Source organism: Talpa occidentalis, unplaced genomic scaffold (genome assembly GCF_014898055.3).
Source record: "Talpa occidentalis isolate TD23 unplaced genomic scaffold, MPIMG_talOcc4v2.1 talOcc4.7, whole genome shotgun sequence".
Lineage (NCBI taxonomy): Eukaryota > Metazoa > Chordata > Mammalia > Eulipotyphla > Talpidae > Talpa > Talpa occidentalis.
In genome coordinates, this window is record NW_023605083.1 from 105834264 (window position 1) to 105890434 (window position 56171).

General features: G+C 41.2%; 1 protein-coding gene and 1 long non-coding RNA gene across 5 annotated transcripts; both read left to right on the top strand.

Moving 5' to 3' along the window:
* Positions 1–241: 241 nt before the first annotated feature.
* Positions 242–29546, top strand: HEATR6 (HEAT repeat containing 6). Of its 4 annotated transcripts, none has more exons than XM_054688824.1 (21): positions 242–413; positions 904–1018; positions 3707–3814; positions 5596–5736; positions 6189–6304; positions 7074–7188; positions 8464–8565; positions 9778–9915; positions 11296–11597; positions 12363–12540; positions 16998–17204; positions 17603–17702; positions 19004–19359; positions 20156–20278; positions 20616–20702; positions 22676–22810; positions 23126–23248; positions 23934–24058; positions 25077–25173; positions 26691–26895; positions 28581–29546. In XM_054688824.1, exons 1-21 carry the CDS (start codon positions 367–369, stop codon positions 29150–29152), a joined length of 3492 nt encoding a protein of 1163 aa, XP_054544799.1. In that variant the 5' UTR covers positions 242–366; the 3' UTR covers positions 29153–29546. The 4 variants fall into 4 exon arrangements, with proteins under 4 accessions (XP_054544799.1, XP_054544801.1, XP_054544800.1 ...); XM_054688825.1 differs by having other exon boundaries at positions 302–344; XM_054688826.1 differs by lacking the exon at positions 904–1018 and having other exon boundaries at positions 285–344.
* A 2866-nt stretch (positions 29547–32412) lies between these two features.
* Positions 32413–38319, top strand: LOC119232448 (uncharacterized). Its single transcript, XR_005122090.2, has 4 exons — positions 32413–32699; positions 32934–33011; positions 34598–35158; positions 38220–38319. It is a non-coding gene; the product is annotated as an uncharacterized LOC119232448 (long non-coding RNA).
* The last annotated feature ends 17852 nt before the right edge of the window (positions 38320–56171 follow it).

Below are 56171 nucleotides of genomic sequence, written 5' to 3' on the forward strand. Positions count from 1 at the left end.
TTATGCCTGGAAAATAAAAAAAATAAAAACCAGGGGCGCTAAGACAATGGACAAAGGGTAAAAACGATGCCTCAGACCTAGCCGTTTCTGCGCGCCCATCCACAGAGACCCTTCTCCAACCCCAGCCCCAATCCGAACCTCCGCCATAGGAGGCCCACTGCGGGAGTGGGGCGGGGGCGGGGCCAACTCCAGGTACCAGGTGCTAGACCCCACCCCCTGAGTGAGGGGTGATGGGAAGTGGGCGGGGCCTGCCACTTAGCCGTTAAACCGCCGTTGAGGATGGGTGTGTGAGGAGCCACGGCTTCGGCTTGCAGTTGGTCTCTGCTCAGTGGCCACTGTCTGGGGTAGGCTAGATGGCACCTGGCCATGCGCCAGCCGATTAACTCCCAGTGCTCCCTTTCTTCACTCCCTGTGTAAGAGAATTCCCGTTACTGTTGTTTCTCTTGGTGGCTCTCCCCGGGGTCGTGTCCTCAGGGGTTCAGAGGAGGCCCCTACCAACTGGGTCTCCCCCTTTTCCCTCAGGTTTGCCCTCAGGGTTCGCTGGTATTAAGAGCACTTGGCAGCCTTGCCCAGCAAATTTTCTGGGGGCGGGGTAAACCCCACTTTTCAGTAAGGGCCTGAGAATAAGCAGTAAAAAAAGTGTCCAAGCTGACACGTATTTTCGGGCAACCAGTCTGACGTGGGGACCCTAGCGCCGGCTGGTCGGGTCACCGGTTGCTATTTCCGGAACTGGACCCGCGCGGGGGGCGGGCGGGGAGTGCCCCGGAAGTACTGCCCTGTTGCCCTCGTAGAAAAGATGGCGGCGGTGCAAGTCGCCGGCTTCCTTCCAGGCGGGCCACAGCGGGCGGCGCCGCAGGAGGCACCAACCAAACCCGGCAATGGGTTTCGCTGCTTGTCCGCCAGGCTTTGCGCCCTGCGCCCCGATGACAGCAGCTCCGCCCGCACGGAGATCCACCTGCTTTTCGACCAGCTTATCTCAGAGAACTACAACGAGGGCGGCGGCGGCGTGGCCCCGGAGGTAGGCGGCGGGGCCCGTGGGGAGGACCCGGGCCCTGCCTCCAGCCGCGGCCCTGCCCTCTGGGGTCCTAGCTGGTAGCTCCCGCTCGCCGCTCCGGGCTTTACCCACCCCCGCCCCGCTCTGCTTAGTTCCACGCTCCTTTGTTCCCTCCCACCATCTCACGTTCTCTGTCCCCCTCCTGGAAAGCCCTGCAGTTTGGGCGAACTCGCACCTTTCAAGATGCAGCGTGATTACTTCTGCGCGGATAACACTGCTGGTGTCATCTCTGGTGTCACCGTCTACTCGCTCTACGCATCCAGAACGCTCTCTATCGTGAAAAAAATTCACTACCATTTATTGAGCTTACGATACACAGATCACATACTGTACTTTATCATGCACTGTCCGGTGGATCTTAGAAGGGATATTATTATTAAGTCTGTTTTACTAATGAAAGTATTGCTGTTCATCAGGGCCCAGTGTCATCATATTGCTGATAAAGGGCAGAGCTAGAATTGAAGCGAAGTCTGTCACAAAATTCCTGCATTTTCCGTTCCTCCATGCTAGGTAGCATGGCCCTCTCTGCATCCTCTTCAGAAGTTCTTTAACTTTTACAGTAATTTTTCACACACACGCACACATCAGGCCTTGGATACCTTTACTGAATCCCCTGAACTTTTGACCCTGTCATAACACTGCCTTCTAAGTACTCACAGACTCCTCAAACTTGACAGTTCCTAGAATCATTTTCACACACATTCCTATCCCCAGCCCATCCCACCCTCCAACACACACATACATGCCCAGTCCGCCAAGTCACACAGGTACAAATTTATTCTTCCCCTTTCCTCACTCCTAGATCCTATTCAATCCAAATTCTTTGGAGTCTGTCTCAAACATTTCTCAGTTCATCTCTTTTATTTCCATTGCTAATGCCTTAAGCCTTCAGGCAAAATGATCCCTTCCTGGACAGTCCGATAGAGCCATGTATTGTTTAACCACAGGAATATGTTCTGGGAATGTGGTTGTGCAAATATGTCCTTACACAAACTGATGCACACCAGGGCTGTCGCCTGTTGCTCCTAGGCTACAAACCTGCAGAGTGTGTTAGTATACCGAATAGTGCAGGCGATTACAATGCACTGGCATTTTGTCTGTATAAACATGTAGAGATAGGAAAGTGCAGTAAATAGGAGTTTGGGGACCACCTCATCTATTTACTCTATCCTTGACCTAAAGGTGGTTGTGTGGCTCATGACTGTGTTCCCCTTGTCTCTGATCTGCATCCGGTCTAACCGTTCTCCAAACCGTTCCTTACTCTGCTCCCACAGAGATTTTTTTTTAGTGGGGAAAAAATCTGATTAGAAAAGTAAGACTTTGGTTTTGAAAGATCTTTAGTATATGGTCTAAATGGTCAAAACAACTGACAGGACAATTACAGTATGAGCCTAATGTGACTGGGGTGTTCATATATATATATATATATAAAACAGTTGTAAAGAATTCTCAACAATATGGAAGAATTCACAACAAAACAATAGTGTGTGTCACTAGGGAGCAGAGTAGAATTAAATAATCATACACGTCTTGCTTTATTTGTGTACTTTGATTATTTTGCACCAGAAATACGGCTCTTCTAGTCTTGTCCTCTCACTTTTTTGTGCCCGGTGTCATTTAAAACTTACTGTTCCTCAAGCATCCAGGGGTGTTTCATACTTGCTGCTGTTTCAAGTCTTTGCATCCTCCATTCTCTTTGCTTGCAGCATCTTTCAATGCCTTGTATACCTAGCAGACTTTTTACATCCCTCAAACCACTCCAGATTCTGCTTAAAAATCACCTCCACAAGGCCTTATTGCCATTTCCCCATAGTTTGACCTTAATTCTCTCAGCACTTTATTCAGTTTATTTTGTGAGTATTCCTGTCTTCCTTACTGGGTTGTAAGCTCTTTGAGGCTCAGGACTATGTTCACCTTCATAGCCCAAGGACCTCGCACACTACCTGGTATTTAGTAGTGTCTTGGGCCTTTCAATTCAGTAAACATCAATGGATGAATGAATAGTGTCATTTGCAAATAGGTTTCTCTTTTTTATATATATATATGTACATATATATAATTTTCTAGTCTTACATTAAGTTCATATAACATTTTTTTCTCCAATTGAAAACATGGCTCACTTACTTTTTTTAAAAAAAAATTTTATTTTATATAATTCTTACATCATTTTTCATCTTTGTACAATGTATGCATTTTCATTTTGGTTGTATTCCCCATACAATTGCACCCCCCCTCATATTGACTCTAGTTCTTCCTCTCCCTGCCCCTCCCTAACACCACCCTCCCCCACCCCGCTCCCATAGTGTGTTTGTGGTTTATAGTTGCTTGTTGATTTTGATTATTACTTTGCATTGATTAGTCTTTTTCCTGGTCTCTTAATTTTAGTATGTGCTATTTATATTCTGGAAGGCTCTTTTTGGTTATTTATACTATCTCTTCATATGTAGAGACTTTGTACAAAGCCATATGAATTCTTTTTCCTTTTTTAACTTCCTATTTTAGTGCTGTCATTTCATTTTTTTTCATACTTTGTGCTTCAAATTTCATCTTTCTCCATTTTGAGTGTAAACTTTCACTTTTATTTAGGGGGATTGTCACTTGACTAACAGGTATATCAACTTTTCACTATTTATGTTTTTATTATTTTGATAGGACGTCAGCACTCTTCTTGTCCAAGCTTGCCGACTGGTACCTCTTAATCAGAATCATCTTGTCAGCAAAGTGTCTCAGCTTATCCACCACTTACTTAACAGATTACAGGTAATCACATAGTAACTTTGGCATTCAGAGCATGAACTGAGGATAAGTAAATACCTTTGAAATTCTACACCTGTGGTAGGCCAGACTTTTGGGAAGTTATAGAAAAAGCAAATTCCTTACTAAGGATCATATTAAATATAACTGACCAAAAAAATATTCTGTACAACTGTAGAAGTTTATGCATTAGAGGTATTCCTTTCTGTTTGGGTCAAGAAACTAGTATCATTCAGGCTCTGAAATCCTCTTAGAATTTTTCATGGAAGATGTATTTGACCTATATATATAAAGATAAATTGAAATAATCCCCTACCCCTTTCCTACCAATATTTTTTCCCTTTTCCCAACGCTACCATTCCTGTGGTCTACTGTTGGTCTGCATAAAACATAGGTAGTAACTTGGAGAAGAGGAAACATTAGATAAATAGACCCCTTTTATTCATATCAAGGTCTGTGCAGTCACCCCCCCCCCCTTCTCCAGAACCTTTCCCAACTGGCTAAATGAATCTAATACTTTTTAAGGAACACTTCAAAAAGTAAGCTATTTGTTACATGATACCAGTGAGTATATGAATGTTGTTAAGAACACAAAATATATCATTTAGCATTATGTGAACTAGGATTCTTCTGGCTGCAAGAAACAGAAAAGCCAACCCAGAGTAATTGAACAATCAAAAAATTATCTCAAGTCACAAGCCTCATAGGAGACAGCACCTAACAAGAGTTTTATAGGCATCTGTCCATTCCGCTATCCTCAGTGTGTAGGTTATCCTCATCAGGTGGCTGCCTCATCTAGGCATCCCAGTGTACAACCAAACCCCAGCATGAGGGTCTCTTAACCTCAGCACTATTGCTATTTTGATCAGATAATTCTTTGTTGTGGTCTTGTACTGTGAAATATAGTATGTTTACCAATATCCTTGGCCTCTGCACTGGACATCAAAAATGTCTGTAGACATTATCAAATGTTTCCTGAGGGGCAAGATTGAACCTGGTAGAGAACCACTGTCTTAAACTAATTAGGATCAAGTCTTATGTGGAAAAGGTGAGCACCCAAATAAAATTAGTAGTCTGCCAGCTGGGAAAGTGAAGATGAATGCTGGTAGGTAACCAGTAGAGTTTGCTACATAGACTTCCTAAATGAAATGTCTTTTCCAGGTAGGATTTTTCACACTGATGTGGTATCCTCTGTGGTACCATCACTGGCAATTGGAGAAGTTCCTGATCACCTACAGCACCTATCACCCTTCACCAACCTTATATCAGTTGATTGACAGTTTGTCTCAATTGTGATGAATTGATGTTTGGATTAACCATTTTTATCCCAACAAGATTACAAACTCCTTGAGGACAGGGATGTACCAGCTCTCCTTGTTGTGCTGACCACGTCATGGTAGAGACATAATAGCTATTTAGTAGACCTTTTCGCACAATGTATTTGTTGAGCATTTGCTTTGTATAAGGCAATTTAGTTGATTTAAGACATTTCAACCTTACAGTATCTGTGTGTTCACAGCTGTCTGTTTGGCTAGTTTAAGGAAAAGTTACAAGGCCTTTGCCAGGTTTACATTGAGTGGAGGAACTAAAGGCCCTGGGACAAGAAGGCCCTGATCAAACTGATCAGGTCTTTTGATCAAAGTTTCAAGGCCTTTAGAGCTGATCTTTTAGACACAAGAAAGATGGAGACACATTTTTAAACGACTTTATTCAAGTGAGTGGGTATGCCTGAAAAGGATAAAAATACATTTTAGAAATTAAATCATATTTTTTCCCTGTTTTGGTAGGTGATTGTTGATGAACAGAATCTGGATTTCCTGTTGGAATATACTATCTCAGCTATTCAACAGTGTAGTTCCTGGACACACATGAAAATTCTTCAAGCCCTGGCAGCTCTGGTTTATTGCAATGGCTCAAAATGTCAAAAGGTAGTTTAACTGTATTCTTCTTTCCTTTGAAAGATTAGGACCTTAGGTTTCTGTCCTGCCACTAATTAGATGTGTAACCTTGAACAATTCTTACTCATCTACTCTGAACTTATTTCCTCATTTTTAGAATAGTTCCCCTGAGAATGAAATCAGATAGTGCTTATAAAGTGCTTGACATTCAATAAATATTAACTATTCTTATTATCACTACCCTTCAGTCGTGCAGCCAGTCCTCAAGAGCTTCTGAAACTACCTAGACTAGCAGTGATGATCTTTACTGATACTTTTTGGCATATCTTTGCCCTCCACCTGAAAGTTTTACCTAGCAGCTAGTCTTTTGATATATAACTGCCCTTTGGTTTGAAAAATGAAATTTTTCTAAAGAGTAGTATTTTCCTAGAAACTTTTTTTTTTTTTTTTTGACTAAAATGGTGGCTGTTATTTTATTTCAGTACCTCCCAGACTTGCTCGGCAAGACTGGACTCTTAATGAAATTGAGTGACTTGACTCAGTCTGACCCAGAAGTCAGGAGAGCTGCAGTACATTGTATGGCGAACTTATGTCTCAGGTATGTGCATCCAGCCAGGTCTCCCAGCAGTAACTAGAGGGGACCTCTTGTAAGCCCTTTTTTGTAGGTGGTTTAGTCTGGCTGAAGTGAGAGCCATCTTGGGAAAATAACCTCCTTTGCATCTCCCATAGTCTTTTTTATTGTATTACTTATTTTTAACTTTAACGTTTCTTATAAAGAAAACTTATAAATGAAGGAAAACATAGACTGGTCCTTATCCTTAAAATATGGTAAAGGTGATATATGTGTAATATGTCAAGTTTTTGTTTCCTACCATTATTGTTTCTAACCATATTACGTTTTTAGAAGGATGTATTCATTTGAATTTAAGCTTTGGTGATATTTATCTGTCAAGGCTAGTTTCTTCTAAGAAAATAGAATCAACCAGTTGCCCAATTTTATCAATAGATTCATACAATAGAAAATAAGCAGCACAAACTTGAATGGATGTGTGATCTCTTGTCTCTGCATGGCAGTGTTGTCCATTGGCTAAAAAAAAGATTTCTCTTTCTCCATACTTCTTTCTCTATAAGCTTCCATTACTTTTTCTTATGGAAACCATCCTTCCTTCTTCCTTTTCATACCAGCCTGTCCTATATCAGTAATTACTTAACCAAAGATGCACTAATCTGCCATTGTATCATTGCATTCAAGGGTATATTCCAACTTTGTATTTTGTAGTAGTTTATATGACTTCTCTTTTTAAGTTCTTTTGCAAGCCTCATTTCAAAGGAAAGTGAATTTGAGTTGTTCTCTCTGTGTGTTTTAGTGTGCCAGGACAGCCATACTTGGAAGAATCCTACCAAAATGTCTGCTTCCAAGTTTTCTTGACTACCTTACAGTCTCCAAAATCATCTGATATGGATGATATCACATTTTGTATGGTAGGTGGAACTATTACTAACCTTGTGGTGTAACAGATATGTCTAGAATCAGCAGCAGAATAGAAGCTATTAATTTGGTGTATATTTTGTCTACAGATGGGGACATCAGTGGAATACATATAAACTAAAATGACTGAAATCTTATTTTTGCAGTTTAAATTACAGTAAGCTGTTGTAGTTTGTTTTGTTTTACAATTCTAGGTTTTCAAAGAAAGCTCTTTTTTCCTGTGACTATAAAAGCTATACTATTTCAGACTAGTGACTGCTTTTAGATAGAAGGGAAAGGAATAGATTTCAAAAAAATCTTCTGTATTTTATTCCTTTTTAAAAAAATATGCAGACATGACAGTTTGTTAACGTGTTTTAAATTCAGAGTGACACATTTCAAAAATTGCAAATCTAAGATTGTGAAAGTTCCTTTTAATTCCCTGTTCAGATATAGTCACTGGGAATAATTTGTTCTACATGCCCCTGTATTATTTTTTGACATATAAATAGACATATGTATAAGTTTTAAATAAGCTATAGTAAATATACTGTTTTGCAACTTCCTTTTATAAACTTACTAGCTTTTGGGCATCTTTTCATTGCCTATTGATGTACCTCATGCTTTCTTACTGCTGTAACTGGGAAATCTGGGCAAGTGACTTGACTTCTTGAGCCTCCATGTTCCTCATCTCTGAAACAGGACAAATGATACAACTACTATTGTAGGAGTCTCATGAGGAATATATGAAATAAAGCATTTAAATTGCTTAGCAAAGTGCTTGCTGTTGTTGTTGAGTTTCAGGTGTAGCAAGAGGCTTAACTTATATAATTGTTTTCATAAATGATGGAAATTAAAGTTTTTCAACGTTTTCACTATTTCAAACAAGGCTACCATTCACGTCTTTCCCATGTGGATGTTTTTCTTAAGGACATACTTTGCATTCTCCAGTCTGATCACTGCAGTCACTTTTTTACCCTTATCACATTTTTCCCAATAGACATGACTTTTTTTTTCTTGCTCACCATTTGTACATGCTGCTTTATAACCATGTATAGTAAAACCACTCTTAATAAAACCTCTCTGTTCCTCTAAAAAAATAATGAGTAGTAAGTCATCAGCTCTCTTCTCTGAATCTTCATCTCTGCTTGCTGCTTCTCCCTCCCATAAAAAGGTTTTTTCCATTACCTAAAGACCTGCTTTCTCCTCTTTCTTAATCAGTGCTAGAGAATTGATCCTTGGACAACCAGATTTCATCTACCTTCTAACTTGATCTCTTTTTCTCCTAGCTGTTACAAAATGCATTAAAAGGTATACAGTCACTTCTAAATGTTGGGAAGATGAAACTGACACAGACTGATCAACTTGGAGCTCTTCTAGCTGTGCTAAAGGTAAGACATTGCCCATTTAAATCTAGAAGTCTCATTTTGGCTAAGAATGGTTTTCCTATTTAAACCCCAGACATAGGACCACTTTATGTCGTCATTTCAAGGCTATCTTTAAGGTATTGATATTACATTTAAAAATGAGAGAAGACTAAAATATTTGTAGTCAGGCATACTTAAAATTAAGAACTGAAAACAATAAGCCTTGATTTAATAATATATCAAAATTCTGTTGAATCTCTTAGGAAGGGAATAGATTATGGCATGATCTGTAGATGATTTAACTTTGATTATCTTGAACTTTTTTGTATTTAAAAGAAGAACTAGGGCTTCTCCTAGTCTCTCTGGGCCAATTAAGATATATATCAGTAGGTTGCTATCCTTTGACTTTTAAGTCTTCCAGGCAGTGGGGAATTAGATAACCCTCTCTTCTTCAGTTCATCCAGGAGATAGTAAGAACTTTTGTGCTGGACTTAGCTAAAAAGCCATTAATAACTTAGTTTTATCATAACTAAAATTTTTCATTGTTTCCCTGTGTCATTGCTCCTCCTCAGTAGATAGACAGCTAGATACAGACATAAACTAAACAAAAATGATCGATTGATTTTTTTTTTTTAAAGTGAGTTTTTGTGTTTTTAAGATTTATTTATTTATACAAGCACTGGGGCACAGGCCAGAGGCTCGGGAGGGTGAGAGAATTCACCAGAGACAGAGCAAGGAGCAGAACAGGCAGACAGACTGAAAGCACTGCTGAGGGAGCCTCAGGTGCGGGCGTGACAGAAGAGGTCTGCTGCGCCATGTGGGAGTCTCCCTGGCTGGCTGGGAATCGAACCTGTGCTACAGAGGCTGTGGACAGCTTCACAGCGCTGCACTCAACCCGCTGCGCCACGAGGGAAGGCCGAAAAATGATAGATTGATTTAACACAATTAGATTAAATAATTAGATAAAATTTTAAAATTAATAAATAAAAATAATAAGTGAACAGATAAACAAAAATCAAATGTATCCTAATCTGGCCAAACCAAATCTAGCTGGAACCTGAATGAAATTAAGCTCCTGTTTAAGCCCTAGACTGTCAACCTATCAATTTTCTGTCCCATTTTCATTTTCTTAATAAGCTTTTAAATATTAACCTTTTTGTGTGATCCAGAACATGATGAATAATTCTGGTTTTTTTGATTCATATTTTTATGTGTGTATTTTCTTATCATCATTAGAAATCCATGTTTCATGGACTCCCTGGACTGAACATAGAGATGCCCACGGTGTTGTACCCCACTCCACTTCCTCAGTATGATGGGCGACCACCCGTCAAACCAAAGCAGTTAGAACCCAGTGCTTCTCGACCAACTGCGGTACATTTTTGTCTGGATTTAAGTTTTGGATTGCTTTTCATTGCTTGATATCTGTGTTTTCTATAACTTGCATCAATACCTATGAAAGGCTTACCTTGAATTTGATTTATCTTAGGGAACCTTTTCGTTAACTGGTAGGGCTAGAGTGTCAGGAGTGCAGAGAAAAAGAGTGAGGCATGCAGTGGAGGTCAGATCACAGTGCCGGAGTTTAGGATTTTATATAGAGGGTGGAGATTTATTGAAGAATCCTTTTTTTTAAGATTCTTTAGAATAATTTATCCAATCATTTATAAAATATGAATTCTCTGCAAATGCTGCCCCCACTCCCACCGTAAGTCAAAGCTGAGCTTATCGAATAATTCCTGATTGCAGTGTTGAGATAGTACAAATTCAAAATGCTTGATTTTATTGCACAGTTTTTTTTAACAAAGCACTAATACTCAAATGTTTGTGGGCATTTATGATATATCTTCAAGAATTGATTCATTTCTAAGTAATTTAAAACTCTGGATGAATGGGCTTTCTTTATGATATAATGAGTTCAGAGGTAGATGCTCCAGAGCAGGCTAATTCATTGACTTCATGATGCTCTAGATTTTTCTTCTCTGCTCTGTCATTAAAGAATCATATAAAGAATCTGTGATCAGATTTGCATTTTAGAAAAGTCGTTGTGATAGCATATAAAAGGATATGAGTCTAATTAATCTAAGGTAGAAGTGAGGAGGACCTTCCTTCCTTAAAAGGGAATGCAGAGGAGAGCCCAGATTCCAAAGATACCTGCATGTCAGAAAGAAGGAAGTAGAAGAAATTGACTCTTATTTAACATCAGTATCTACAAAAGCCCAAGTACCCTAAATATGCATTTGTGTAATGAATTTATACCTCTCCTACATATTTAGAGTGGTACTAGCTGTGCATCTTACTTGAGGAAATTTAATTCCTAAGTCATTTTCTGTAGACCTTAATTATCTTGCAGCACCCCATTTGAGAAGACTGAATGCTTTTACAACTGTGAAAAATAGATGGTATTAGCCTCATACCTAATAGATGAGGAAGGTGAAGCTCAGAGAAGCCAAATGATTTTTTCCATTTGAAAAATGGAAAGATGTAGCATTTAAGCCCAGGTCACAGGTCTTGCTCTGTCCCATGTATTTCATACCTTGCTTCTTATAGTCCCTTAGGGTTTGTGTAAGTACGTAGCATAGTGCCTGATGCATAGGGTATTTATTACGTGCCACTTTTTTCTTTTCTCCTCTTCTCTCTTCAGACTACATGTTGGGGACATATTTAGTAATTATCAAATGAGAAAATATCAATAATTCAATTAAAAGCTATTTTGAAATAGCTATCATATATGTTTTCATTTGCTCTTAACATCAGAATAAAAAGAAAAAATTAAAAGTAAAACCAAAGAAAAGCCAGCAAGGAGAGGAGGAGGAGGAGGAAGAATCCAGTGGTGAAAGAGAAGCAGCCACAGTCACTGGCTCGAGCAGAGTGAACCTGCATGAAGGGAACACTCGGTGTTCCGCCTCCCTGAGTGTCCAGAGTTTGCCAATAGATGGAAGTAGAGCTGCAGGAAAAGACCAAGGCTCCTCACCCTTCCATTCTTCCAGCTGGAAAAGGGTCAGCAGTAGTGAGTCGGACTATTCTGATGCTGAAGGAGGCATGCAGAGTAAAATTAGGTAGTAGTATTTTGTTATATTTTTATGCCTTATGTCTGTGTTGCCTGTAAATTTATAACTGCTTAAAATCTTCATACTTTTCATCCTCTTAATTTTGCCATGCTCTCTTGAACCTGCCTTTGTATCTATTGTTCCTATCTGCCTGGGATATTCTTTCATCCTTTTTTTTTTTTTTTGCCTTGCTGTCTTGCTAACTACTACTTACCTTCAGTCTGAGGTTAGCATTCATATTCTCTGAGAAGTCATTTTGACATGCCCCCACCCCCATTTTATTTTAGGCACCTCTTTTGTGTGACCCTTTGACTTAACCCTACCTTGGTATTAATCATAATGTATTACTGTTATCTCTTTAACTGTCTGTCTCTTCTGTTAATCAGTCTGACAGGGGTAGGAGCTTAGTTTGTATCTGCCAGCCTCTGCATTGTGCCTGGCACATACACCAGGATACTCAGTACATACTTGTTGGACAAGTGGATACCTTGCATGTTTCATATCTAACACTAATTTTCTAACATTAAATGTTGCCCTCTTAGTTATGTAGTTGTGTTTTATAGTATTGATTTTACTAGCTTGTTATATAAGCAGATTACTTTAACATATTTTGATTGTATTTTGAAAAATAATTTTTACTATATTGGCATCTTAGGGCTTACTCAGAATGTTGGATTTCTCAATGTGTCATTTCAGTTGACTGGAATAAACATTTCATGTTTATATTTTTAAGAACTATTAAAAGGCTTTTCTTTCTTGTCTTGGATACTAAAGGTCTTACCAAGCCAGAGTTCGCCAAGGAGCATTAGCTTGTTTCCTTTCTACTATAAAATCAATAGAAAAAAAAGTTCTTTATGGCTACTGGTCAGCCTTTGTTCCCGATACACCTGAGCTTGGAAGCCCACAGTCTGTGTCCTTGATGACTCTTACATTGAAAGATCCTTCTCCAAAGGTAAGAGCATTTAAATTCTAAGTGTTAAACTAGGAAGAAAAGTGTCACAAATCTATGTTGTTTCCTTTACTCTTTCTTCTTATTTGAACACAAGTCATATTTCTTCTGACGCAAGTCCTGATTGGACACTGCTGGACAGGGAAATGGGTTTATGTGAGTCAGATTGAGAGCACTGTGTGATCACCTCCTGCCCCAGGGCTTGCTTGAAGCCTGAGCACATTGAGTTACAGCTTTGGTGCCTATGAGCTACACTGTGCTTCTTTCCCTTTTATGAAAATGCTGTGGTATTTATAATAGGAAAATATAAAAAAATGGTTTAAATGCTCAGTGGAATACGATGGTACATAATGGTTAAGAAAAATGTATAAGGCTTAGAATATCTTAGTTTTATGAAACCACAGGATATAGAATTACATCCTGTAGCTTACATTCCGACAGTGTTTTTTTCTTTCAACTTTTCCATATTTTTTAATTCACATGCAATAAATGTTTACAATGTTTGAGAAAAACCTTTTAAAAAAGAAGAAAAAAGAACTCAGTAGTCGATAACAACAGGAGAGAGCTATGGCTGATCAAGTATTTGCCTCTTCTTAGATGTGTTATACTCCTTGCCAGAAGTTAGCCTCTTAACTAAGATAGGAAAATATTCCATTGAATGTACATGTTCTTTAAAATAATGAATATTAAAAAGTTATGCTGAGGGCCTCCCTGGTGGCACAGGGCTTAAAGTCTCTGCTGTGAAGCTATCGGCAGCCACTGTAGCATGACTTCAATCCCGGCCAGGGAGCTAACTTACATGGCTCAGCAGATCTGTCTTGCTTGCTGCTACCCTCAGCAGTGTATTTCAGTGCATATGCCTGTTCTGCTCCCCACTCTGTCTCTGGTGAATCCTCTCACCACTTCCACCCTCTGCACCTCTGTTCTACACCCCAGTTCCTGTATGCATAAATAAATAAAAAGAAATTGAAAAAAAAATGTCATGCTGAATGACTAACTTCTCAACAGGAAAAGATCCAATTAGACCCATGGTATTATTCCTTTTCTATTTTTAAGATTTTCCTGTTTAAAAAGCAGGGGGCTAGCAAGCCACAGAATATTGGAACTTCAATGATCATCTCCTTGAATAGCTAATTACTGCTTAAGAAAATTTCTGGATGACTTTTCAGAAGCTCTTACAGGGTGATGAAAAATAAATTAACCTAAAAATTTTACACACCAAAAAATGCTTTGCAGGTATTTCAAATAACCAATGTCGTAAGTAGTAATATTAGCAAAAATTTTTCAAATAAACTGAATCAATAGTACTTGAGAGCCTGAGAGAAAAATGGAAAATGGTGCCAAATAAGTCAGTAATGAATGCATTCCAGTAATTGAGAGGACAACTACTAGAAAAATTTTAAGTACGTAAATTTGAAGATGCTAGCTTAGGGGAGCTGCCAGCAGTAGCCAGGGAGATGATAACGTGAAGCAAATAACAGGCCAAACCAACCATACTGTAATTGCCCAGCTGAGGGCATGTGGGACATGTGAGTTTACAGAGAGGTTACGAGGTATGATCTGATGAAAGTGGATTGAAATAATTTTTATAATATTTATATCTTTATATTTAAAAATATTTACATTTAATTTAGAGTGCTTTGAGAAATTTATATGCTGCAGAGTGGTCCTACTTTTAATATGCCCTTACTGTTTAACTTTTGTGAATGCAAGAAATGTGATGAAAAAAGGGAGATATGAAACTTCTTTCAGGAGCTGTCCTAGTTCCAATACAAAAGCCAAATGAAGGCCCTGAAGAGCCAGTCAGCATTCCTAAAGAGGTCTACAAAAGATCAAAATAATTAATAAAATTCACCAGTTAACTATATAAAAGCCTTGTTGGTACCCACTCCCAGCAGTGACTTCCTTGTCACTCTTCCAGAAATATTCTAAGACCAAACATGAAAAAGCAAACAGTCAAGATTGACTGAGCTTCCTCAGCAAACACCTCTGCTATATTATAAGTAGCAGAAAAGGAAAAGTGCGTACATCTTTCAATACCTTTGAATAAGCCTTCACGTTCAAGGAGATGACTCTACCCACTGGTGAAACTGAGCATAGTGGCATTTTTTAAGATGGAAAGCCTTTCATTTGTCATTGTAAATATTCAGGCAATAAAAACTTAATCAACAAAATGAGCTCTCTGGAGAGCTGTACCCCTTGTGGTTTGCTTGCACATCAGTAATTTCTGCTGAAAGTGCTGATTAAAACTGGTAAACAGTATATTAAATATTGATATAAGAATAAATGAAGCAGAACTTGAACCAGATTCAGCATCACAAATAGCATTATTATAACAACACAGATAAATTAAAGGGAATTAAATCAGAACTATGTGAAGTATAATTTGATATATCAAATTTCTAGATTTGATACCTCTATTTTTATGGGGAAAATTAACCAATTTCACTAACATTCCTTTTGTTTTCATCTGTGATAGTCATGCCCAGAGCTAATTGAGCTGAAAGATTTTGACTTTTGAATATATCATGTCATTTCTTTCTATCATGTGCTCTTTAATTTTATTTGGCTTGTGAGCTGTTGGTTGGGATTGTAGTTTTTAGTTGCCTTCTGAAGATGTAGGGGTTCAGCACAACAGCTACCCTTTTCAGACCAGCCATTTAATAAGGGGTTGGCCTGTGGACCATATCTGACCCACTACCTGTTTTCATATGATCCATGAACTGAGAATGGGTTCTGTGTTTTTAAATGGTTTTTTTTTAAGCCAAAAGAATATTTTATGACGTGAAATGCTAATTTCATTCTCCATAAGTAAGCATTTATTGTTACACATAGTTATTACTTTATACAGTGTCTTTGCCACCATGGTGGAGGTGAGTGGTTGCAGCAGAGATTCTGTGACTGCAAAGTTTAAAATATAAAGTATGTATTACTGGCCCTTTAGGAGAAGTTTCCTTCTTGTGCACATACTCTCTCACTTCCTCTCCCTCTCCCCCACACAGTTTCCTAATGTGTCATTAACTTCCTAACTTTAAGTGATTATGTTTAATTCCAAAGGCTCAATATTGCTATGTAGTACAAATCTGTAGCAATAAATCTTTAGTCTTTATTTATGATTCCACATTACAGAAGACCTGCAGAAATGATTTATTTCTTTGTTACTTGGAGATAATATAGTTGAAAATTTTCTGGAAACCCTTTTTCACACCAAACTCAGATATGCTTCATGTTGAGTAAATATTTAGATTAGATCCTAGAATTAATGTTTATTCCCTGCTTTTAAGAAATCTAAATGTGTTAATAAAGTATTAAAAAAAAAAAGAAAACTAAATGTGTTCAACTGGCATTTTTGAGTGAGCTGGGTACAGTCTTATTTCAGATCACTGATCCTGCATTTATTACCTACATTCTATTTTGGTTAAATTGGCTTGCCTTTTGTGATGTTCTTTTTTCTCTTCTGATGTTCAAAACCCACAAAATCAGCAGTGTACCAATTGAAAGTAATCTTTTAAAATCTTAAAAAGAAAATCTTCATGCATTGATAGTTTTGGTTATATTTAGTAATAGTCCTTTCTTTTATTATCAGAGACCCTTACTGCCAGCAATGTTATCTCCTACACCTAAGAATATTTCTAAAATGTTGGATCATTAATGGTGCCTGCCAAGCAGGATATACATCAAGTTCTTAATATCCTCTTTAATTAACATTGAACACTCATAGATGCTTCAGGATGGAATATAAAGCAGAATGTCCTTAGGTACTTGATATTAAACATTCTGGATGTGTATATATTTTACCCCACTGACTGTTTTGTCTCTCATCAGTGCCTATGCTTGAATAATCTTTAATTTTCCTGCTCACAATTTCAGGTTTTTGTAGTGTGGTATAGCTTAAATTTATTTCTTACTATAAGAAAACCTAACAGCAATGTCATTTAAGGTTTTTTGGTTTTTTTTTTCTTTTCTAAGAAGTGGGGTTAACAGGCCTCCCTGGTGGCGCAAGAGGTTAAGCACTGCACTGTGAAGCAATCCGCAGCCTCTGCAGCATGAGTTCGATCCCTGGCCGGCCAGAGAGAAACCCATATGACGAAGCAGACTTCTCCTGTCTCCCTGCTGCTCCCCTCAGCAGTGTATTTCAGTCAGTCTGCCTGTTCTGTTCCCCACTCTGTCTCTGGTGAATCCTCTCACCCTGCGCATCTCTGGCCTGTACCCCAGCTCTTGTATGCATAAATAAATAAATCTTTAAAAAAAAAAGAAGTGGGGTTAAGGATGGGATAGCTGCAAAGGCTAATTTTAGGGCTTGGTAATTCCATTGTTTTTATTCTAACTAGAATGATCCTAAGTATTTTTTAGGCTTTTAAATGATCCTAAATGCTTTCAGAATTTTAAAGGTATGTGGGAAAAAGGAAATCCAATTCCTGATTATTGAATAACTAATATGAATCATCCTAAATTTTCAGACACGTGCCTGTGCTTTGCAAGTTTTATCCGCCATCTTGGAAGGTTCAAAACAGTTTCTTTCTGTTGCTGAAGATACCAGTGACCACAGAAGGGCTTTTACTCCCTTCTCTGTAATGATCGCTTCCAGCATTAGAGAGTTACACAGATGTCTTTTGTTAGCTTTGGTGGCTGAATCATCTTCACAGACCCTTACTCAGATAATTAAGGTAAATGTGCCAAGCCTTGGGTAGGTCCCAGAGAGGGGTTTCTCATGTTTCAATTTTTTATAAAATTCACATTGTATAAAAGTAACTTGACTTAAGAATAGAACTAAGTAGTAGTTTCATTTAAATATGTCCTATTTCAAAATCTGTGCCAATTTGTCTGATCTTACTTACAATCTCTTTATGTCTAAAAATATGATTTACTAAATACTTATATCTTTAGTAATAAATTGTACCAATGAGACTGTGTTATTCCCTCCTACCCTCACAAAAGACAAAAAAGAAAAGGATTGATTTTCAAATAAAAGCAAAGACTTTTCTTTTTAATTAACAGTATAAGATTTTTGTCTGTGCTGTGGCTTAATCAGGTCTACTTATGAACTCTTCTTTCTGTGTTTTAGTGCCTTGCAAATTTAGTATCAAATTCACCTTATAACCGTCTGAAACTCAGCCTGTTGACCAAAGTGTGGAACCAGATAAAGCCTTATATCCATCATAAAGGTTGGTGGTGGTTTAAAACTATTTACTGCTTTATGTTATCAAAATATAGCTTTAGATTTAAATAGATTATTAAAATAGAGCATTTTGGGGGCCTCCCGTGGTGGCGCAGCGGTTGAGCTCTGGACTGCGAAGCTGCCTGCAGCCTCTGCAGCACCGGTTTGATCCCCGGCCACCGGCAAGGGTCCCACATAGCGTGCAGACCTCTCCTGCCATGTCCTCTGCTCCCCTCAGCATTGTATTTCGTCAGTGAATTCTCTCACCCTCCCACACTTCTGACTGTACCCAGTGCTTGTATAAATTAATAAATAAATCTTAAAAAAAAATAGAGCATTTTTATAGCTCTAAGATATAAAAAGCTCTAAGATTTTTATAGCTCTCCAAGTTTTTTAGGAACCAACTATTGCTAAAACCCCACTTTTAACCGCTTAGCCCCCAATGGAATTCACTGGAAGGAAGTGAACTGGAGAATTCATTGCAGATAATGCCATTTCAATGCTCAGTGCAGTAACTGTTGGGGTGGGGCGGGGGCGCCCTATAGTGTCTAATAGTTCCTATCTTATAGACATATAAAATAATATCATCTAATATCTAGCCCACATTGAAATTTTCCCATTTGTCCCAAAAGGTCTTTTATAGTTTGTTTTTTTAAAACTGGGTTCATTTAAGGTTTATGCATTGCATTTAGTTAATTTACTATTTTAGTCTTTTTAAATCCCATCACCCTTTTTTTTTCTTTGACCATACTGATTTTCTGAAGAATCCAAGTGAATTGTCATATAGAATATCTCACATTTTCATTTTGTTGGATTGTTTCTTTATTATATTCCTTTTTTTTTTTTTTAAGATTTATTTATTTTATTTATACAAGCACTGGGTACAGTCAGAAGGCCGGGAGGGTGAGAGAATTCACCAGAGCCAGAGCGGGGAACAGGACAGGCAGACTGACAAAGAAATACACTGCTGAGCGGAGCAGCGGGCGGCAGGAGAGGTCTGCGCGCCATGTGGGACCCTCCTCCGGTGGCCGGGGAGCAGCCGGGGATCGAACAGGTGCTGCAGAGGCTGCGGGCAGCTTCGCAACCCAGCGCGCTCAACCGCTGCGCCACCGGGGAGGCCCTCTTTATTATATTCTTTAACTTATATTCTGTCCCATATGTTTCCTGTAAGTTGGAAGTTAGAGCTAGAGGTTTAATTAGAGTTAAGTCAAACAAGTATGCCATAATTTTTAATTGTCTGTAGAAGTAATTATGATCCTTATGAAAACTATTCCCATTGTGATAGGTTCTTATTGTTTTCTCTGACAGATGTTAATGTTCGTGTGTCAAGTCTCACACTCTTGGGAGCCATAGTGTCTACTCATGCACCTTTACCTGAAGTTCAGCTACTTTTACAACAGCCCTGTACATCTGGACTCAGCAATAACAATTCAGCAACTCCTCACCTCAACCCTCCTGATGGCTGGAAGAAAGCACCTTCAGGATCCTTTGTAGAGGAAGCATCAGTTAGCTCACCTAAGGGGTCTCCAGAGCCCTGTTGGCTCATTCGACTTTGCATTTCCACTGTTGTGCTGCCCAAGGAGGATTCCTGTTCAGGTAGTGATACTGGTTCTGCAGCAGGAGCCATCTATAAACCATCCCCCATTAGACTGGAGGCTTTACAGGTAAGAGATTGTTTCTTGTTTGAAGTGGAAGTAATCATCCTTTCTTCACAGTCTGATTATAGGGAATCAGTCTGTGAGAATAATGTAAAACTGAGCCATGTGTTGGTGGTGTTAGTGAGAATTACATTTTTAGGTGTGATTGGTTTGTTTTTTTGGTACAGGTGGGGTCTTGGTTAATGAAATGTCAAATACATTCCTTTCTGTTGCAAGTCATTTTAATTATCTCAGCTATTTTATGACATGGGTATAATAGATTATATAATAATTCTGAAAGAAACTATACAGTTAATCTTTGTTTCCTATAATTTAAATAAATATTTAATTCTATGTAAATATCTCTTTATTCTTCTGTCTGCTTAAAGACAACAAATAATTGTTCCCCAAAGAAAGAAAACAAGCCGGAATAAAAGTATTCATGTTTTGTATACTCAAATACAATCTAAGACATAGGTATCTACTGCAAATTATCTGGTTATATTAAGTATATCCTTTGACCTTTAACTCTTTCAGTGTTAGTTTCTTCAACTGAAGTATTCAATTAATACCTACGTCAAAAATTTTTCCCAGGCTTACATGAGATAATATTAATGAAACATTTTATAAATTTATAGAGCCATAAAATTATGTAAATTATTATTTTAACCATATAAGTAAAGATTATGATTGTTTTCCATTTCGTTCAGTATCAGATTTCAACCCCTTGTTAAGTGAGTTATTTCTGAAACATTGAAATATTTTTCTGAATATTATTGTCCTGCATTCAGATCTTAGAGTTAATCCCTTGTTCTCTTTGCAGGTTTTGGCTCATCTGGCAAGGGGCTACTTTTCAATGGCTCAGGTATACTTGATGGAGCTTGGAGAGGTGATTTGCAAGTGCATGGGGGAGGAAGATCCATCTATTCAGCTTCATGGAACAAAGGTAATTTTCATTAAAAGCCATATGCTTTTTTCTTCTCTTTATATTTTCTCTGCTGTACTTGAAGTCTGAGGTTTCTTCAAAGGGTTTTAGGTAGGGAAGTCATACTTACCTCTACTAAGTATGAATTGAATTGAATCTATATATAACCCCAATGAAGTGATTGTTATTTTATTACCAAATCTGTAACTGGTCATTTTGCTCCTGGAAAGAATGTTTCTGACATGGAATTACTGAGAAAAGAATCACTTGGAAATTATTTTTCCCCTTGATTGGAGGTAATGTCCAAACTGAAATGGTTTTTGCCTAACTTTGATCATCTATACTTTTATCTTCTCAGCTTCTGGAAGAACTGGGTACAGGCTTAATACAACAGTATAAACCAGATTCTGCCGTAGCACCTGATCAGAGAGTGCCAGTTACCTTGGTAAGTAAATGTCAACTTAGAGTTTTCTGTTTTCTTAGTGTATCAGTCAGTTGGAGCTTAGGGATAAAGGGGAGTAAACAGTATGGTTTCTTCCGATGTCAAAAATTGTGGTTTGCATTCTTAGGAGGATGTGATACTAACATGAATAGATTTTATTTGCATATGAGTTTATTTGGAGTTTAGTAGGTGCTAGGATTATGTGTATTTGGTTATGATTATGGGTAACTAGTCATCCATGGAAAACCATTTGTATAAAATCTGGTTTGATTACTCATCCTGCCCAAGAGGCAGACTGTAATAGTGGGAAGAGCCAAAGATTTGGAATTAGAAGACATGGAATCAAATCTGGGAGCACCATTTAATGGATTTATGATTATGAGCATAGTTTCCCTTTTAGAGTAGAATAATGACCCTTAATTCATAGAATTATTGGAAGATTGAATGAAACAAACATGCAGGCAAATGGTAGCTGTTCAATGAATGTTAATTCACTGAATGTTAATTCCTATTAAATTCTGTGATCTTAAATTGTTTCTGTTGTCCGCACACTATGTCAGTTCTTTGGGTGAAGAGTACGTGACTCTACCAAAAAAAAAAAAAAAAAAAAATGCCTCTGCTAGTTTCTAAAGCAAAATCAGCTCAATATTAGTGATGTTTTCTCCCTCTGCCTTCTTCAATTTACCTATTTGTCCCCCTTACTATTTCCATTATCCTTACAGTAAATTAAGAATGTCCCTTAGAATGTCTCTTACAGTAAATTAAGCCCTTGTCTCCTTAGACTGCCATTAAAGTCAAAGTGTTATCATTTGCTAAAAGATGAATTGAGTTTTGCTATCAGAAAGACCTGGGTGTGAATCCAGACTTCTCTTGCTAGTGTTGTGATTTTGGGCAAGACTCTTAACTATTCATACTTAGGTATTGTTTCATCTGTAAAAGGGGGATATACTTTCTGTATTGCTGAGTAAATTACCCTAAAGACTTCAGCAGCTTAAAATAATAAATAATAAGTATTTATTCCCTCACATAATTTCTGTGTGTCAGGTATCTAGAGTAGCTTACCTAGGTGGTTCTGGCTCAGGTCTCTCAGGAGGTTGCATTCACGATTTTGGCAGTGGCTGCGGTCAATTGGACTTGACTTGGGCTAGAGGGTCTTCTTCCAAGGTTGCTCACTTAACATAACTGGCAAGTTAGTGCTGACCGTTGGAACTGACCTCTCTCATTTCCTCCTCTTGAGGATCGATCTCTCCAGAGACTGCTCTAGTATTTTCTTTACATGTCAATAGGCTTTCCCCACAGTGAGTGAATTAAGAGAGATAGAGCAAGACAGAAGTTGCAGAGAAAGAAAGCAGCAGCTATAAAAAGATTCAACTCCAGCTCTACCTCTAGGTCCCATGCTTAGAACTGACACATGGCCTCTGGTCTACTCTGGGTCCCTGATTCCTGTGCCCACAAGGGATCAAGTTGAAAGAGCCCTAGCTGGGTAGTGGTTTATCTGTATCCTAGATCAGCTCTGCTGTCCATTAGCAATTTACATTATGTCTGTGCCTTAGTTTCCTTACATGCAAATGGAGATAATGATAATATACTTCATTCAGTTGTACTAGGGGTTAAAATGAGTTGATAATACTCGTAGAGCATTTCGAACAAATACCTTGCTTATGGTAAGCACACTACAAAAACTTCAGCTGTTACTGCTCTGGTTTTTACTATCATAATCTTCATCTTCCTCCTCCTTCTCGTAATCATTATCACTCTTACAGCTTAACTTTAGCAGACTACATTTCCTAATTAGTAAAATGTAAGGATTCAGTAAGTTGTTTTCTAAAGTTAGAAGAATTTATGAGAAGTGAAAGAATTTATCAAAAGCAGTACTTTCAGGAAAAATGTTGCGTTACTAGTCTCTTGGTAGATTTAGGGTCAAGTTGGTTCCACTATGTCTCTTGGGCTGCAGTTTGAACTGTGCCCTATTCCAGGTGGTGATGTTCTGGACTATGATGCTGAATGGTCCATTACCCAGAGCCCTGCAGAACTCGGAGCACCCGACTCTCCAGGCAAGCGCCTGTGATGCCCTGTCTTCCATCTTGCCTGAAGCCTTCAGCAATCTGCCGGTAACCTGAGTGGGGGGAGTTCCTCATCCTTAAATGACACCCCTGAGCATCAGAGCTTGATTTTGATTCTTTTTCATTTTGAACCAACACTTAACATCTCTGAGGAAGATGTGCTTACTTTACTTGAGTGTTGGGTGAGGGCAGTGGAGAACAACAAATGTGTAAACTTAAAATCTTAATGTCTCAGAAAAGCTGTTCTTCCCTGTGCTTTAGAAGGCAGATGGTAGAAATTGGGGTAGCAGAGACTTTAAAGTCAGAAAGATTTCAAATTAAAAAGACCTAGGTTTAAATCCCCATTCTTTTACTTTCTTGCAGGGTGACAGACAGATCCTATGCCTCACCATGCTGCTTGGACTGAATGATAGCAAGAATTGTTTAGTGAAAGCTGCAACTTCAAGGGCTCTTGGAGTCTATGTGCTTTTCCCCTGTCTCAGACAGGTCAGAGTGATCCTTCATAGCTCTGTGTGCCTGTTTTATAGTCTGTATCAGTGCTCTTTTTGGTGGGTACAGAGCCCTGGAATTGGATAGGAAAGGAAAATACTTTGTAATGATTTCTTTAATTGCTAACTAATATAGTAGTACCTGTAGTTCATTTATTTTTAATTACTTAACACGCTGCCCAGAATCCTTGGTGCTCAGAATATACTAAAATTAATGAATGATTGAAAAAAAAAATAGGACATTACCATGCAATAGTAATAATTTAGAAAGCTGATGAAGTTTACTGAGAAGGAAATTAATTCCCCCTTCATTCTTACTTGTGGCACTTACCTCACTGACAGGAGCGCAGAGAATAGAATATATTTTGGAAATGCATTTCGTTGTCAAAACATTGTTTCCTGAAGTGGGGACTATTCCAGGCAGCTGTCACAGGCTGGGTTATAAGATATTCATGAGAGTAAAATCTGTAGGCTCCTTCAGTACCAACTGCGCCTTCAGCAGTTCCCCAAGGATTTTAATGAGTGTTCAAACTATAATATAGAACAGTAAGTTGAATAAAAGAATTTTGATTTCTAAGCAGAAATTTGTAATAATGGCAATTAGCTTTATCTAAAAATAAATTGGAGAATTTCAAAGGTAGCAGTATGAACTCCTAAAGTAACTACAGTGTTTTGTCTTATAGGACATCATATTTGTTGCAGACACAGCAAATGCAATACTGATGTCACTTCAAGACAAGTCTCTGAATGTCCGTGCCAAAGCAGCCTGGTCCCTAGGCAACCTGACTGATACTTTGATTGTCAACATGTAGGTGATTCAGCTCTTTTGCCTTGGGTGACTTCTTAAGTGGAGGTCCCGAGTATCTTTGATTCCCCACTATAAAAGAATTAGCAGTAATTCTCCATATTGTATAATTTTCATGTTATATATTAGAATAGAAAATAATATATGTATTAATATAAACTAATAACATAGTCATAATTATACTTTACAGTCATTTATATATTATAATTATTATATATGCATTATTCTACATAACTGATTAAATTATATGATCAATTGTATTAGACAATCTTCCTGTTTTTCTTTTTTTGTAACTAATAAGATAAATAAGCTATTCTCAATATTTATTAATAATATAAGATAGTATAAGCTTTATGTATATATATAAACAGTACTGTATGCTGAAAATCAAAGTAATATATCCACATTATAGAAAATGTGGAAAATAGAAAAGTAGAAATTCAAAACCTTAGTGATGGATGCCCTACTTAGTAAATAAAATATTTGTATTTTTTAAGTAATATATCCACAGGTAAAAAGATTCAAACAGTACAAAGGGGTTTTCAGTGTAAATCCTTTCTCCTCTTCTAGTCAGCTGTGTCCCCTTACAGTATTCATACACAGGTGTCCTGCTTTTGCTCTGTCATTTATCTCTGACATAGTATATCTAGCATATGACATGTCTGAGTTTGCCTGGTTACTGACTTTTTATAAATAATTATTATTACATAGTCATCACCTTGTGGTGATTATTTAACCATTTCCCTATTGTTGAACATTTAAGTTGTTTTAGTCTTTTATTTGCAGTGAACATTTTTGTGCATGAAACCTCCATTTGGAGATACTCCTTTTGGCTATTCTAAATGTGGATCTACTGGGTTAAAAGGCATGAACTATAAATTCTTGGTATAATCTGAACAGATTTGTTGAGCTGTTTTTCTAAAGTTTTTATGGCTACAGAAGTGAATATACATTTGTATTTCTTTATATACTCAAGTGGGTTTTACCTTTTGACATGTTTTGCCTGCTTTGGGTGGAACAGGGAAACACCAGATCCAAGTTTCCAAGAAGAATTTTCTGGTCTTCTGCTCTTGAAGATGTTACGATCAGCTATAGAAGCCTCTAAGGATAAAGACAAGGTAGACTCACAACCAAGCCTAGTATTTCTCATTTACTTAGTACCTTACAGTTTTATCCTGGCATAGCTGATAGCTTGGTGCATTGTGATATTCCTCAAACTGTCCACCAAATTTATCCCAGATCAAAGGAGACTGAGAGTATACTCAGTTTGGATACTCAGGGCATCCAATGGCTCTTTCCACACTTGTGCATTTTCTTTCCTGTCTTATGAGAAATCAGTGCCATTTGTAATATGCCCATGTTTACTGTTTTTTTTTTTTTAAGATTTATTTTTATTTATGCGTATAAGAACTGCGATGTAGACTAGAGGTGTGGGGGGTGAGGGGATTCACCAGAGACAAAGTGGGGAGCAGAACAGGTGGATCCACTGAAATGCACTGCTGAGGGGAGCAGCAGGTGAGACAGGAGAGATCTGCTTCATCATATGGGTCAGTGCCCTGGCCAGGGATTGAACTCAGGCCGCAGCGCTGGCGATAGTTTCATAGTGCTGAGACTTAACCCCTGCGCCACCAGGGAGGCCCCTGTGTTTGTTTTAATATAAATCTGTTGCTGTATTCATCTTTAAGTAGAATTGACAAGTCCAAAAAACGACGAACCCTTGACTTCAGATATCCCCTGTTTACCAAGTATAAAAAGCATAGACTTGAGCTGTGAGTCAGGCAGACATCATTTAAATCCTGACTGGTCCTTTAGTAGCTCAGTGACCTTTGGTGCATTAATTACCATCTCTGAAAGGCATTTTCCTCATCTATAACATGGGAGTCCTTACATATGCCTCATTGGACTCTGAGATGCCTTATGTTAAAGTCTAGCACAGTACCTGACCTTGCCAGGCACTTACTTTAGTATAATGGTTCTAAAAACCCGGTTAAGTCCATCTTCAGGTTAATTCAATCAGAATTTCTGGGTCAGAGCTTAGAAGTTAGTTTTAGAAAAAGAAAATTGCAAGGTGATTTTAGGATGTTGCAGAGGTTAAGACTATCTAGTAGAAAAAGTATTGGAGTGGAATTTTGAAACGTAGCTTCTCCTTAGCTTGCTACAAACAGCATTGTCCTCCTACCTTGGACCTTGCATACCATCTCTGTAGATTGAGGAAGATGGCACTGAAGTCCAGTCTAACACTGAACAATCTGGGAAGGAGGATCACCTCTCTGATGGCTCAGAATATTAACTGCACAAGACCTTGCAGAGTTCTGAGAACTTGGACCTTTACAAGCTGCATTTTTCATTAACTCTTCTGCTTTAAGATGTTTGGGTTTTTTAAACTAAAACATTATTTCTTGAAACATCTCTTTTTTTTTTTAAGATTTATTTATTTTTATACAAGAGCTGGGGTACAGGCCAGAGGCATGGGAGATGAGGGGATTCACCAGAGACAGAGCAGGGGAGCAGAACAGGCAGACTGACTGAAATACACTGCTGAGGGGAGCAGTGGGCGCAACGGGAGAGCAGTCTGCCATGCCGGAAACATCTCTTCAGCAAAACAGATATCTAATATTTTTACATTTTATTCTAGGTAAAAAGTAGTGCAGTCCGTGCCCTTGGAAATTTACTTCATTTTCTGCAACCATCTCATATAGAAAAACCCAGATTTGCTGAAATCATTGAGGAGTCTATCCAGGCCCTAATTTCTACTGTTCTCACTGAGGCTGCCATGAAAGTTCGATGGAATGCTTGCTATGCAATGGGAAATGTATTTAAAAATCCTGCTCTTCCATTAGGTAGGAAAGTTTCCCTCTTCTCTCTGATGTAACCTTTTTTTAGACACACCAGTCTACATTGATGTTAGAGTTGTTCCTCACAATGTTAGTTGACACAATGTTAGAAAGAATGGAAACACACAGAACACGCAAGTTTAGGGGAATGGTGAAGTGAACCATGGAGCGGGGGTGTGGGGGGTGTGTGTGTGTGTGTGTGTGTGTGTTTTCCCCAACAGGATATTTTGTTGCCATGTAAGATTATGTTTACAAAATCTCTGACAATCTAGGAAAATGCTTCTAATGTTAAGCAAACTAAAAGAGGATATGAAGTTATTTCTGGTGTGTGGTGTGTGATCTCAATAAATGGGTAGGAAAAAAGACTGAAAGGAGATTCACTTAATGTTAAACAGTGGTAGCCTCTGGATAGGATAATGGGCAGATTTTTCTCTGCATTTATTTTCTAAAATTTCTATAATACGCATGTATTGTTTTAACAGGGAAAAAACTGCCATGAGAGAGAGAGAGGATACAAATCAGAACTCTCCTATGAATCCTTTACACTGTAGTGGACTGCTACATAAAAGCAGGGCATCTGACTCCAATTAGTGACTTGCATCTTGATGTATCATCCGTGGCTAAGAGCTTCTTGGGCATGTGGATCATAGCCTCCAAATCTAATCCACTTTAATTGCTAGCTTTTAGCTTATCTGTTTGTCTCTGTGAGAAGATTTGAAGTGTAATAGTATGTTTCTGGAGAGAGAACCATTATGGACCAACAGAGCAAGCCTCAAGTTAGCGAGTCTGGCTCTGATCCCCTGTATTGCCAAGAGTAGATGGACCAGTCATTTGACAGCCTGTTGAATAGTAGCCACGTGGCTTTTCCCACTTCAGAAATAGTTTTTGGTGATCTTGGGCTTTGGTGCTCACTGAGTTGGGTGACTGTCTTCAGAGGCAACAAAGGGGGAAGGGCTGAGAGAGTTAAGGAAACTATTCTACTTAGCAGCCCGTCTTGAGCAATAAATGCACCCCCGAAATGGAGTAGGTTGTGAGTAGTGGTAACTGATGAGGAGGAAAGCAGGTTGATTTCCTGGGGCCAGAAGACAGAAATCAAGGCATCTTCTGAAAATTAGAAAATTCAACCTTTAGTTAATCTGAGGACTGTGTTCTCCCAGTAGCTGCTTAGATGGTATTTTCTTTTTCTTTGCAATAAAGTGTACAACTTGCTGTTGTCAGAGCAGTGTCTGGATGCTAATGTGGGTGGGGAAATTGTCTTTTACCAGTACAGACAGCGCTGGATATTGTTACAGCTTGCACACTGCTCAGAAGCTCACAATTGACAGGACAAGTGGGACTGCACTCCATTCAGCTCCTCCCACCAAGCCTTGTTCCTCAGGGCAGAATCCTCTCAGGAGAAGCCTCTTCTAAGTTGCCAACGTCCTGGTTTAGGGTAATAGATGTCCTGAGCATACGCAGGCTTCTCCAGGGAATGAAGGAGGTTTGGGAGTCAGTACTCCCCACTCACATGGGGTCCCACAGGCAGTCACTCACCATGATCTTGTAGGATTATTAGGAGAATGAAATGAAAACAAAATGAGTAACTTGAACACTTGAACACAGTGTATATACTTGCTTCTCCTCCCTCTCCCTATCACACACACTTAATATCTAGGCCTTTATTTGTTATAATGACTGTGGATTCTTTCTAGGAACTGCCCCATGGACGTTCCAGGCCTACAGTGCACTGACTTGTGTTGTGACATCATGCAAGAACTTCAAAGTACGCATAAGATCTGCTGCTGCCCTTTCCATTCCAGGCAAGAGAGAGCATTATGGGTCGGTTGGCCAGTATGCTCAGATCTGGAATGCATTAGTCACTGCCCTACAGAAGAGTGAAGATACCACAGACTTTTTGGAATTCAAGTATTGTGCCAGTCTGCGGACACAAATCTGCCAGGCGCTAATTCACCTCCTGAGCATCGCCAGTGCCTCAGACCTGCCCTGCATCAAAGAAACCCTTGAGCAGAATGGGGACATGGTCCAGTCCTATATCCTACAGTTTTTAAAATCAGGAGCAGAGGGAGATGACACCAGAGCATCCTATAGCCCACAGGAAAGAGATCAGATGGTGAAAACTGCCCTGGAACACATAAGTGGTATTGAGTCACTGACTGGCGACTCGGCCAAAAAAGCCATCATGGGCTTTTTAGAAGATATTCTGACTGTTTATTTTGATTCATCTGAATCACAAGATGCACTCCTAGAATTAACAAATCGGTGAATATTCCACCATATTTTCCAAGTGTCAAGTGGTAGGAGGAAGGCCGTAGCTTAAGTGTCAGATATGTGGGATTTCATTTTAGGGGCAGAAACAATCCATCCATTATTTATGTAGAATGAGTTAGCAATTAAAATTTTTTCTTGAAAGGCTCAGCCACTTCAGAGGTGGTTCCACTACATTAGCCATGGTCTGGGTCATTGCGACCCAGTTTCTCTTACTGAGTACCCAGGAGCCAAGGAGCTGGGATGTGGTATGAGCTGAGCAGAGTGGAGGATTGTGAAAGGTGTTTAGTCACAGAAGATTTTTTTTAAAAACAACACAAAAGGAGTTAGGAATTAGAATGTTGTATATTGTGTCTCTGGGAGTTGTTTTTCTTTTGTAATAAACTAATGAACATAGCATGCCCGTATCTCCTATTTTTATCAAGTTACATTCATAAACAGCTACAAGCAGAGCAGATGATCAGCCAGTTTTCTCTAGGCACAGCTGTGTGGGTTTCCAAAACACTGAAGCAGTTCCTTAATGTTGGTAAATAGCTGCCACGCGGAGCTCTGCCACCCCCTGCACTTTTCCCACAATCCAGTAACCAGAGTTAACTCCTGGCCCACGGGCCAGTTCACCAGCTATTACATCAACTTTTAATTTCCTAATGCCTTAGGAGAGGGCGATCCCACATGAAAATATGTAAGGTTTTTGCCACCTTTGAATTTGTGTCTTAAAAAAAGGATTATTTATTTGAGAGATTTTTAAATTATATTTTGATAATACCCAAGTGGTTACTAAAATAAATTTTCACTGAAGAATTATTTACATTGGCATTTTGCATTCATCTCTGACCACCACCAATTTATTGATAGTGATAACAATCAGGAATTTAAAGATACATAAGAACTAAGTAGAATGTTCCACACAAAATTTATTGATAGTGATTAACAATCAGGAATTTAAAGATACATAAGAACTAAGTAGAATGTTCCACACAAAATTTTACTTGATGTGGGATAAGTAAGAACCAAGGCATAGCAAGTCCTCAAATAACATCATTTCCTTTCATATTACTATATTGAAGAGAAAAAAATCTATTTGCGTGCCAGGGTCACTGTGGAGTTCGTACATCCCCTGTCTACATGCGTTTTCTCTGGATACTCTTTATTTCCTCTTATGTCTGAAAGAGGAGGGGAGGAAGACAGGGAGCCAGGGAGAGAGATGGAGAGGGACTCAGAGTACGTTTGTAACAGACTCCTCTCTCTCACACACCCAAACTCAAACCCAAATGAAAGTAAAGAAAAACTCCAACCACCAAAGGGACACAGGGAAAGTATGTCTAAGATCCTGATTGTGGTGATAGTTTTGTGGATTTATGCATATGGCCAAACTCATTTAATTGTATGCATTAAGTTGTGCAGGTATTTTTGTATACCAATTAAACCTCAATAAAACTTAAAAGTCCAAAAAAAAAAAAAAAAGATGGGCATATCAGGTTCATTAGTATGTTTAAGTTGCCTGGTCTGAGTGTGTGTGTGTGTGTGTGTGTGTGTGTGTGTGCCTGCAATGGGAGGGTGTCCTGTTCAGGGTGTGTGCCCACCTTGCAGCCTGAGCTGTCAGGGTAAGCTCCAACCACCCTTGACCCTGAACTGGAGTAAGTGGGTTGGAAAATGAATGAGTGAATACAAGTTATTTATTACTATTAGAAATGTTTTGGTTCTTTGTTTTGAAGTTTGGTAATATTTTTGTGACCAGAAATAAGCAGCAGGAACTGAACTGTCATATCAGTTAGCCTGGAATAAAATTGGTTTTCTTTATGCATCATGCCACTTTAAGTCATGGTTTTCAAGAATCTTACTGGCGTGAAGTGAGGACTTTGTCTTTATAAGGTGCGGTTGGGAATGTTATTTATTGTTATGTAGCTTAAAATGAGTTTGAGGGCACCAATTGTCAGTTTTTCTCCTTTACTCTTAAGCTGCTCTCTTCCCCCTCTTATGTGTTGCTGGTTGCTCAGAGTATGCTGCTTAGCAGAGATTGAGGAGCAGAGTGCTCCAAGTCATTGAAAGCCCAACTTTGCAGTGGTAGAGTGCAAGTTTCTTCCAAAGAGACTAGAGGCACAGTAAAAACAGCCATATAGAACATTCTTTAAACTTGCTTTTCTTTGGAAATGATTGTAGAAGCCTATCGGAGGGCCTAGGGAAATGAGTTGAACTTATACTGATGTATGATGAATGTATGATGAATCTTGGAGCTTCCTTCTCTTGAAGAAGGAAGTTCTCAGAAGCAACTTGTTCACTTGTCATTTTTGTAAAAGTTAAAATATGACTTGCAACTCAAGTTCTTTGAGCTTTCACAGGTAAGTTTCTTGATAAAATGTGTGAAATGATTTCTAATGTTTCTGTTGGGTGATTCACTCTTATCCTTAGTTTATCTTAATAAAATCCTGGAAATCCCAGGAGACCAGGTATGGGTTTCTGTCCTGGTGACATCTGACCCCCTCCTCATGGCGGATGTAGCTGTACAGCAGGGGCAGGAGTGCCCCTCTGATACCTTGGGCTGGTCCTGCTGTAGAGCTGCCATCGTGAAAGGAAGGCACTGAGACCATAAGGACTTAGAACTTACTCTGATGCAGAAGTAGCAGCAAGTCTGCTCTGACTCCAAACTAATTCAGAATGCCAAATTCTGAACTTTCTTTTGATATTTAAAAGAAAAGCAATTGAAGGAGGGGTTAACCCTGGACAGATGGTCAGAGCCTTAGTTCATTAAACTAACAGCATTAGGAAACATCACTGATATCCTGTGTTAAACCTTTCCTGTGACCACTAAAAGAAACACACTATTTCTTGCCTACTTCCGGAAAGTAGTAGTCAATGGTAGTAACTACAACGGTAATTACGGAGAGCTAACAAGTAAATCAGTAAAGCCAGCATCCTGACAGTCAGGGCAGACAGAAACCTCCCACGGGACACCAAAAGCATCCTTAGTTTTGATATTTTACATGAGTACAGGCGGTAAGCCACATCTCACCGTCTTTCCAACATAAGAGCTGAGTTCTAGTCACTCTGCTCCATTCTGCCTTCATAAACACAGTGCAGTGGTTAAGAGACAGGGCTTAAATCCTGGCCCTGTTGTTTTCTACCTGAACATCACTTCAGCTCTCATCTAAAAATGGGATAAATCCGTCTTCCTCATAAGGGTATTATAATGATTAGATTACTTAATACATGGCAAGTCCTTATAACAGCTTCTGGTTCTCAAGAAATGTTAGACATATATTTGCCTTGAATTTTTAGAGCACTAGGAAGACATGCTGTCAATGCATTGTGAGGTTTCATGATGACCAACAGTTGGATTCCCCTGACTGCACTTTTAGGTTAGGTGTTAGCTTAGATGCCTCAAGTAGACAGAACAGTATCATGAAACCCCATTCACCCCTCAGCTTCAACTAGTATTAATGCTTCGGCACTCTTGTTTCATCTATTTCCTCCATACCCTATTATTTGGGAGTTAATCTCAGACATGGCATTCCACACCTAAATATTTCAGTATGTGTCTTTAAATGGTAAGGATCTTTTTTTAAAAAATCGTAATTGTAATACCATTAGCACACATTAAAAGTAATCTAGTAGTATAGGAGAGACACCCCAGGGCCTGACAGAAACAGCTCTTCATTTTGCCCCCACCCCCAGATCCCTCATGGGCAAGGGAAAAGACTAGAAGTTTGAGAAGCCATGCACTTAATGGGAGTAGAAACCCCTTTTCTAGTTCTGCTTCATGACTGAGGGCCAGTTTTCAGATTACAGATGCAGTTTGCAGAAACTTCAGAACTATACCTGGTTTTTCAGGACAACGGCAACTTAATAACTGTCCTTGGGTAAGTTATTTGACCTCTTATCTGTCAAATGTACTGGATAGTTTCAGGAGAGGATCATATAATGTGTAAGGCATCTGGCTGGGTGCCCAGTGAAATATGGGACCTCTTGTTACACTTTTCTTTGATGTCTTTCCTGGGCTTGAATGTCTCTGTCTCATTAGAGTAAGATCACTGGAGGGGGATCTGGGGTAGAAGTGTCTGTTTGTTTCTAGTGTAAACCAGAGCCCTAAAGTCTAAAGAGATCCTTAGCTCCAGTGCACAAGGACATTACATTAAGGTCCAAAGTCTCAAGTAGTGAGTATTCATTTGTTGTTTCTGTAACACTCAAGGACTACAGCACTGCAATGGGTAACAGCTCACCGGGGAGGGAGGTGGTGCTACAACCCCTCTGAGGGCATTTCGAAACAAGTGGTTTGTGTCATTTGCAAAATCCTTTCCCTTGAGAATTATTGCTCTATAATCTACCCCATGACCAACTTGTACTTACTATAATAATGCAGGTGTATTTTTAATTAGAAATTCTATTAAAATGTCAATACCTCTGATGACCTCTGACATCAGAGGTCAAATGAGAAACCTCAGCAGTTCTCCCATTGCAGTGACTATGCAGGCATTTCTGCTCACAAATCTTTTCCCTTTGCAAAGCATGAGTGAAAGCTCTCTGCCTGCCTGTGTCTATGCACGTGTCTCTCATTTCCTTTCTCCTTTTCCTAATAAACTTGTCCTTTTAAAATGAAAAGAAAAGAAACCTCAAATGGTCATTTTTATGAATGCTTAAAAGAACATTTGATAAAATTTAATGAACTTTACTGATTAAAAAATTTTTTACTCAATGAATAAAATAGATATTTTATTAAAATTATAAAATATATCTACCATATCAGTGATTTCCCTTACAAAGTCATAACCAAGTAAGACCAATCTGTCATCACCATTATCTAGCACTAAGATTTAATAGCCAATGGGATTAAATAACTAAAAGAATTTTTCAAAAACAGTTCTGAAATCTCTGACTGAATTTACAAATCATTATTTGCAGAAAAACAGCTTAAAATAATAGAATGAATGAAAGTTCTGTAAGGTAGCTCATTACAATGTAAGTATACCAAAATCTGCAGTTCTTCACAGAAGTAACCAGTGATTTTTTTTATGTTGAAAAAAATGCTATTCATCATAACAAAAAAATGTGAAATACTTGGGAATAAATTTAAAGCTTGTGTAAAGATTTTGTGGGAAAGTAAAAAATTTTACTGAAGTTCCTGAAAGATGACATTTTAAAGGGAGAGTAGATATACCCTGGTCCTCGATAGGACGCAATATCCTGAGAAGACCACTTCTCTCCAAATCTATATGCTTAACTAAATTCCCATCAATTTCCAAATAATATTTTTTAATAATAAAAGGATCCCAAAGTTCATCTGGAAAAGTAAAGGCAAAAATTCAAAGCAAGGAATCAGGTTTTTCAACACCACACTGTGGTGGAAAAGAGAATTTCTTCGTAATTTCTCAACCTTGGTTAAGTCCATAGCCCTGTTCACTAAATAAAAATTCATCTTCCATCCTCTTTTCTGTCCCACCCCATCCAGTCTCTCCCAGTGAACGCAGCTCTGGACCTGGACACAAGACAAGGAGCAGCAGTTTCAGAGAGGAAAGTGGAGCAGGAAGCGCAGGGAAGGAAGGAAGAACTCAGAGTCAGGGCACTGGCCGTAAATGAACCTTTCCTTCCACTCTCTGGCTCTCTCCTGGCCCAGACTCTGAGACAGACAGACACCTGGACCCGCATCCCAGATGCAGACAGAGCTCCCATGAGCCGGACAGACACCTGGACTGCATCCCACATGCACACAGCCAGAGCTCCCAGGGGAACTCTCTGTTTCTGTTCTCAGGAAAGGGCAGGAGGGCCCATTTACACCTGAAAATGGGGGAATCCAGTGTGTGGTTTCTTGTCTCCCACACTGGCCGCTTGGTATTCCTCGGTATTTGGCACAGCAGTGGCTGTGGCAGTCAGGCAGGTGCCTAAAGCTCCTCTCTCTCTCTCTGGGCCTTCTTATTTGACCTGGTAAAGTGAATTTTTGCTAACAAGACTCTGACATCAGAGAAATTTGAAACTGCGGGCTTGAAGAGCAACAGTGATGGAAAATGTTTGGGTAAGTATAATAGACTTTTAAACTTTTCATCATAAGCTTTTTATAACATCTATAACCAGTGAGGGAAAAAACTTATTATCTCATGATGTTTTCAATGGTTATAGATGGTAGTACACATGAAAATTACAAGACAAAGAAGAGCCTCAGTTCTACGGTCAGATTTCTAGGGTTTGTTTTGGTTTAATTTTGTGTTACTTTGTTTTGTTTCTCTGTATTCCACAGCTGAATGAAATCATCTGGCTAAATATTTTTTAATGAATGAAAATCATTTATGCAATATGAATCCCTAGACTCAAAATATAGTGCAATCTTATGCCTAATTACAATCATAACTAACATTGGCTGTATTGTATGGTAGGGTAAAGAAAATATCAGGCTTTTCTGCCCTTCCGCCATCAGGATAGATGATGGATCCTTGTCCTGAATGCATGCCTGATGGCGGGCACCTGGAATAGGGTGTGGGCATAGGTAGATGGGATTCAGCTGAGCTAAGACTGTGCTTTTAAGGGTGGCGTCACGGGGACGCCAGCAGCAGCAGTAGAAGCCAAGAAGCTGAGAAAGAAGCCGAAGCAGAAGCCGAAAGAGAAGCCGAGAAGCAGCAGAACGAACGCCAGACAGCCCAGATAGAGTGAGGATTTGCTGGGGGCCGGGAGGCTGCCAGCTTCCCGGCCCCCCAGCACCCCTGCCTGCCATGTACCCGCTGAATCCCAACAAAAACCTGCAAAATCACTGAGGACTCTGACTACTCCTTTACCCGGTCTGCATGGGATCAGAAAACCTGCACTGTGTCCAGTCCTGCCTTACAGTATTTACCAAGCACTGAAAAGATCCCGGATAGCGCTGATGCATTTATAACCCTCAGACCATCCTATTATATACAAGATTATTTTTCAGCTATTTTTATTACTTATTTAGCAGCTTGTCTCAGAGAGCAAATTGTAGAGGTAAACTGTAGCAATGTAGGGCAGCGGCCAGCAGATGGAGACAGAGGACACAAGTCATTCAGACTCAGGGTTTTTACCGAAGCTGTTTTCTCTGACACAGGAGTGGCAACACCTGGGTATCAATCAGGTTGCTCTCATTTGAACACTGCTTCTGGAACCTGGCTGCTCATTGGAATCACTTGGGGGAATGTTAAACAAGCAAACAAACAAACAAAAAAAACTGGGTTCTGAGTTTTGTGGTCTGGAGTGTGGTCTTGTCATTGGGAGCTTTACAACCTGCACAGGTGTTTCTAATTACAGCCATTTTGCCGCCGGCTACCTCAGAACCTGCAACCACCACCTTGGAACCTGCAACCACCACGAGTCTCGAGCTGGCGTGTTTCAGAATCATCTAGAGAACTTGTGCAAAACAGACCCAGGCTGCTGTCATCTTCATTCTTCTGAGAACCAGCGCAAACTGAAATGGTGATATATTCAAATTAAGGTGGTTAAACATATAACCAGGACTAAAACTGATACAGTCTCATACTAGATGCTAATATATTAGAATGACAGCAAGCATCAAATGTTTAAGAAAATGTTATAGGAGAAAGCACTAACTATGAACTGAATCTTGTCCTGGAAATGGAGAGCTCAGATGGGTGAGCCCCGGATGAGCTCACATAACTCAGAGCAGGTCCCCAATGCCAGGCAGGCAGGTTTCCTCCTCAGAGACGCCCAGGTTCCCCATGTCAAGCTCTGGGAGAAGTTTTTTTTTATTCTTTAATTTTATTTTATGTAATTCTTATATCATTTTCATTTTTGCACAATGTATGCATTTTCATTTTGGTTATATTCCTCATATAATTCCCACCTCCCCTTATTTTGACCCTAATCCTTGTCTTCTCCACCCCCCACCCCCCACCGTCACCCCCACCTCAGTAGTGTGTTTCTGGTCTACAGTTAGTTGACTATTGATTTTGATTTTTTCTTTATTATAATTAGTCTTTTTCCTGGTCCCTTATTTAGGTTTTCTAAGTTCCTGCTATGAGTGAGACCATCAGTATTTTTCTTTTTCTAGATAGAGTTGGCATTCCATGGGGGGATTAGGGAAATGTAGACCTGCTTGGGCCTCTGGATTCTAACCTTCGTGGGGTATACACCCCAAATTTGTTTTTACTCACTTAAAATACTTTAACGAAAAGGTTTAAATTATTTTAATATTAGAACCATCATAGATTAATTTTCTATATAAAAGTAATGATTCTTGATTTTTCCATATAAAAGTAATGATTCTTCATTATGGGATATTTGAAAAATACAAAACAGTATTTATGTGCAAGTAAAAAATAATGAGGTAATCATTAATATAGTTTTGATACGTTTCATTTCAGACATTTTTCATGACCTATGTATTTGTGACATGAGTTCATGCTACACAAGTGGTCTCATTCACACTCCAAATTAGTGTGTGCATGTGTACACTCCAGAAATCAGCCTATTAATCATGATCACAAGCTATATTCTTCTCTGCAACCTCATATCTCTTTAAGAGTATATTGTAAGTGCTAAATACTCTTCTAAAACATGACTTTAATAACTGGGTAGTAGTCCATAGTATCCATTGACCATAATTTAACCAAATCTCTATTGTTGGATATTGTTTTTCAATTGTTGACTTAGGTGCAATTCTTTAATGTGTGATGTGAGACAGAGATGTAACTTTATGGGTCTCTGAGTGGTTAGTCCATTGTCTCTGCACCACTGGCTTGATAACCAATTGTCCTGTTCCTGGATTTCATGTGCCTCCCTGCTCAGATACATTCCTGTATTCCTGCAGGACTATGTGTGGCTTCCTGTTCTATTCATCCCCCTGCTCCTCTACCCTCCTGTGAGTCCCAAGCTTCTTTAACTGTTTGGCTTCATAACAAAGGTCAGTAGGCAGATGGCCAACCAGACACGGCAGGTTCTGTTCTTGGTCCCTTGACTGGGTATAGGACTTGACACTACCTTTTCCTTGGGAATCTCAGCTGCAGCTAATTACTACAGAATATTTAATATGGACACTTAAAACACTTCCATTCAAGTGGGGGAAATGTTTTGAAGATGGAAGAAATAACTCTTCTTTCTAATTGCAGTTGTCATCCTTAAGAACACCCGATATGGCAGCAGTCCAGGAGATGGCGCTGTCCCCGGAGAACCAGATTTCAGTAATTCTGCACAGTGAGTCCACACTGCTGCTGTCTTTGAGTTCTTGTGTCTGCCTTTTGGAGTTGTTCTCTCTCCTTCCTCTCTGTTCACATTGTCAGCTGTCACTCTGACTCTAGCAGCCCTCTTTCTTGTGATTTTTCTGTTTCTGATCATCTGTGGCTTACAATCCTAATAATTAAGCTCAGTGACAGTATTGATTGCTACCATGTACTGCCTGCCTATTTTGTGTCAGACTCTAACTAGTTTAATTCACCTCTAAATCTTGCCACAACTCTATGTGTAGCTAATATTGCCCTCATTTTTCAGAGATGAGAATTTTTTAGAAGTGAATTATAATAGAATTATATCTAAAATGAGGTTGCATAGGTGTGTATCCAAGCTTGAAGGAGTCTCCTTTGAGGAAGGTCTGAACCTTTATTCACAGGAAGGAGGGCCACAGAGAGCAGAGTCACTGCAGAGGGAGCTAGAGCATAGCAGGGGCGACTGCAAAGCCAGCATCTGGAGAGGGTAGGAAAGGACTAGATCAAGAGTTGAAGTGGAAGCAGGTAGCAGGTGTTTGTTCAGAAGGATGACACGCATTCCTGTATCTAAAGAAGGATACAGAGACATTTGGGATTTAAGCAAGTTATCTGGTCACATATTTTGAGAGAGAGCAGATATTGTTGCTGAATTCAGAGGCCAGAGTTCCTTAATGCAGTTGAGCCAGTTGGCTGCAGTGGTTGAAGGCTTGAAAAGGCATCCTTTAGAAGCTGCTGTCTCACTCCACCCCCTACTCTCCCATCACCACCACCCTCCAGTCTCCCCAAATAAGCTATGTGCATTCACATCCTTTCCATCAGGGTCTGGAGGAACTCCAACCAAGACAGCCTGGCCCACCATTCCCCAAGTCTACATTTCTTGCCCTGAACTTGAAATCATATTTTCAGCTACCTATCAGAAATTTCTAATTGGGTGTCTGTGTGGGAACTTTTTTTCTGTTTGTGATTATTGACCATGGGCCTGAAAGGGAACGAAGAGCCTGTTCCATTTGACTTGATTTTTGAGCAAGTATTATACTAAGACATCAGGGAAAATACCAGGATGAGTAAAATGATGGTGGTGGTGGGGTCCACAGGACAGCCTCCCTGCATTTCTCAGCCTCCTTGATAGCTCAGGAGCCATCTCCTCCTGGAAGCCTGTCTTAATCTGTCCTGCACCCTGTCCCTCAGCCCATTCAGGTTTGTCGCCCCCCCCCCATATCATCCCTGTTTACCTACACAGACTCATGCCCCCTGAAGAAGAAGAATGTGACCCCCCTTAAGAAGACAATGGGGCGCTTTACTCTCCTTGCTATCCTCACTGCCTGACTCAAAGTCTGGCACATGGTAGGTGATCAATAAACAGTTACTGAACCAAACCTTGCAATAACCTCACCAAATTATCAAGACTTGAGGTTCTGATCATTCCTGCAGATTCCTTTTTAGGTACTAGGCCATCACTAAGAGCACCAGCCAACACTTGCCTCAGTGAAACAGAAACACCACCCCTACCTGTTTCCCTCCAGCCCCTTGGAAATGGGCTGCTCTGCTTGGCAAAGCTGGGGCCCCCAAAGCATCTGCAGGTGGCCCTCCTCTGCTAGTGCTCACCTAACCCTGCATTCTGACTGGCACGGACCCACCCCTCCACCCCCCATTCTGATGCTGTAGATCTGGGGTGGGGGCCAGTGTTCTGCACACCTACCCAGCTCCCAGGTGAGGCCTCTGTGCTGCTATCTGATCATCCTTTGACTAGAGGTTACCAATCTCTACCCAGCTGTCCAAACTAGCAAAGCAGTCCAAATTTTGTAAGCAACTATTACTTTTGTCACTGTCCTTCTCATTAGGTCAGCTTCTGTACTTCCGCGTGTATAGGTGTTTTTGAAAAGTCCCCGTGTCTTTCAAAGAACAGTGCCTGTTTGCATCCTCCCCTACCCCACCCCTCCATCCCTGCATGCCAGCCTGTATATGAAGTGGAAAGGAAAGGGGAATGGGTGCTAATTAGTGACATTCATTACATTCCCAGCTCTGCAGGTGCCTGAAGCTCTCTGGGCCTCTGTTTCCTGTCCTGTAAAATGGGTGCATGGTGCCTGGTCTGTCTGTTTCAGGATGAAAGTAGGCGATTGCAGAGAGCAGCAGTTTCCCAGTGTCAGAATGGATTTCTAGTTCTGCTCTTCCATAACCTGTGACCTAGGAAAAATCACCTGTCATCCCTGAGCCTCACTTACTCATCTGTAAATTGGAAGGGAAAAATAGATAAGGGCTATGTAAATGTGTCAAGCCTGAAGTCTACTAGATGTGCCATGAATATGGGATCTCTTCCCCACACAAAGAGCTGTTAAGGGGATTTAAAAAGATCTTCTCAGTAAGATCTCCCTGCCCATCCCTATCCAAAATGTCAAGCCCCAGCCTCCCATCCTCACCCTGTCCATGTTGCCCTTGTTTTCCTTGTTGCTTATCACTATCTTTTCCCTTATTTGTCTTTTGTATTATCTCCCTCCCCCACTAGCTGACTCTGCTGAGCAGCAGGGGATTTTGCCAGCATTGCATTAATTTATGCTCAGGGTCTACAACAGCCTTAAGCACATGCATCTTTGTTAAAAGCATGGAGTGGCACTGCTCTGGATGTTGTGCTATTGTGTTATCACAGTTCATTTCTTCCACACCTCTGAAGCCAGTGTAATGCACATGTACAGGCATGAAGCTTTTAGAAAAAGCCCCAGCAGGAGACAGTTTAAGCTGAGACTGTGGGGGGGACAGAAGGCAGGGGGGTGGCTTATAGTAGGATGCACAGAGCAATTAACCCAGCAAAGAACTGCTGGGTAATAAGGGGAGAGTCTTCTGGGTGGCCCTCAAATGGAATATTGTTCCTTTCTCGCTCTCCTTAACCGTGGGCACAATAGATGAATCCTGCTCTCTTATAAACCAGCGGAGTCCATAAGAAAGCAATCCACCAGGTGTCAATACTCAGCCCCCAGAATGCACCCCACCTGCCTTCCACTGCAGGCAGCCTTCCCAGCTTTCTGGGTTCCTCATATTCTTGGTTCTTTAGGGAGGGTTGTCTCTGTTCTCACAGTCTTCATGATCGGTGCACACAGGACCGGGCCCTTGCTCCAAGCTCTGATCTTGATGTAATATTCACCCTCTAGTTTCAGCCAGCACTTGGGGCTGTGAGTCCCACCCCAGACCCCAGAGGGGATAGCACCGGCTCGTGGAACAGAACACTGGCTTCAGGTCACCTGGCTCTGGCTTCAAACCCTGAGTCCACAAATGACTATGTAAGCAACTTTAGTTAACTGCTCTGAGCCTCAGTTTCCCCGTTTGTGAACTGTAAGGATAAGCATTATCTTGCAAGGATATTGTCAGTAGTGATTCTCAAAGTATGTTCTTTGGAACATCAATCCCAAGAGAGGCAAAAGAGTTTCATTTTCAAGTGAGATTGACAAATGTTGAGTATCACTTGCCCCTATTGATTCTCAGATAACATTAGACTAAGTAAGCTCTGAGAAACCTGTAAAAGAATCTGCTTAACACAGCCTTTTCCAAGTAGTAGAAACTTTTATGTAAGGAACACCTGTTAGCATGCAGTGGGGCCAGTGTTCTCGGAAATACACTTTGGGAAAAGCTGTTTGGTAGGATCAAATTAGATGCTAAGCAGAATTCCTAGAAGGTGCATAGTGGACACCCATCAAGTGTGAATGCCTTTAATACTTCTCCCCTCAGATCAGCCATGTTTATTCAAACCTTTCCCCTTTCAGCTATAAAAAAGCATTGAGGCTGTTATGACCAGTAGTTTTCCAGAAAACTTTTGTTGATCTGTTTGCATGGAACTGAATGAGGTTAACGCCTTGTGTAATTTTGAAGCTGAAATACGAGTGCGCCACCCCCTGGATAAAGGAACACTCACTCTTGGGTTCCTGGAGGGTGACTGGTCAGACCTGCCCCAGCAGGAGGTGGTGAAGTTGGGTAACTTGCCCAAAGTGGCAAAATATGACCTCTTTCTAGTAACAACCCTATGTTGTGAGGTAATGAACCAGTATGGCCCATCCCCTGGGTTCAGATATGACTACCTCCTGGTTAATCTTTTGGGAAAAGGCTGACAATCTATATGCCAAAGTCCTTAGAAATCTCCCCACTTAGGAAGGCCACTACTGGAATTACTGTAAGGAAACCATCCAAAAATGCAGATAGAGGGTACGCCTAAGGATAGTCTTCACACATCTGAATGGACAAAACTGGAAACGGCCCAGATGCCCAACGTGTGGGGGGATAGCGAAATCCATTGTGGGGCTACTGTGCATTAAATAGCCACACTCATTTAGAATAATTGTGAATGATGTGAGGACTTGCTTATACTATAATGTTAAGGAAATAAAACAGGCCATAAAATAAAATGTATATATTTTAATAACTGCTATATTGTTGCATGGAGAAAGAAAACCAATGTCTTAGGAGGGTCATTTCTGAGTGGTGAGATAATGAGGGATTTTTCATTCTATTTATTTTTCTGTTTTCTCCTTTTATTCTACATGTTTTTCTATATTTCCAAGTTTTATATAATAGTGATCAGCGAAAGGTAGACATTAAAAAAAATTTTTTTAAAAGGCCTCCAGCCAAGTGATCAGATGTGGTAGGACCCAGTAGACTAAATTATAAGCGCTATTTTGGTGTCTAGAGAGCCTTTTCCACTATCTGGATGGGGCCAGTTTATGTCAGGGAGGGCCACCACTAGGGTTTTCCACACCCCAAAACCACCTGCCCTATGTTGTCATATCTGTGTAGAACATGCACTATTAATATTTTTATAGAAATCTATTCTGTTTTAAAACCTAGACACGTATGTTTAGGGTAACATTTTAACTACTGAAAATGGAAAAATAGTATCATTCACCATGAATGGAAAGTAACTGCAAAAATAAATGCAATAAAACAAAAAATTTTTATCAAATTCTAGACTAGTAAGCAACTGAGCCCCAGCACTGTTTCCTCTCTAAAAAATGGGGTGGGGTAGAAAGGGGGGCAATTGTCAGGAAAGAAGGGATAGATTAGCAAAGGTCTGAGAGTTATTAAAATAGCCTAGCCTAGTAAACAGATCCTTTGAAGGAATCAAAAAATTGAAAGATCATTGAAAATTATTTTCTCACTAGAGATTTTGACTTGTTTTTAATGATTTGCCCATATGGCATCTGAACGGCTGACTCTCCCCTACCCCTACCCTGGGGAGACTGTCCATACAGTACTAACACCTAACACCAGTGGGTTGCCCATAGTCCGTGGTCACTTGCGCAGCTGGTTTTAAACTCAAGGACAGGCGTTTTGACAGTCAGCACCTTCCCACCCCTCTTACAATTTGAAAGTCTTGCCTTACTAAGACCTTGGTGCTCCCATAACGGCCTCCATCACTTCTTTGCAAAGCATTTTTGGGGGCTTGCAAAACCATTAACTTGCCAATGCTGTGCCAGTTCTGACCTGAAACAGGCCAAAGCTTAAAAAGGCAAAAAGATGCCACTAATGCTGGCAATGGAGTAAGCCAGATAAAGGCGTCATGAACTTCTAAGACAGAGGAAGAAAGGGAGACTTGACAGGAAGGGAGGGACTGATGATCAGCGACAGCATTGGGTTACCATCCTGGTCCCCAAATCCAAGTCCAATGTGGTCTTTCCACTCCAATCCATCTGACACGAGCTCAGAACCAAAGTCCCTGCTTGCTCGCCAAGATTTATTTACTCTGGAATCCTTCTAGCGGTAGGACCAGAAACTAACATCAGAGACCAATAAGGAAGAGACGGGGTCCTCCTGCCAGTGTTTCCCTGTGGACGCTTTAAACATCAGGGGCCTCACTCCTCTCTCTCCTGCTTGACACATTACATTACATTGGAGTCATGAATTTTATTTAGGTTCTATTGATACTATAGCCCTGTTGGTCTAAGTTTAAAAGTTAAACTAAAACAAAAAAAAAAAAGAGAGCGCACTGACCTTGGACCAGAAGATGTGAATTCCAATCCTACCACCACGGTAGGATTGACACTTGTGAGCTGCTTGGCCCAAGGAAGACTCATACATGGGTGAACTTCAGCAAAAGGAAGAGCCCTCTCATATCATTCATTCAACCAGCATTAAGAGAGACTTCATGTGCTAGAGTTCCTGGCCAGTTGCAGTGTTGTGTTGAACAGACAGAGTTCCAGAGAGGAAGCAGCGCCCACTTAGGGTCCCCCAGCTATTAAGCTGTGGTGTTAGGATTGAAATTCACATCTTCTGGTCCAAGGTCAGTGCTCTCTCTCTCTCTCTTTTTTTTTTTTTTTTGTTTTAGTTTAACTTTTAAACTTAGACAAACAGGGCTATAGTATCAACAGGACCTAAATAAAATTCATGAATGTAATCATTCAACAGATACTGACTGAGTAGGACCAACCAAATTATATTGAGCAGGGAGGCATAGGATGATTATCTGGCAGCATTAGTCATTTGAGGTTTGAGGTCCTGGATTTAAGGGGAGAGCCCCAGTGAGGTTGCAATTTTTTCTAGAACCTCATTTAGCTACAGGGATTAAGCCCTCTAAGTGAGCAGAGATTTAACCAGAGTTGTGGTTTTGCCAAAGGAGTGAGATAAAGTGAAGGAGGGAAAAGAGTGGTGGAAGGTAAGCAAGAAGCAATTCAGATGAATAACCCTAAGACTCGAAAGTGAATTTTGTTAAAACAAATTTTTTTTTAAATAAGTTTTGAATGAGATTGAAATATCCATTACGGTGGAAATCGTATCATTGCCAGCCTTGTTCAGAAGCTGTCTTGAGGGTGTTTTTCTGGGCCAGTTCAACATGTAGACAGAGGAGGTTCTACTTGATTTAAATTGTTGTTTGAGCCAGTGCTCGACCTGAGAGCTCAGGACTTTCCTTCCTCCGGAAGGAGCCTTTTGAGACAAATCTAGGGGTCAGTCCAAAGCTCAGGACCTGCAGCTAAACTTATAAAGCCCTTTATAGCATGCCTTGCATAAGTAAACAGTTGGTTTCCTATTTTGGTGAAAGGACATATTTGTTTTGAGGCTGCCCAGGCCCTGGGCACTCACTGTGGTACAAGAAAACACCACCACTCCTCTCCTGACACTGTTTTCCCACCAGGGCAGTTTGGACCTTTCAAGCACCCAAAACCATCTTACACTGAAACACCAGCACACAGCTTCCCCCTGTCAGTTTGGAGCCTGTCCAGCCCCTCCCTCATCAGGACCTGGCCTCCTTTGCACTCATTGTTGGTGCCCGGTGGTGCTCTGAGATGCTCGGTTTTCATTAATGTCAGCAACGGTAATGGAGTGGAAACACTCCATCCCATTCAGATGTCTCCCTTTCCCTGGCCAACCTCCACTGTGAAAGCGCAGTATGCCTTCCAGTATTTCTGCCAGTGTGTGTAGCTAGCATGAAAATGGGGTGAAACAGTAGAAAGTAAAGTCACTCCACCTCCCTTCCAGCACTCTGAATTTTGGTCCCCTCGGCACTCAGAGACAGTGTCCTTGGAAAAACCCAGAACAGATAGATCCCAACCAAGTGGTAATACACAGTACCTTTTGGGGCTTCCCTGGTGGTGAAGGGATTAAAGTCTCAGCCAGCCACTGCAGCTAGGGAGGTGACCCACAGGCACAGCAGACCTCTCCTGTCTCACCAGCTGTTCCCCTCAGCAGTGTGTTTCAGTAGATCTGCCTGTTCTACTTCTCACTCTGACTATGGTGACTCCTCTTGCCCCCCACATAGTTGGCATATACTCCAGTTCTTGTATGCATAAGTAAATAAAATAAATCTTTAAAACAAAACAAAAAAACAGTACCTTTAGGTATAAGAAAGGCAGAAGTGTATGCATATTTATCTCTCTCTGTGTATATATATATATATATATATATATAAACTTTATCAAGATGTATACTTCCGAGATGTACTCTTTACTGTCCATAAATCACAACCCAATAAAAATATGTTTAATAAAGCAGAATTCTAGATCATGTTCTAGCTGGTAAAGGATTTAAGGGTAGGGGCTAGCAAGAATGCAATTAGCCACTTTCAGATCCTAATGTTTTGGGTTGCCTTTGACAAGAGGACATCAAAATAGTAAAGAAGGATTTCCAATTGTCATTTAAAAAAAAAAAAAAACAAAAACAATAAAAGGCAAGGCACCCCACCCCCTACTCTTGCCCTCACAGCCTCAATCCTGACAAGAGATTTAAAAAAGAACGTCCCAGGAAATTCCAAGCATGAATACCTCCCCAGATAAGACAGAAATGGAAGAAAACCAAGCTTTTTAAAGTAAGCATTTTGATCTTCATGCAAACATGGAGTTAATCTCAGGACAGCTAAGCACAATTACACAGATGAATTCATTGTGTGAAACGGTCATCAAGCGTAGAGAATGTCAGTGCAGTTCAGAGTCCAAGCTCCATAGGGGTCACACCTGAATCTGCTGAGTTGAGCACATGGAAACCTCAGTGTGCATTCAGCCCTGACCTTTCTTTTTAATTTATTTCAGAGTTGTTCACTGGGGTGTCTTCAGGAAATGCAAATTAATATCCATAGTGATGTTTGAAGACCTGCAGGGTTCTGATGCGTGTGAAACTGAAAATATAAATAAAAATACTTGGGCTCTTGAGATAATAACCCTTTACCCTCCGAAACAGCTTTTGTGCAGAGAGGGACTTGTGTGACAGCTGCTGGGTTCTAGCTCCAGTTTCATCTCAAGTTCTCCAGGAGTCCTGGGGCACTTGCTTCCCTGATTCTGGGCCTCCCACCCTTGCAAATTGAGGAGTTTGGGCTACACAGTCATTCTCTCCAGTTCTGAGGCTGTAACTCAGTAGAGTTTGGAAATTCACCTCAGGATTTTATTTTAAGCAAATGGGAGCTTTTTTTGCGATGTAAATGTTTATGATGATACAGCCTGATTGACTACCAGCCCACAGGCTTAGGGCCACTGCGGGAAACAACTCAGTCTTTGTTTCAAACACCTGTCCCCATTTCTACTGACAGAAAATTCTAAACTCACCAAGTATCTTTGGCCATTATGAATATGTGAAATTCAGTACTACAAAGGAACTACATTATTGAGAGGATTCTCTCAGTGTTTATAATCATAAAATACTTGCACTGAAAGTCCTCAGCAAGCATGGAGACCCAGAGAGGTTCATCAACTTGCCCAAGATCATGCAGGCTGTGGGGGGTGGAGGTGGAGGGCCAGGACTAAAATATAGGTCTTGTCACCCCAAGGACTCCTGCATGTGCCCTTCAGAGCTACTAAAGTTCAACCTTTGGGTTTGTCTTTCCATATTCACCTATGCCCTTAACAGGCAATGGAAGTGTTGAATTTTTTTTTTTTAAAGATTTATTGATTTATGCATACAAGAACGGGGGGGGGGGTAGGCCAGAGGTGTAGGGGGTGAGAGGATTCACCAGAGACAGACTCAGGAAAAGAATAGGTGGGCTGACTGAAGTATACTGCTGAGGGGAGCAGCAGGCGAGTCAGGAGAGGTCTGTTGTGCCATGTGGGTCACCTCCCTGGCCAGGGATCAAACTCATGTTGCAGTAGCTGCGGATAGCTTCATAGTGCTGACGCTTAACCCCTTGCGCCACGAGGGAGTCCCCTGAATTTTATTTTTTAATGAAAATACTGAATTTTAATTTTTAGCATTACATCTGCCTGAAACTCACTAGAGAAATGAATACTGATGAAAAACTCACTGTAGCCTAATCTGTAGGACAGTTTCACAAAAGAAGTGAGGAAGTTCTTTGAAGCTGTCCCCAGCACATCCCGGAGTAACCTGGAGACACGAGGAGGTGGCCGCAGACTCCTCAGGCCACTGAACAAGGGTGCCCAAGGTGTCTAAATTGATTTTCTAAGTGTGAATCACAACGGGAGCCTGACTTGTTGATGGAGGCTGGGCAAATGGAAAGCAGGTTGGTCACAGAGTAACAAACACACCTGGGTTTGGCCTCAGACTGTCCCCTGGTCTGCCTCTTCGGGACAGGGACGCCTGTTCCCAGCATGCTCAAGTGCTCCAGTGGCTGGCACACTTGTCTCCTGGGGTCAGAGCTTTGGGTCCAGGTGCGACAGCTCCAGACCTTCAAATTCTGGAACTTGGCTGCTCCAGGTCCTTTGAGGGGGGAGGGCAGGGCCTGGCAGCAAGAAAAGAGGTTGTCAGACTCACTCTGAGTCTAAGGGAAGCTTGCACGAGGCAGAAATGGTGTAGAACCAGGAGAAACCACACAGAGTTCCCTTTCCTTAGTTGGATCTCTATTGAGAGACACCCCCACTTAGTGAGCCCCACTCGTGCTGCTCGCTTATCTCACCCTCACAACTGTAAGTGTTCACAAATGTCAGGCATGGAAAGATAGGGACCCCGGGTAGGATGTCACATTGCCACCCAGTCTTCCCCACCCGGAACCGATGACCACAATCGCTTGCAGGACGTGGTAGGCCATGTGGTTCCCGCGTGCATCTTCCAGGCTCTGTCAGGTGAATGTCCCTCTTCCCCTCCTCCATTCCTGCTCTCACTCTGTTCCTAGGTCACTCTGTTTGAGGCCTATCCCTCTCAAGTAGGCAAAGCAATTCCCCAAGTCTGAAAGAGGAAGGCCACGCTGATTTGGACACCATGTCTTCCCACCTCCCTTGTCCCCTTCCCTCCCGCACACACACAGTCCCGCTGGGTCCCTGCCACCCTTTCACTGGATACTTTGGCCATCAACCCAGTTCAGGTGCAGAAGAAAACACTTCTCAGGGGTTAGCCTGATTCTGCCACTCACTGTGTGACCTAAGCCCATCCATTTTCTCTCTCCCTGACTCAGTTTCCCAATAGTAAAAGGATCTGAGTGAGGTGACGCCCAAGGTCACTTTGGCTCAAATCCTCAGACTTGGCTAGAGTATGAGGGGTGCTGTCTCCCAGCAGAAGGGCTTTGCTACCCCCATGTAGTGAGGAGTCCCCCACCCATCCTAGGTATTTGGGGATTTCCTTAAAAAGATCTTGTTCTCAGGATTTTTTTAAGTAATTTTTTTTAAGATTTATTTTATTTATTTATGCATGCAAGAACTGGGGTGTAGGCCAGAGTTGCGGTGGGGGTGTGTGTGTGAGAGGATTCACTAGAGACAGAGTGGGGAGCAGAACAGGCAGATCGACTGAAATACACTGCTGAGGGGAACAACGGGTGAGTCAGGAGAGGTCTGCAACACCATGTGGTCACCTCCCTGGCCGGGGATAGAACTCATGCTGCAGGGGCTGCCGAGCGCTTGATAGCGCAAGACTTAACCCCTATGCCACAGGAGGCCCTGTTACCAGGATTTTGAGGTCCACTGCCACTCAGAGGCCAATATTATCTCTACGTCAATGGCTAAAAGCAAATCAGATCAAAAAACATCCCTATGCCACATCTGAACACAAGTTCTACTTTGAAGCTTAAGCCAAGTCTAGCGCTTATTTGCCAGACTGTGTGAATTACCATATGAAAGAATTGCCTTGGATCATTTTTATTAAAGAATCCTCTTTTCAATTTAGATAAGAAAAACATCCAGTCCTTCAGAAAATACATACAAATTCCTCTCTAAATGTCCAAACAGATTTCTGCCCCTGGAAGATGTAATTATCTACTTCCAGAATAAAGGAATCTTCCAGCTGAAAGGGAGCGCCAAGAAATCAGAACGTTCTGCTTGAGAGGACACTACAGAGGGGCCACCACAGAAGGTTGCCCAAGTTGTTCACTGTACAAGGGTGCTGGGGAGGGGTTGAGGAGCTTAAATTCTGTACTCCACTGGCCCAAGTCATGTGCTCAATGTGAGATGTGTCAGTTCAAAGGGAGGTGTACCTTTCTGTAACTCAGCCAGCAGGCCACCCCAACATGAGCAGTAGGTCTTTGCTCTGCTTAAATACACTGTGTCCCAAAGGCTTGGGGCAGAAAAGCATAAGTCCCACCACCCAACTGTGTTCCCAGAACCTTTCCTGGTAGAAGCCCACCTTTCAGCAACCCACAGAGAGGTTCCTCTGTACCCCCATTGTTAATGCAGGCCTCATTCCTATTTTGGGGTCCTTTTACCGCCTGACTCTTTGTCTTCTTTCTCTGGTGAGACTGTGGCCCCAGAGCATAGCCTCCTGAGCCCAGGCCCATCTGAGCACTAGTACCACACTGCCATACTAGCCCTTAATAAATAGGTTTACCTGAAGAGTTCCCAACTGCCCTGGCTGGGAAGAGATTACTGAAACTGGCAACATGGCAATGCCCGCATATCCACAGTGGCAGGAAAGGGTCATTTTATTTGATGTAAAAGCAACATGTGGAGCATGATCATCATGCACATGGGGGTTCCCTTTCATCTTTGGGCGCCAGAATGGGGCTGGAGGTCAAGGTCAGAAATGAGAGTGGGGATGACAAAGTCAGGAATGACAACAAAGCTCTGCCTTGCTGGAGGGGGAGCAGTCCACACCCTGGGTGCTCTCAGGCTGCAGAATTGGCCTCTCTCCCTCACATTTTTGTCAGTGAGCCCCGACTGGGTTGGCAGCTACGTGTACCTCCTAACTGGACTTCTCTAGTGAGCCTGTCTGCTGACTGGAGAGGGGGCAGAGGGGTCAGGAAGGTGAGTCCCCACCGCATTTTCCCTCTCTTGGGCCAGGTGGCTTCTAGGAACCACCATGGACCCAAAGTTTGCAGCTCTGCACCAAGCTGCAGGCACGGTGTCTTCTGAGCAACGCACCAGCCACAGTTCAATGCTGCCCCAGCGAAGCCTGAACTATCTTGTCTGTGTTCAGTTATAAATTAATTTCTTGTCATCAGTGATTAACTTATTCGAGCCCCAGGAGCTGCTGAACCAAAACAGCCCCTGGGGGTGAAAGAGTGTCCAGTGTCGTGCAGTGTGTGGATCTGCCTGTGACCCTCATCGCTGTGTCAGCAGTGGGGAGGGCGGCCAGGACAGGGGTCCTGCTCCGGGCACTGCAGCTCTGGAATGCTCCCCACTTCCTCAGGGTAGAGATGCACACGGCCAGGGCCTGGGGTGGTTTTGATGATGGAATTGGTGTAGGCATATTCTCAGTCTGCGGTGGATATGGAAGGAAGGGGAGTCAGTGGAATTCAGTGGATCTGGAGGGCCTTAGAGGGCATTCTTAGAGCATAAGCCCTGGCAGCAGGAAGAGGCCTTGGAGATCGTTCATTCCACCTCCTGATTCTAGATACACAGTGAGACAGGGCATGACACCCAGGGTCATGCGCAGAGGCAGTGGGGAGACCATGGGCAAATATCACGTGTGTACATGTGTGTGCCTTAGAGGTTCATTTCTTCACTTCCAGGAAGAACTCCCTTTGGGAAAAAGACCCAGAGATTTCATCCACATGCCACTTCTACCGTTTGAAGGTAAAGTGCCTCTGATTTTTTTTAATAATCCCAGTTGATTTGGTTTCATCATTCCAGGTCTCCTCACAGCAAATTTATAAACAATGCCTTCATCCACCTCTGTGGCCATCCCCCAAAACCCATGAGAAAAACCTCAACCAAGGGACATCTAGAAAGAAACCAACCAGCACTCCTCAAAGCTGTCAAGGTCATCAAAAACAAGGACAGTCCGAGAAACTGTGACCAGACAGGTGAGGATTAAATGCAGTGTGGTGTCTGGATGGATCCTGGCACAGGAAAGGACGTTAGGGGAAAACTAGTGAAATCTGAATGAAGTGTAGCGTCTAGTTAATAATAATATAACAGTGCTGGTTCCTCATTTGGAACAAACGTGCTTCAGTAGATGAGATGTTAATAACAGAGGGAGTTGGGTGATGGATATATAGGATCTCTGGATTTGCACATTTTCTGTGCAACTAAAACTACTTTAAAAATATAGCATTTATTCTAAATGCTTTTAAATGGTGCCTTCATTTGACCTCAGGCTGAAACCTTTATCAGATGTTTAATTACACTACCTATGACTTGGAAGGTGTGGGGTAAACGACATCTGAGAGAGAAAAGTAGGAACAAGGGATGAAGAAGAGAGGCAAGAATAAAGCACAGTACAAAACACCAAAGAAAATATTACCCTCCAGCAACTGGTGGCTGCATATGGGAAATGTGATATATCCATATAATGGAATATTACTTGGCCATAAAAAAGAATGGAGTGCTGAAACACACTACAACATGGAGGAATCTTGGAAATAGTAAGTGAAAGAAGTCGGGCTACATATTGGAGGGTTCTATTTACACGTAATATCTAGAAGCAAACCCAGATAACACAACAAAGTAGATTAGTAGTTGCCAGGGATTTAGGGAATGGTTGCTATAAAGGGTACAGGATTTCTTTGAGGGTTGAGGAAAATGTTCTACTCTTGGATAGTGGTGATGGTTGCACACCTTGTGAAAATGCTAAAACCACCAAATTGTGCACTTTAAAGGGATGTATCTTATGGTATGTGGATTACATCAGATATTTAAAAAATAAAATGTAAATGTGAAAAAGTAAATACAAACTAATCAAGGTGCTCACTGTGTGGTGGAGGAAGACAATTTCAGTCCAGGTGATTGGCAAGCCTTTCCCCTTATCCATAAGCCCCTTGGGGGCAGGAGCTGTAATAGTTCTATTCACCATTCAGCACAGCACCTGGAACCTAATAGGCTCCAGCAAGTACTTGTTGAATGGAGGAATGAGTGTGTTGAGTCTCATGATAGATATCCAGTAGCAGAAGAGAAGCTAAAGGTGTTCAGAAAAATATGGGGTGCTCAGAAAAACCACAAGCTGTGATGTGGACACTGTAAGGATTTCCAAAGCCTTCCCTAGGTACTGAACCAGGCCATCCTGAGTCCCCAGGCAAAATCTTGCAGAGTTATCTCCTTCTAGCCCCCTGCACGCTCCTTGTGCCTGAGACCCCTGGCTGTTGGATAACCACAGATTCACAGAAGAGCTTAAGCCAGTCAGTCTAGAGCTTGAGCCAGACAGAGGCTGAGTCTGCGCTGCTCTGATGCAGGAACTCATAGTCTAGAGAAAGGGATGTGAGTGTCCATATCCCACACCCACCCACTCCTGATACACTGTGCTGAGAACAAGAACACAGACATGTGCAAAAGGGAGTGGAAGCCTGGAGGGACCAGAGCATGAATCTGGGACAGAGGCAGATCGTGGAAGACTTCCCAGAGGAGGTAAGGCCATTTCCACATGAGGGGCCTTTGAAGGATGAAGAATGGATTCTGAAATTTGGTTTCTGGGTTGGTATAGCTCTACTATCTTCCCTTCATAAATTGTTTTCTTGTTCCTCCTTCCAAGAAGGATTCTACAGATCCTTTAATATCACCACCAACGCCCCAATACGGTGCCAAGGTGACTCAGTTATTCAACATTAAGTGCCATCAAAAAAAGTGAAAACTGCTTTTTGATTTCTTGAGCCAGCCAGAAGAAGTGGATATTTTTTAAATCTGGTTTCAAGTACTTCAAAATACTAGGCAACGGTGGCTGGAAATGGATTGTCTTTGACAAGTGAGGGAACTGGCAGAGGGCTCTTCATCACACACATGAGTTTTGAGGGGAAGGAAGTCTGCAGAACTCTGCCTTGCTGTCTGGTAGGACAGCAGAGCAGGACAGCAAAGGGCTTGCCCTCAGAAGAACCTGGATGTGAAAAATCCACTTACCAGCCGTGCTGTCTCAGGAAATGCGGATTCTGAGCCTCAATTTTTTGGGTGTAAGGTGAGTTGTTTTGAGAATTGAAAAATAACATGTGTGAAACATCCTGATAAATATGTCAAGCAAATAAAAGACAGTAAGTTGCCCTTTTATTTTTCATGACAACTACAATGACTATGATAGAGACCCCTGGTACATTTGGAGGGTATTTGAAAATTAATTTCCATCCAAAAGCTCCCTTTGGCCCTCCTGTTTATTCTAAAGGATTCAAAGATCAAATTGTACTCTGGGTTTTTGTCCTGGGCTAGACTGCATGTGGAGTTTCTATACTAAACAGTGATAAAATCACAGAAGCACAGAAACTGAAGACAGGACAGCTCCTCTGCCCTTCAACCTCTATAAACCAAAACAAAATCAAAGAGCCTATTGGCCTAAGTGGACATGTTGAAAATGAGGGATTTTGTCCCCCAAATATCTCAAGCTTTAAAGTGAAGTCTAATTTCGCTCTCCATTTCTTATTAAGTCTTTAACATCATTGCATAATGCACTTTAAGGTAACACCTTGTCCATATATAAACTCACAGAATTTAAACTTAAACAGAGAAGGTGGAGGAGGGTCGCACCTGGGGGAAGGGGGCAGAGGAGGAAAAAGAAAACAATGAGGAAGCCCCAGTCAGGGGGATTTTTAAAAACACCCCAGGGGATTCCAATGTGCAGCCAGAAGCCCATGGGTGGGTGCCAGTTCCCTTTGGCCCTAAACCATATACCCTCAGGCAAACAGTAAACAGGAGACACTTGCTTTCCTCTGTTTCCCTGCAGAGCCAGCTGGGTCTCATGAAGTTGCACCAGCCTGACCTGCATTGTACTTGATGGGTACTGATGGATGCCAAGTGGTTCTAGTAAAGCCCCCGCCGGGCGCGCTGGAGCCGAGGGCTGGGCGAGCCTTAGCGTTTGTGTGTTAATAGAGGAGCCCCAGGCCGCGGCTGTGGGGTGTTGCTGTGTAAACACCGGCTGCCTTACAAGGGATTTCGGATATGCGCTGAACACTCTGAGTTGTTGAGCTGATCACGGACACCACATCCGAAAAAGTAAGTCAAATATCTCTTAAAGAACGTTTAAATTCAAGCAAGGTTGCTTTCAGGTGACCCCGCTGCAGGGGGTTTGCGCCTCGGTCAGGTGGCCAGCAGGTGGCGCGCAGCCACTGAGCATTCGCCGCCTTTGGCCCCGGCAGTGCCGGAGGGAGGCCCCGGGAGGGGCGCCAGATTCAGTAAACAAAAATAGAAGGTCCCAGTTACATTTGAATTTCAAAGAAACACATATTGCATGGGGTGTACTTACGCTAAAAAATTCTTGTTGTTTACCCAAGCTTCCATTTTAACTGATTGTATTTTACCAGGCTGCCTTTATCAGAAGGTACTTAAGGGGGTAAGTAGGGAATCCAGCGGCTCGGCTTTCTCAAATACTGGAACTGGGGGTGGCGTGCTTGAAGGAATGGGAAAGCTCAAAGTGTTACAGGGCAGGGAGAGGGGCACCCCAGACCCCACAAACCTGCCTACTCTAAATGCTTTCTGCCATCCGCCACAGCAACACAAAACATACCAGACTTTAATGGGAAGGAACTTTAATACAATTAGGAAACAATACAGGAAAGGCAATTTGATTTAGAATCTAGTTTCTAAATCAAGCGCCCAAAGTTACCCGTTCCCTGGTGGGTAAAAGTCCACCCAAGCAGGGTTGGCCCAGAGCAAGGCCCCAAAGCCTGCCATAAGTCTAAAGCATCTTCCAGTGGGGACCCACAGGAAAGGATCAGAAACAACCAGACAAGTCTGGAAGGAAAAGAGCAAAATCAAGACAAAAACCGCCATTGTCACCTCCCCACGGGTCTCTCACCGACATCCGTGTCACCCAGTCCACAACCAAAAGGCAAGCACAGTTTCTTCACGTGTCTCTCTGCTCCATGTGCCTCCTCTAGGCCTCCTTCTGGCTCCATTCTGCTTCCTTCTTTCCTCAGTCTCCTCTGTAGCTTCTTCTCTCCCTGCTCAGCTCCACCCTCCTTTTTGGGTGGGGCAGGGAACCTGGAACCTCCCTCTTTCCTGGGGACCACCCTGTTACAAAAGCAACATGAAAGGAGCCAGCGATGGTCACACTACAGGTTTGGTCACACCACAGCACCTGCAGCCACCTCTTCATGATATAAAACCACTAAGAGTTAACCCTCTGCCCTCCATGTTATTGCGTGAGTCCAGCTGTCCCTGCCCTGGT

Excerpts from the sequence above, each read along its gene's own strand:
- HEATR6 (XM_037491847.2), top strand. The coding sequence starts at position 797 with ATGGCGGCGGTGCAAGTCGCCGGCTTCCTTCCAGGCGGGCCACAGCGG. Across the intron at positions 3,815-5,595 it reads ACTTACTTAACAGATTACAG|GTGATTGTTGATGAACAGAA; the intron begins GTAATCACATAG and ends CTGTTTTGGTAG. Across the intron at positions 17,205-17,602 it reads CCCTTACTCAGATAATTAAG|TGCCTTGCAAATTTAGTATC; the intron begins GTAAATGTGCCA and ends TCTGTGTTTTAG.